Source organism: Mercurialis annua, linkage group LG4 (genome assembly GCF_937616625.2).
Source record: "Mercurialis annua linkage group LG4, ddMerAnnu1.2, whole genome shotgun sequence".
Classification (NCBI taxonomy): domain Eukaryota; kingdom Viridiplantae; phylum Streptophyta; class Magnoliopsida; order Malpighiales; family Euphorbiaceae; genus Mercurialis; species Mercurialis annua.
The window spans coordinates 28529397-28590344 of record NC_065573.1 but is presented as its reverse complement, the minus strand read 5'-3'; the positions used below and the strand labels follow the sequence as shown (position 1 = coordinate 28590344).

The 60948-nt window shown below is 31.5% G+C and overlaps 7 protein-coding genes across 14 annotated transcripts; 2 read left to right on the top strand and 5 right to left on the bottom strand.

Moving 5' to 3' along the window:
• Positions 1-3373: 3373 nt before the first annotated feature.
• On the bottom strand, positions 3374-6406 carry LOC126676249 (protein RKD5). Of its 2 annotated transcripts, none has more exons than XM_050370411.2 (5): positions 5872-6406; positions 5527-5776; positions 4492-4739; positions 4037-4254; positions 3374-3769 (listed from the first exon to the last, which is right to left on the bottom strand). In XM_050370411.2, the coding sequence occupies exons 1-5, from the start codon at positions 5933-5935 to the stop codon at positions 3557-3559; spliced, it is 993 nt and encodes a 330-aa protein (XP_050226368.1). In that variant the 5' UTR covers positions 5936-6406; the 3' UTR covers positions 3374-3556. The 2 variants fall into 2 exon arrangements, with proteins under 2 accessions (XP_050226368.1, XP_050226369.1); XM_050370412.2 differs by having other exon boundaries at positions 3374-3754; positions 5872-6396.
• Positions 6407-7186: 780 nt separating this feature from the next.
• LOC126678087 (rab escort protein 1) lies at positions 7187-13450 on the bottom strand. Of its 2 annotated transcripts, XM_050372958.2 has the most exons (9): positions 12651-13448; positions 11832-11957; positions 11532-11631; positions 11244-11282; positions 10911-11154; positions 10751-10826; positions 9889-10081; positions 7822-7902; positions 7187-7557 (listed from the first exon to the last, which is right to left on the bottom strand). In XM_050372958.2, exons 1-9 carry the CDS (start codon positions 13376-13378, stop codon positions 7462-7464), a joined length of 1683 nt encoding a protein of 560 aa, XP_050228915.1. In that variant the 5' UTR covers positions 13379-13448; the 3' UTR covers positions 7187-7461. The 2 variants fall into 2 exon arrangements, with proteins under 2 accessions (XP_050228915.1, XP_050228916.1); XM_050372959.2 differs by lacking the exons at positions 7187-7557; positions 7822-7902 and adding an exon at positions 7917-8183 and having other exon boundaries at positions 12651-13450.
• Positions 13451-18787: 5337 nt separating this feature from the next.
• Positions 18788-20775, bottom strand: LOC126678775 (uncharacterized). 2 transcript variants are annotated; one of them, XM_050373677.2, is made up of 2 exons: positions 20544-20775; positions 18788-19776 (listed from the first exon to the last, which is right to left on the bottom strand). In XM_050373677.2, exons 1-2 carry the CDS (start codon positions 20558-20560, stop codon positions 18996-18998), a joined length of 798 nt encoding a protein of 265 aa, XP_050229634.1. In that variant the 5' UTR covers positions 20561-20775; the 3' UTR covers positions 18788-18995. The 2 variants fall into 2 exon arrangements, with proteins under 2 accessions (XP_050229634.1, XP_055961450.1); XM_056105475.1 differs by having other exon boundaries at positions 18788-19687.
• A 2114-nt stretch (positions 20776-22889) lies between these two features.
• LOC126676245 (protein GET1) lies at positions 22890-26169 on the bottom strand. Of its 2 annotated transcripts, none has more exons than XM_050370407.1 (7): positions 25933-26169; positions 25512-25591; positions 25244-25314; positions 24339-24409; positions 24178-24259; positions 23859-23908; positions 22890-23180 (listed from the first exon to the last, which is right to left on the bottom strand). In XM_050370407.1, exons 1-7 carry the CDS (start codon positions 26047-26049, stop codon positions 23112-23114), a joined length of 540 nt encoding a protein of 179 aa, XP_050226364.1. In that variant the 5' UTR covers positions 26050-26169; the 3' UTR covers positions 22890-23111. The 2 variants fall into 2 exon arrangements, with proteins under 2 accessions (XP_050226364.1, XP_050226363.1); XM_050370406.2 differs by having other exon boundaries at positions 22890-23186; positions 25933-26167.
• An 820-nt stretch (positions 26170-26989) lies between these two features.
• On the top strand, positions 26990-29118 carry LOC126677433 (uncharacterized). 2 transcript variants are annotated; one of them, XM_050372044.1, is made up of 6 exons: positions 26990-27136; positions 27219-27306; positions 27401-27491; positions 27891-27975; positions 28343-28499; positions 28791-29118. In XM_050372044.1, exons 1-6 carry the CDS (start codon positions 27089-27091, stop codon positions 28904-28906), a joined length of 585 nt encoding a protein of 194 aa, XP_050228001.1. In that variant the 5' UTR covers positions 26990-27088; the 3' UTR covers positions 28907-29118. The 2 variants fall into 2 exon arrangements, with proteins under 2 accessions (XP_050228001.1, XP_050228002.1); XM_050372045.2 differs by having other exon boundaries at positions 27049-27140.
• Positions 29119-29850: 732 nt separating this feature from the next.
• LOC126677432 (uncharacterized) lies at positions 29851-39023 on the bottom strand. Of its 2 annotated transcripts, XM_050372043.2 has the most exons (25): positions 38789-39023; positions 36922-37053; positions 36459-36589; positions 36255-36339; positions 36101-36154; positions 35929-36020; positions 35747-35850; positions 35593-35656; positions 35111-35501; positions 34661-34984; positions 34357-34560; positions 34020-34115; positions 33794-33857; positions 33464-33591; positions 33107-33353; positions 32799-32938; positions 32577-32701; positions 32248-32371; positions 32106-32164; positions 31574-31661; positions 31305-31494; positions 30864-30965; positions 30512-30630; positions 30291-30350; positions 29851-30187 (listed from the first exon to the last, which is right to left on the bottom strand). In XM_050372043.2, exons 3-25 carry the CDS (start codon positions 36503-36505, stop codon positions 30083-30085), a joined length of 3012 nt encoding a protein of 1003 aa, XP_050228000.1. In that variant the 5' UTR covers positions 36506-36589; positions 36922-37053; positions 38789-39023; the 3' UTR covers positions 29851-30082. The 2 variants fall into 2 exon arrangements, with proteins under 2 accessions (XP_050228000.1, XP_050227999.1); XM_050372042.1 differs by lacking the exon at positions 36922-37053.
• A 14545-nt stretch (positions 39024-53568) lies between these two features.
• LOC126677120 (uncharacterized) lies at positions 53569-57824 on the top strand. Of its 2 annotated transcripts, none has more exons than XM_050371593.2 (6): positions 53569-53718; positions 54350-54487; positions 54770-54849; positions 54995-56398; positions 56477-56645; positions 56946-57824. In XM_050371593.2, exons 2-6 carry the CDS (start codon positions 54406-54408, stop codon positions 57566-57568), a joined length of 2358 nt encoding a protein of 785 aa, XP_050227550.1. In that variant the 5' UTR covers positions 53569-53718; positions 54350-54405; the 3' UTR covers positions 57569-57824. The 2 variants fall into 2 exon arrangements, with proteins under 2 accessions (XP_050227550.1, XP_050227549.1); XM_050371592.2 differs by having other exon boundaries at positions 53570-53718; positions 54313-54487.
• The last annotated feature ends 3124 nt before the right edge of the window (positions 57825-60948 follow it).

The window sequence follows — 60948 nt, the reverse complement described above, 5'->3', positions numbered from 1 at the left end:
TATTATTTTCTCTATTTATCACCAGTAGATGAATCATTATCAAGTCTAATAATAATATTGACAATACAAATAGAAAAAAGTTGTTAAACCCCTTTTTAAGGTACTCAAAATAGAAATCTGTAAATGAAGGGAGTATAAATATTAATATTATTATTATTATTCTAGTGGTATAGTATAAATAACAATGCTCCTCTATTGAACCTTTAAGGTAAGTAGCATGAACCAACCAATGAATTATATTTTAAATGTTATAATCTCTTAGCAGCTATCCATGGGCTTATGAATCAGGATTGGGAAGTTAAAGTGTCTCATGTGTATACTATAGAGAGGCAAATGCTGCTGCTGATCACATTTCATCCTTGATGCCGGATAATATTATTGGCCTCCATTGGCATGAGAGTCCTCCTATAAGTCTGCTTCAGTGGTTAGATCATGACATTCAAGGAATTGCTTATGAGCGTACAATTCTTGACTAGTTTTTCTTAGGCTTTTGCCTCCTTTTTTTTGTACCAAAAAAATGTTATAAGTGTTAGGGCATCAAATTGTTAGATTATGGATTTAAACTCTCCCACAAGCACTTCTTTTTTAAAAGTATTAAAAAAAAGATCTATTGTCTTAAAGACACCCGACATTTTTGCCTCATTTCAATTTTATCATGGAGTTGAAAACTGATCAATTTTATCCTATTTCACATTTTCTCGTTTCAATAGTGACCCTTAAGCATTAAATTAGCATTTTTTTGAAAAAACATTCAAAAATATTATTTAAAAACGTCAATTTAATGCTAAAATGGTCAATCTGAATTTTTTTTTTTGAACTTTTTCTAAGTGAAAAGGACCAATTTAATACTCAAGGGTACAATTGAAATGAAAAAATGTGAAATAGGAAAAATTGACCAGTTCTTAATGTCAGGTAGGATTGAAAAGAAGTTAAAAGATGAAATGTTTCAAGACATTCAGCCTAAAAAAAGAGTAAGTAGTATGAAAATGATTCAATACAATATAAGATGGAATGCAATTTTATCTCATATATGAATGCATGATAGCATTATAATAATAAGAAATATAAATATTTTAAAATAAAATTTAATGAGGAATTTGCACAAAACACTCCTTTTTTTAACTTATTTATTCTAAATACCTCAATTTCAAAAATTTATTTTTTTACTCTATTTTTTTATTATTTTTAGCTGTACCTCAATTAGTAAAATAACTTATTTGTATTTTTACTCTCCTTCTTTTAAACACATGCATATCACATTTTCCTTTTTTTTCTCTCTCCTTTTTCTCTTTCCTTTTTCTCCTTTTTTTTTCCGTTTTTTTCTTTTCTCTCTCCTTTTTCTCTTTCTTCCTTCTCATTTTTCTTTTATTCTCTCTTCTTCTTCTTCTTCTTCTTCTTCTTCTTCTTTTTCTTTCCTCTGCAACTTTTTTTTTCTTCGTTTTTCTTAAATCTGCTTTTTCTATTTTCCACATTATACAAATGAACTCCAAAACAAAAAAATTTGAATAAAAAAAGAGTTTAAGAGATAATATGATGATGTAGATGAGAAAGTTCTTCTTTTTCTTATTCTTCTTCTTCTCTTCTTCTTCTACTTTTTTCTTTTTATGTTGTTTTAAATTATTTTAGCATCGTTTTTTTGAATTTTTTACAATTTTTTTTGAAAAAATCGTAATGTTCTTCATAAATGATATTTTGACATGATTTTCAAATGTTTTAAATTAATTTTAGAAATCGTTTGAAACTGTTTTATACTGTTCGAAACCTTTGTAAACGGTTTGAAACTGTTTTATACTGTTTGAAACTGTTATTTTTAAACTGTTTGAAAGTGTTTTTTAGAAACTGTTTTAGACTGCTTGAGATCTTTGGAAACGGTTTGCAACTGTTTTATACTGTTTGAAACCTTTGTAAACGGTTTGAAACTGTTTTTTTGAAACTGTTATTTTTTATGTAAACGGTTTGAAACTGTTTGATACTATTTGAAACTGTTATTTTATAAACTATTGAAAAATATTTTTTAGAATCTGTTTTAAACAGTTTGAGACCTTTGTAAACGGTTTGAAACTGTTTTATACTGTTCGAAACTGTTTTTTGAAACTGTTTGAAACTGTTATTTTTTAGACTGTTTAAAAGCGTTTTTTAGAAACTGTTTTAGACTGTTTGAAACCTTTGTAAACGGTTTTAAACTGTAATCGAAACTGTACTTGAAACCGTTTGAAACCGTTTTTAATAGATTTTTAACGAGAACAAATAAATTAATAATTTACAGTTTTCTTTGTTTTTGGAGAAAGTTATGATCGTTGGATTTGAATTTCAAGTGAAATTTGAAGTAATTTAATTACGAATTAAAAATTCGAGTGGATCGGAAGCTATATTTGAAATTAGCAATAAAATTGTAAGAAATAATAATAAAATCGTAGGATTTAATTTCTTGAAATGTTATAAGCTGAAGATTACAATTGATTTGTTGATTGTTTTTGAAAATAAATTGAAAAAGATAAAAAAGAAGAAGATGAAGAAGAAGGAGAAGGAACTGTGATGTAAAGTAAATATGGGGTATAAAAACAAAACAAAAGAGTAAAAAAATAAACATACAACACGCTGAGGTAGACAAATAAATATGGACAATTAGTGTTAACAAATGCTAATATTTCTGTTTTTTAGGTATTTTGCTAATTCTCTCAAATTTAATCTTCTAACCACCGGTTGACTTGAAAGTTGACTTAGTAGAAATGGTCAAGTTTTCCATGTGAAACTATGTCATGGGTCAACCGAAATGCCATTTTTAATGACTTATTCAAGCTTGAAAATCAATTAAAATGATGATTTGTTTTTAGAAATTTGGGTTAAAAAGGGCAAAATTATCACAAAGAGAAAATGAAAATGTCAGCAAACAAACACACAAGCATGTTGCATACTTGGTAACAATTATTGTATATTCAATCTGAATGTTTGACATAATTTCAATGATGCAAGTAAAGTATCTTAACTAACAATCAACTTCACACCCATGTATTACATAGAGCAACGCAACTTAGGAAGAGCTAGCTGTTAGGTAGCGCCAAAACAAAAACGGTGACATGAAAAACACCAAAGTTGTAAACAATTGAAACAAACATTTCTTTTTTACAAGAATCGGCTATATATAGAGAGTTTCGAAGTTTCAAAACGTTTTCTGTAAACGGAAACGAAATGCCAAAATGTAAGACATTGATAAGTTTCTGTGTAACATTGGCCAGATGTATATGAATACTATTACTTCCATAAATTCAGCAAGATTTGGACACGTCGGATGGAATTCAAGCTCGAGGCTCTCATTCGATGCAATTAAAAGCAACCCAGAAAACTAACGAGCTATAATTTTTAACAAAGAAAGGGACCTAAAGTTGACAATTGAACAAAAGCAAAAGCCATAAAGCCACAAAAGTGAGATATCAAAACTGTTAGCATCAGAAGCACAAACCTGTACAAATGGTATTGATGATGTTCTTGGCTTTTAAATAAAACAGTTAGGTTCCTGAATTTCAATTTGGTCCCGATTCTTTATGCTAAAAGAGACTCATAAACTTAGGTTTTGTAGTACTCGAGCTCTATGCCTTCTCTTGAAAACATCTTGCCGAAATCTCTTGGTCTCGCTTTGTATTTCCATGAACGGTTTCCTCTCTATAGTTTCCTTTTCCATCTCCAACATCCTTTGCCTCTTTGCTACAGCCACCGCAGCATCCTCATTCTCCTGCTTTTGCCTTTCCGCCTCTTCCTGTACTAACATTTTCTGATTAACAACTCGGCATATAAAATTCATCAAAAAAAAAAAGTCGGCATATAAAAAGATGGAAGTGAACATGACACAGTCTGTTTAAATATTGTAAAGTTTCGTCTACAGATTCTGACTAGCAGATTTGCAATGAAGAACTATCTCTCTAACATATTCGATTAAAGTCTACGAAATATAAATCAAGTTGAGATACTATTATGATCCTAACCTCAAGTGTAATGTCATGAAATTCAATATGTTGAACAAGAAAGGAACATAGAGAACCTGGAGATTGCGAATAAGACTGTCGAGAGACTTGATCTTCCTATGTGGCCAACGGGGAATGCCAAATTCCCTGCACTTCCTCTTCAGTACTGTTAGTCCAACTTTCAGATTTCTTGAAGCTTCCGCAATTGGAAGATCAAAGTACTTAACAAGATCTTCTAATGCAATTCTAGCTATGTCTTCAGCAGCTGCTCTTCTTTTCTTCCTTGGTTCACCACCTGCAATACCGCATGCAGAACAATAATACTAGTTAATTACAGAAAGCTCTTAAATCAAGTTTCTAATGCAGTGGTCGGAAAAAGCATGATAGCTGCAAAAATAACTAGGTCTCGTTGCAATCAGTTTATACATTTATAATTGCGGACTTAGCAACTAATCTTAGATTAAAATGAAATAAGTGCATTTAGGAGCTACTTCATTCATTTTACTTCTTAAAGTCATACTGAGTGATTAACCTGATTCTTTGGAGTCGATTTGTTGACCCTTCAATAGTTCGGATGTAGCAACTGAATTAGGAAGACAGTTTAAATCCTGATCTAACACCAGCAGATTTTTCGTTGAGTGACAACGATTACCAATGCCTTTAATACATTTTTCTTTGAAGGAAAAATCTTTCGATTCTTTGTCTGCTGTTTTGCTGCTCAACTTCAAAATTATTTGGAGATCATTGGCAAGTGTTGGAATTGAATTCAGCTTGGGGTTTCTGTACATTAAAATAATAATAAGAAAGCATCAACATTCTTGAGAAAGAGAATTCAGACGTACCGCGAACTTCATAACTCTCCAGCTTTAATAAATGTCTGGATTTTTCAGTTACACATACAATTTGCCAAAATTACCTCTATCAAAATGAAATTGTCTTTGTTTAGTTCAATTCTACTCTAGAATTCATCTCATTTAAAATTGAACTCATTTGATATAAACATGATGAAATTCTACAACACTTAAAACTTGCTAAATGAATTTTTAAGTAAACCAAACATAATTATAGTATGCAACCATCACAGAAGTGAAACAAATTTTAACAAATTTTCACAAATAAATTCCAACAAATTTTATAATATTCATTTGAACCAAATGCACCATAAAAGAACAAATCATCAGTCAAATCTAAAAGTGCACCAAAATTGAGAATGAGTATAAAGCCAAATTCAACTAGATGCAACCAAATTTGGTGTCCTAGCCTAATAACCACTTCCAAAAGAACTCAAACCATATGAACCAAAATCAACTGCTTTAATAAGAACCTTAATTATATTAGTCTCTAATAAATAGCACCAACATCAACATAGAGCACACACTCAAATCAGCAACTCACCTTCTAAATGCACCAAAGAAATTCCTCCACACCATCACAAATGATTACTCAAGCTTACATTTACAAGATAATTCACACTTAACTAGCAAATAGGAATAAGAACAACAACTGATTTCTCTTGCACAAGATAGAAAACATAAAACAAAATATAAAAAAGTGGGGAAATTGGTACCTAGAAATTGAGAGTAAAGAAGGAATGTGAGTGAAATGAGGGGAATGATGAGCATGAAAAGCAAAAATGCAGCTCCATAAACCCATCAACTGCCCTTCAACAACTTGCATAACCCCAATTTTGACCATTCTAAAAAGAGGGTTAGCTGCCATTTCAACATAAGGACTATCTAAAGAGAAAAGAAACTCTCTTTCAACTTCTTTTTCTTTCTCATCCTTCAATTTATACACATGCAAACTCCTAATCAACTCTGCAAAAACAAAAACAAAAACAAAACATTAAACCCAGATTAAAAAATCCAAAAAAGATGGCTTCTTTTTCACCAAAAAGATCAAAAGAAATTACCTTTCTTGAGGGTATTTTGAAAGACTAAAAGAGAAGTTAAAGAGAAATCCTGAGAAAAGTCCATGGTGGAGAAGAGACCATGATTATGATTCTCTCAGAGAAGAAGAGGAAGAATAAATGAGGCTAACAAATGAAGGGTCTGCAACACGTTTGCATGATCTTTCTTTAAGTTGGTTTCACCTGGAGTACTGTGCACTTCCAGTCTATGCTTAATTAATTTATTCACAGCCTCTCTAAATTGGAGAGCCTGTAATTATTATCCAACTGAAAAGTTATATTCTTGCCTCTGAAATCTTACTTAAAACCAAACAAAATTCCAATTCCAAAACTGTTGCATAAAAAAGTTCACTACAAGTTTTCTGATAAGAATTTAATATGAAGATTTTATTTTTAATTCATTACAAGGAGAGAGAGAGTGGATTAGTTGGAGTCAGCTTTGTAAGAGAGAATCCAAAGTTAATAAATTGTTGTCTGATGCTATAATTTCAAAACTCATGCAAATCCTCACTCTAGCACCACCAATTATGCCACAGATGATGTTTTTTTACCAGAATGCCCTTTATTTGATGTGCAAATATTGGATTATGGAACGATTATGAAGGGTATAAGGGTCGGCAAAGGATGGTTATGAAGTGACGAAAGGGTGAGCAGACAAGGTAAGCATGCATGTGTGAGAAGTGGCAAAAGAGGTTAGGAAAAGCAACATTTTAAAAGTATAATTACTGTTCAATGAGACAATACACTGCCTCAATTCCCGAGCTTCGAGCCTTGACCCTAACTACACCATATACTTTTATATGTAGGTTTAAATTTAGACATGCTCTATTAAATTTTATATCTGTACATATTTAGATTGAAATTCTTTGAGTTTATATGAAATTTAATTTAAAATAGAAGTTCTGAATCCGCCCGTAAGAAGCGGGACTAATACGAACTCGGATTCAGAGCTAGCTCAGCTCAAGCAGGTCGAACCTAAACAGACTGGTTCGATTGGACCTGATTCTTTCATGGGCAAGTTCAAATTCAGTCTATTCGGACCTAATATTGACTACCCAAGCACGGCTTATGAAATGTATACGGATTCAAAATCGACCTTTTCATGATTATATGAATAACAATCCAGCAAAGGTAAAATCCCAGATGAAATTTTAGCAGCAAAACTGAAATAAGAGTAAGTGGCAATAAAGATAATCCAACGGCATTGAGAGTCTTTAATAACGAACATTCTACTAGCCTGAGTTTGGATACACATGAAAGTGATTCCCAACATAATTCCCATCAAGCCTAATTTGTACGAATTCTTCGGGATGATCAATAATAGAACAAAGATATCAACACATTTAAAGATTATAATGTTGTTATGGTTACAAATAACTTGCGTCATGCCATCATCCATATTTCAAATGTCACGAAAACTCCGAATTTGCTTGTTTCTATTTTACAACTACTTTGAGGGTGTGGGTGTTCCAAATTTCCAGTGGAACCTTAAACCAGTATATGGTAATGTCTGGAGTTTCTCACCCAAATTCAGGAAAATGATCGAATGCTTTTACCATTTACACACAAAGTGGACAGTCCAGAAAATCACGTCTAAGTCATTAAGCTGAGCTCATCATCATGCTCTGGATTATCAGGCGAGTTCGACTCCGGGAAAAACTCTTCATCTGGATATATCTTCTGAAATAGCTGTCAAACATATGCAACCGTCATCATATTCTCGTTAGTACCAATAACATGGACATAAGTAATTGCACATGTACATTAAATGATATTACGCAGTTGTTTGTCAAGTCATTCCGTTCATTTTCTTCTTAAATAGAATATTCAAAAAAACGACAATCAAATGAAGAAACTTCTTGATAGAAATATAAACACCACATAGATTTTGTGCATACTGCATTATGAACCTTAACCATCACAGAAGTGGAACAGTAAATATTATACTTATACCTTCTTTGATGTATCTAAAACATCGTCGTAGTCTAGATTCCCATCAGGCATGGATGTGGAGCTGATAGAATCAAAATTGCCCTGAAAAATAACAAAATTGAAGACCATATGAACTTCAATTTTTGGAGATCTACAAACTTCTCTTGTAGGGATTCAGCTATATTTATATGTATCCAAACACATTATATTGCTCCAGCATGTGATTTCTTGTCTTAGATAGGAGAACTACATATGCTGTATCTTAATAGTTGAGTGAATTCTGGCCCAGTGGAGGCACCAAGGAAAACTGGAGAAGGAAGCATTCCTAGGGTAATCAGACACCTGATTCCCAAAACACTCTTCCACTGAAAGAAAACCCTATCCTAAAGAAAAGGAAAACCAGCCAAATAAAGACGACTGAAAAAGAGAGAAGAAAAGTACTATGTACAACTAAAAAAACAGAAACTAGCATGCTTTATAGTATGCTCAAGCAGTAATCAAACAGATTTCAATATGATTAAATATTTTGATTTGAGGACATCATACAAAAAGCCACTGATAAAAACTGACACTCAGTCAAGCATGGGAGATTTCTTTTTCAGGAAATTTAAGCTACATGCTAACAGCAACTGATAATTGACTCAGTAACAAAGTCAGCATTTGACACGGCTTGACGGGTACCAGCTATGAGCTTCAGAGCAATTCTTGTTTTTCCAGCTTTAAAACAATTACAATATAAGCTGAATACAAGCTAACAAAGTTAAGATGTGTGAGTCAGTCTAAATCTAGGAATGAAGCAATAAAGTTGGAGGTATATATAACAAAGGTACAACATCTAATAATTGATTCAGCAGACAAGCAAGCAACTGAGACAGCTTTGACAAATTCCAATTACATAGACGAACCTGTTTAATTTTCAACCCTGGACATTTCAAACCCTTCATGACTCTATCTTTTTAAAAAGCCTGTCCTAATTGCACTAATATGTACAAGAATTCATTACAAGTATATCTTTGGTTAGGCCAAGTCTCCTGTAAGACAGTTCTCAAGCCTAGATCATTTAAGATAACTATATCAAAACCTGACGCTATGAGGCATATCTTACCCAGTGAAAAAAAAAACACTAATTAAGATAGACACGGACATGGGCCTGTGAATGACTTGCAGCTACACCACACGATAGAGGAGAGGAAAAAATGCATATAACAATATAGTCAGTGTATAACACCAAATAGAGGAGAGGAATACAAAGAAGAGAGAGAAAGAGGGAAATGAAGGCATCAAAACCATATTCTAGACCTCCAGATTTGTTACAGTAGAAAAGTGCCACTAAATCTCACCCGAACAGAAACAGAGACGAACATGAAAACAGAAATAGAAACACAAACAGAAAAATGATTTTTTTTTTTAATTTAAAAAATGGAAACGTGAAGGAAACATGCAAATAATAAAAATAAATGGATATATTAATAAATTATAAAATTATTAAACTTAATTATAATAAATATTTTTTCAAACAAATAAATTACTATATGTATATGAAAATTAATACATAAATATTTAAATATAATTAACATTTAAGTTCATAACAAATAACCACATGGAATATAGAGATTGCATTTTTAGGAAGATGAGTTTTTGTTTGTGGGCTGTGGGCAAGTGAATAATAAAGTTTGCGGGTAACTAATTATTATTTTTTTAGTTTATATACAACTTTTTTTTTCTTTAGGAAACGGGTAATCTAATTTTAGTATTTATGGAAACAGCCTCAAAAAGTTACATTATGAGTTTTTAAGAGTTTCAAAAATGAAAACATTTATCAGTCCGAGAGTTTCAAACCAATATATTTGATACAGAAAAATGCAGCTTCCTCAAAGTTTTCATGCATCATAGCTGGGAACCCTTCCAGCCATTACTCCCTAAGAAAATTCACCAATCCACCCATCAAAAGCTAACTCATCATAAGTCACTCCTCAAATGCAAGTCTAGAATAAGTTCAAATTGACTACCAACAAGTAAACAGCATTTTGAATAAATAACAAAACTGAAAGCTAGGCCAAGAAAAATCAAGATGATAAATAAGCATACCGTAGTCAGCTCCTGAATATACAATGCACTCCATAGTAAGATGGGTTGTACTTCTGCATCCCTCGTTTGATCTGTGGATTGGCTTTCAAGTTTTACAGAATTGGCACAGGACAAAAGAGCATTGATGGCTGTATTTATCAACTTCTTCCCTTGATGAACATCATCACATAAAGATGAAAGATACAGAACAAACCTGGAAAGAAAGAAAGAAACAGATTAGAAAAAAACACAAAACTTCAACCATAGGATAACAATTTTTTTCTGAATACAGGAAGAGGGCATCTAAGGGCTTATAGAAAAACAGTGGATTTCAGAAAATGAATCTCCAGTTGGTTCTTATCATACTGTCTTATGTAAAAAAAATGATATTGAATTCAAATATTTCATCTATCAACAAGGTTATTTGCTGTTGGTCTTAACAAGTGCTAGAAAAAAAGACCTACGGATATCCTAAACTTTAACAATCTATAGACGTAAAAAGTCACTAAGAGAAATCCAAAACAGTCCAAAATCATAATAAATTTATCGAAAAGACAAAGAATCAAATAAAAATATAAAACCAGAGGGACACATATCTCCTCCATTCTAGTTAAAATTTAGATCTTGAAGTTCAATACTTAGAGGAAACAAAGAACACAACACTTCAGCAGTACTTTTCTGCAAAAAAATGTGTTGAGGAGCAAGGGCCTAGGCCTAACTTCAATTTCCAAATTTATTTCCCTCATTTTTTTTATATAAGATTATGATTTGCAGATTTGTTCTTTATAGGCATGCTTTCAAAAAATGAGCGTATTATATTCAACTATATAACCAGGAATGTAAGCTGACAAAAACAGACAATGATATACACATAAAGACTTACATGTTTGAAGGACAAACAGCTAGACTGCCACCTACATGGAGAGCTCGAATTGATGTACTCTGCTCAGGGTACAAGGCTAAAAGGAGAAAGAGAAAAAAATTAACATTTTTGTTTCCACTTAATTTATCAGAATACGTGAAAAAGTAGATATTGATCTTACATCGAGGAGGATAAAAGACCATAAAATTTGACATATCTGGCTTCAATGAACTTCTTAAAATGCATATCCCTCTAGCTACCTTATGCTTAACATCTCCCAAACTCAATTTATGAAAACTTTCAGGTGGAGGATTCAAAGGAGAGGCTGACGGTGATAGAACTGTAAAAGAGGGATCAAGAACCAGCTTCTGGCTACATATATCCTGACCAGAAGCAAGCCTTATACCTTTGTAACTATCATTATTCTGAAAACAAAATTCAAAGAGAAATGTGTTATTTACGCTGCAAAAAAGGCCATCCTTAAATTAAACTAATCATAAGCATATCTCAGCACCTTGTCCATGAGCAAAGCAATTACTGGCATCCGCAAAACCTGCATTCAATAAGTTTAAAACACAGAAAAGGAAGTGAGCTTTGAGAAGAAAAAACTATACTTTTCTACTACAACAAAAAAATTCTTAATCAAGGTTAACTATCTGGAATTCCATTTTTCCCACTTCATTGAAGCATGGAGAATCAGGGCTCACAATACCCACAAATCCAAACACATAATATTCTTATATAAAGGCACTGTAAACCAAAAACTATAATAGTGCACCAAGAGGCATTAAGTGCAACTTACATAAATACAGCCTTTGACAGCAGCACGACGACAAAATGCTGGAGACAGTTCCCCTTGACCATAGATTGGATAAATAAAGGCCCCAGATGCATTTGTAAACCTGAAATGAATACCATCAGTAATAAGAGTAACTGCGGCAATAGGACCTAATTTTCTTACATAAAGCAACTGCCTTAGCACATATGATTTTATTTGATACCTCACTTACATTTCACCAATCACACGTAGCACAACACCATAACTTCTTCTAAAATTCAAAAACAATACTGTACTCAAGAACAATGGAGTACCATCACCAACCTGCCAATTGATGACTGATACAGAGCCAAACGATCTACGCCGTCTTTTGTCCTGAGCAGATCTTTATCCATCCCTCCTGCATTTTCTTGATCATAATCTGCCATGGCTATAGCATACAGAATAATCCTGAATATAAGCAAGCAGACGATTAGAAATATATCATCAAACTAATATATAAAAATCTGTTACTCATAATGCCACACTGCAGAAAGGTCCAAAACAGCACTAACAAGTAGCCAAACAAAAAGTAAGTCCACTAAAATGAAATCAACTGTGGATATCCTTTCAATTAATACGAATTCAAGGGCATGTTCCTATTATGGTTAACTGAAAATCACAAAAGCATTTTGTTTCAAGACTTTCAGATGGAAACAATCGAAACAATAACAGCTATATGAATCTCATCAGTTACACTATAATCGAGCAAAAACCTTCAATCAAACACTTCATAGTTGCTACTTCTTGCAAAAAACATCAATGGATTTCATTTTAAGACTCTTAGACAAGTGCTAGTAGCATAATTCTCATTAAACAGCGACTTCAATGACGTCAATCAAAACCTCCTAAAGTCAATGTTTTTAGAATCACCCCTATTTATTGAAAAGTATCGATACAATTTGTTCCGGGACCCGGGGACAAATGCTAATAGAACAATTCTCATCAAATAGAGACTTCAATATACTAAAAACAACGAAAGGACAAACTTCATCCAATCTAACACTTCAAAATTCATAAAAAGTAATGGATACTTATATACGCATATAATAACAAAAAGAATTGTGACTAACTGATAAAGAAAGATGACAGCAGTGTGTATACGATTTAATCTTCGAAGACAAGTTCATTTTATTCAAGAACTCAACAAACGGACTCTCCATATCCTCCTCCGAAATCCGCGCACCGCCTTCTTCTTCATCATCTCCTTGTTCATTCTCATCATAACCAGAAGCAGCAATATGCGACTCCACAAGCTTAAAGAATCGCATTAATCGATTCTTCTCCATCAAACTCAAGCTCTTATCCTGAAAAATAGCAGCCCTAGAATCAGGCACACTGTATAACTTCCCATTTCCATCTCCAACAAAACTCCCATCCACACTCTTGAACTCAACGTACTGACTGGCTCCTGATTTAATCATCAGTTCAATTGACTTATCACCGCAATACAAAACCCTAGGACCTGATACATCGAGATTAAACTTAGTTCTATACTCTTGATCGTGAACATTCTCACTGAATGTCGTGATCTCTACGTTTGAGTACAGAGGCTTTGTTGTGAGATTTAATACCGTGAAATCGGAGTGTGGCGGTTGTTGCGGCGATGGTAGCGGTGCGGTGGTGGAATTGGAGTTGAGGAACGAGGTTAAGTCGGGGATTGAGAGAGAGGAGAAGTGAGAGCCGTAGAAGCTGTATTGGTCGATGTGGAGTACGGACTTTCCAGATGCGCTGGCTGCTGCGGCGATGATTGATTCCGATAGACCGGTTCCGATGATGATAAGGTCGAATGTTGTTGGATCTATTGGCTGGTATAATGGTGATTCTGCCATGGTAGCGGCGGCGCGTGTGAATTAGCTTATTGACAGTGTGTTTCGATGGCAAAAAATTGATTTTGAGAAGACAAAACAAGAAGTCGTTTGCAAATTTCAATTTGGCAAAAGGTGCAACTGGATCCTTGGACTTTTTACTTATTCTCACATTGAATTACTGTTTAATGTTTTTGTATAGTAGGGACAAACACAACTTTTTAGATTATTTAAAACGCCAAATGTTGTAAAAGGCCAAACCTTTCACAAAACTTTCACAAAAGTCCTGACCTTTCAATTTTATCGATTTTTGTCAAAAACTGATTATTTGGTTTCACAAAAGTCCTGACCTTTCAATTTTGTCGATTTTGGCAAAAAATGAATTATTTGGTTTCACAAAAGTCCCGACCTTTTAATATTTGACATGCCACATATGCGTCACATAAGCAAATTGAAATCAAATTGAGAGTTGGCCACAATTGAAACCCAATAATTTGTTTTTGGCCAAAATCGACAAAATTGAAAGGTCAGGACTTTTGTGAAACTTTTATAAAAAATTTGGCCTTTTTACAACATTTGGCCTATTTAAAATAAAAATATCAAATTATTTAGTCAGGTAGAGAGTGATGTCAAATGACAGATAATACGATTTACTTAACATATAAATTTTACTGACACGAGTTGTCCACGCAACATAAACACGACCCACTTACAAGTAAGATATATGTATGAAGTATGTACGCGTCAACATATTTTAGGTAAACTATCTTAAAAACTACCGATATTTAAGCGTTTTTTAACTACACCCTGACCTTGTAACATAACAAATTTGACCATATTTTGCATTTTCGACATTCAATCGTATCCTAAATTTTCAATTTTGAACAATTTTCTTATTCAAAGGATTAAACCATTTAAAAAGCTGAATTTGGGGGTAAATTTATATTATTTTCCACTTAAAAAAATTCAAATAATTTTTCAGTTTTTAAAATTTAACTTAAAATCATAATTAATTTTTAATTAATTTAAAACCTTAATTAAAAGGCCTAATGGTAAAAAAAAACTCAAACTTTTACGACTTGTTGCAATTATATCCAAACCTTTTAATTTTTGTATTAATATCCAAATTGCATTTTTGTAATATCCCAAAATATTTAAGCATTTAATTGGACTACGTGTCCAGTCCTGTTTCGCCAGAGTGGTGATATTGGAAATAATTTTCGAGAAACTTAATATTATATTTCAATTCTAAAGTTAGAATTGGAATTAGAAGGAAAAAGGTCAAGAAAAGCTCGAAATAAGGTACAGGGACTAAAGTGGTAATTTAGCCACTACAACTTAAAATGGAAATTATTTCGCCAAGGTCCGCGAAATGTTTTATAGTATATGTGGTAAAAGTTTCGGGTCAATCAGAGACCTTTTAAAATTTGGACGCGGATGCGTTTGGGCTAAATTGTAACTTTTGAAAAGTTTCAAGGGCCAAAGTGCAAATTAGCCAATTAAGCCTCGGGAATAGAAATTAGAAGATTATTGACGGAAATAATAATTTTGGGTTAGTATTATTTATTCGGATATAAATAATACGTAAGTAATTGAGTTAGAAGGATAATTTAACCATTTGGTTAATTATTGAAGTTTAAAAGTGAATTGGTTTAAGTTAAAGAAATGAAGGACGAAAGTGGCTAATTAGCCAAGATATATATATATATATATATATGTTTCTTAAGAAGAAGGAAAGAAAGAATGATCAGGAGCAGACGAAGAAAGAAAACGGCGATCACTTCGATCCGTCGCGGTTTCGCCGTTTCTCGTCCAAATCGAGTGATTCTCGCGCCGATGGATTAAGAATTCAATTCTCTATCATCTTTAAGCTTCAAATCGAGGTAAGCTTGACGTTTTGATTTAGGGTTTTGAGCGGTTTTACCGTTTTAATGATTTTGAGTTTGAATTCGACGTTTTAAGCTTAAATCTTGAGTTTTGATGTTATTAAACGTTGCGGGATCGAATTAGGACGTTAGGCACGTCGGAAATGGCCCGGGGAATGAACCCCGGGGCTGCACTTCGGCAGCTGTGTGCTGCACGAACGTGCAGCACACGTTCGTGTAGCATACTGCACGAACGTGCAGCACACGTTCGTGTAGCAGACTGCACGAACGTGCAGCACACGTTCGTGTAGCAGACTGCACGAACGTGCAGCACACGTTCGTGGAGCAGACTGCACGAACGTGCAGCACACGAACGTGCAGCGTACTGCACGAACGTGCAGTACACGTTTGTGTAGCAGACTGCACGAACGTGTAGTACACTACACGAACGTGGAGCACACGAACGTGCAGCGAGTACACTGCTGCACGAACGTGCAGTCCTTCGCCAAAGGGGGATTTTCGAATCGGGCCTTCTGGGCCCTGACGCGACGCGGAAACTTAATTTCAGACAGTTTCAAGTCGCATAAACAATCACGATTCGATTGAATATCAAAACATAAACTAGGACGTTTAAAAGAGAGGTGTGATTAAGAGAAAGTTGAGAGTCGTATTTGAGATACGATCGTGATAACCTAAGTTTATAACTTAGGGTTTTGATACTAAACCTACGTTTACGGATTTAACGTATAGGTCACCCGAATAAGTAACTGGCGTATCGGTAAAATACCGGATCGACGGGCCAGAATAGCTAAGGGATAGAACGACGCATGAAGCTTACGCTTGCGGGATTATAATAGTGCAATTTTGGATAGCGGTCACTGTGAGTGGCAATTTACTTTCGCGTATTATTATTATAAAAGTTATTTTCATATATTACGAATATTATTATTATATACATTGTATCTATATGATTTGTTCATATAAGATATTGTGTTTTATGAGCTTGATTATATGTACGTTCTTGTATTCATTGTTGGAAGATGAATGTCTAAGGTGCGGTCCAAAGAGACCAACTACCTATTGGGTGTCAATAGGCTGTGTGATCATTAGTGAGTCAGTTTAGAGTGTCTGACTTTGTAATTAAGAAGTAAGATAATATAATTATGCATGATATGTTATGATTTCGATACGAGAGTGAACTCGGCTACGGTGTAGTCTGGAAGTCCCCGTATCTAGTGGGCTGGGCCCACCAGTGGCTGGGCCACTAGTGAGTTGGACTCACACTTTATGATTTCGATACGAGTGAGCACTCGGCTACGGTGTAGTCTGGAAGTCCCCGTATCTACTGAGTTGGACTCACACTTTTGAAATTAATAATGTTTGTTTATATCATAAATTTATATATGTATTCAGCGTGTAACGCTATATTTTGATAATACTATAAGTAACTTGCAAACTCACTCAGTATTTTCCCAAATACTGACTCCTCACTCTGATGTTTGCAGGTAAGCAGAGTCGGATCAGACAAACCATCTCCATTGTGCCAGAAGTCATTGGACTTGCACAAGCATGAGTTCCTAGAGCTGCAGTAGTCAGTAGATGTCAGTATTAGATAGATATTTGGATTTCAAATAGTTAGTTTTGAAAGTAAACTGTAATATGATATTTTAATATTTACAATTATATTATGTAAAAGAGTTTTCTAAAAAGGTTTATATATGATATTATAGTTTTTAAATGCGAAAAATTAATAGTGGTTTTAGGCTTGCTACGGGTTTCGGAGCTACCACTCCCATTCCCTAGCGCCGGTCTCGGCTCAATAATTTGGGTCGTGACAATTTTTTTGTTGCAATAATATCCAAATTGCATTTTTTGCAGTAATAATAGTAAAATTGATGGCTAAACTTGTTGTTTTCAATTAAGATATTGAGCTATTATTATGTTTTGATGTGTAATTATATAGTAAAAGTCCCAAAAATGGCAAAAAACTAAAAAAAATCACATATAAAGTGCAATTTGGATATTATTGCAACAATATAATGCAATTTGGATATTATTGCAAAAATTAAAAGGTTGGATATAATTGCAACAAGTCGTAAAAGTTTGAGTTTTTTTGCCATTAAGCCTAATTAAAATCATAATGAATTCAAATAAGTCTTTAGTTTTTAAAATTATAATTAATTGTAAACTAATTTAAAACCTTAATTAAATTAAATTAAATCTAAATAACTTTATTAAAAATATTATTAATTTTAAAAACCTTCAAATTCATTTCAACCAAAGTCCTCCTGCTCCTGAAACCCATAGCCCTCCGACTTGATTTGTCAAGAACGAAATATCGAATCGTCTTGAGGAAGACGAATGGTTAGTCGGAGGGCAACAGCTCAGAGGTCAATAGAATGTTTAAAGATAAAATTGAGAGCTAAAAATATAAAATAAAGTAAAAATTTATGATTTTACAAGGTTTCGGTCAATTAAAAAAAGTCAGTAGTTTTTGAACATTTTGTCTTTATTTAATTGAGAACATTATGATTTTACTAGATTGTGATTCCAAAACATGGTATGGATGTAGAATATTTTATCTTGTTGTGAGAACTACATATCCAACAAGATCAAAGTTGTGGTTTTGAATAAAAACACTCAAAATTAGCATTTTTGTTTGTTTCATTTCTTCAATTTCAAAACAGTCTAATGGTTTATTAACACCTCAGCCTCAATTGCTCTAATCATTTTTTGTCGCCTCAACAAAAGGGGTAAAATGAGCCAACTCAACAAAAGGGGTAAATTCACCTCCCTAACTCTTAAATCACTTCAAATTTAACTCTTTATTTATTTTAACTCCATAATGTCGGTTTTTAGATCTGTTTTTAAGTTTTTCTTCCGTCATGAAATCTATTTCGCCTTTTGTGGAGCTTTTCACCTTACCTTTTATGGAATTTATTATTTACTTTATGGATATCGTTTTGTAACATAAATCTGAAGTATTATCTATAGAACTTTTATTTCTCAAAATTCTTCAATCAGACTCGTTTAAAGACTAAAGAGTCGATTTATGGTTTAAAATAACCATTGAGTGGAGCGAACAGATCGCCGAATTACACATTCAAAGAATTTCGTCGACGCAGTTGAAGATATTAGATATAAGTTTCTATTATTATACCGATGTTCTAATCGCTTTGTACTTCTTGGTTATAATGCTTCATTTAATTTTGGATCAAGTTCTATTATTATCTTTCAACTAATGAAATATCGTTATTATTATATATAAAAAAAAGGGGGTAAAATGAGCCAAATTAACTAATCTGTGGGTGTATCTATCCAAAGCCATGAGCTTATATTTAATTGATATTTTATAAATTGAGGGGGCAATATGACTGAAATCATATAAATGTAGTTTCTTACTGCGGCACCAGCCTCAACAGGACAGGACATTCAACAAATAATCAAAAGAGTTATTAAATCGACTACAAATTTAATATCTGATTTACTTTTTACAATAAAAAAAATCTAGTAGTTAAATGCTCCTGCTAAGTGAGTGCACACTACACACTGTAATTTTAAACCCAACTTGTATTGAAAAAGTATGCAAAAATATTATCATACTAAAACTGAAATACAACAGTCAAAAATTAAGTATATGAATATTCTAAACATACAACCTAGAAAAGCAGTACATTTTAACACCAAGACTGATTCTTGTAAACATGGAAACAAACCATAGCTAGTAGTAGGAACATGAATACAGTAAAGCAAAAGTCAGCACTAAATTTCCCAACTCACTGTCGTGATCTTGACTCAGCTCTTCTAGATTCATCGGGTGTTGACGGAAATAGTTCTATATACCTTGACCCGATTGTCATCTTATCCTTGCTCATAGCCCTTTTAGCTTCTTCAACAGAAGTAAACTCTACAAAGGCCTCTCCGGTAGCTTTCCCATCAGGGCGGCATGCAATGTGTATTCTCTCTTCGACCAGCTTAAATTCTTTAAAAAATTCAACTATCTCAGTTTTTTTTGTCGAGAAGGGGAGACCTCGCATCTTCAAAATCTCAGTGTATTCTAACTGATCCTTATCAGTAAACCTCTTTGCTTTAGAGGGTGGAGGGCTTCCATGATAATCAGTGTCATAAATTCCTTCATAATTCACCTCAGACGCAACAGCGTTGTAATAATCCTGCCTCTTGCACCTGAAAACTTCCACATATCTACGCCCCATGTTCAGTCTGTCTCTCTGTAAAGCAAATTCAACCTGCATGGCTCCAGCAAAGACGACAAAAGCCTCTCCTGTGAACCGTCCATTCTTGTTAGCCAGCAGCACATCCACAATGTCAAGTCCAGCAAAGAATTTGAAGATGTCGATATCGGTGCAGTTGAAAGGAAGCCCCCTCAGACGAACCACTGGAAAGGGAGCCGGCTGAAATCCACCACCATAGCCGTAGGGTTGAAAGCCACCACTTGGACCACTGCTCACTGCGAAGTATGGGTTTGATTCCATCATTCTTGGTCTCTTTGAGCCCACCTCGTACCCATCCGAAACCCCCCCGCTTCCCAACATTGCCCTTCATTTATCCATACCCAAAAGAAAGAAAATCCCCACTCAACCTGTTAATAAAACCATACCCAACCCACACTTCCCTGACACCTAACATTCCTAAAGCATTCTTCTCAAATAAAGCAGACATCATACTTAATAGCCCTCCTAAATAAAGCTATCTATAAACCCAGTAAAGCAAGACACACAAAGTATAACACATAATCACCAATAGCAGCAACAAATTCTCAAATAACTAATACTTTTAAACAAGATTTGTAATAATAGATCTTACATATACCATTTATCAGATAAAGATAAACCCTCTATCTATATAAAAACATCAGTGCCACACTGCCACTGCCTCACAACACACCATTTATTAAAACCTTTATCAAGAAATCAACGCGGAAGCATTAGGATAGGGTTTATAAACTTAATAAAGTTATCTTATTTTCTAATTTCCCTTGTGCTAAACTTGTCTTACTTTCTATTTTTCTTAATTAATAAAGTTGCCCTGATTGATATAAAAAAACGTCAATAGAAACTATTCTTATTTCATGTTCTTTTTTTCCCTTTTACAGATACAAGGTATTGCAGAAAGCCCTAACATTTATGTGCCAATTTATTGAACTTTGCAAAAACTAAAAACAACATTAAAAGAAGACAATATATCACAAATCTAAACAAATTTCGGAAAAATTAATGGGGTTGTTAACCTAATAAGAGCAGAAGCATAAAACAAAATCAAAAATCAAAGAATAAATAAAAGAATGGGGAGATAGTTATACATACCCTCTCGACCCGTACATGGTTCCAGCAAAACGATGATATAAATTAGGAGAGATGTGTTGCGTTGTTCGTTCCTTTAAAAGATGTGGAGAATCTGAAATCTTGATTTTATTTTGGAATTGTAAGCTTGGAAACCCTAATTGCAAATCTTTGGTAAAACAAAATGGAGAAAATATAACCCTACTCCAGAGAGGGTAACTCTCCGGTTTAATTCAAATAAAACGACGAGTTTTGTTTCTCAATTTCTATTGTGGTTAATTTGTCATTATTATCCCAACTTACCTAAAATACCCTCAAGGCTTAAATGCTAATTTGCTCCTCAATTTTTGTAAGAGGTAATCAGTCTATACATTATATTTTAGTCTAATCTATATCTATATCTATATCTATATCTATACTATATATAAAAGCACGGATGGGGGGGGGGGGGCAGACAAATTTACTGAATAATCCTTTTCAGTTTACTAATAAATAAAGGTTTTATAGTCATTAACTAATTAGTTATTTAATTAATCACTATTGTAATTAAAATCCTAACTAGAAAAGGTAGCTAAATTATCTCCAATTTAGTTTTTAGTATATAAAAAATAACTAAATTATCTCCAAATTAGTAGGAATATCTATCTTTTAGTTTGATTGAACTACAAAATTAAAATACTATATTTAGTCAATATATTATTATTTAAATTTTTATCTTATTATTTTTAAAGATATAATTAATAAAAATAAATTAATTATTTAATTATGATTACTATAAAACCAAAAAAAAAATCAGTGTGGAAAAAAAAATTAATAACCGGAAATATTATATTTACTTTTACAAAGATTCTTAACTAATTTAATATTAATTATAAATAGAATAATTGATATAATTATAATAAATTTACTAATATATTCATTGACGAGTTACGTTACGAGCCACGTGCATAGCACGTAATGCGAAACTTGGCCAATAAAAAAGACATAATTAGAGAGAGAGAGTTTTCGGGATGGACATTATTTTTTTTTGCTAGGTTGCCGGTTTCCAGACTGCAATTAAAAATTAAAAAGAAAGTTATCTTGGCATTTTTTAGTTTATGTCTTGTGTTTGACACTTTTATTTTGTCATTTGATAATTAATTATAAAATACGGTGACCTTCAAAAATCCAAACTCTTGAATATTCTTATGTGACATAGTAAAAGAAAAGATTTGGAAATATTATACTTTATGACGAAAATCATTTTTTTATTTGAAAGAATTGCAACAGTTTGGTTTTGGTTTGGATATTTCTAATTTAAATATAATAGCAATTATTTTTATTTATAAACTAATATAGTTAATAAAATAAAGACGAATTACTTATATTTGGCATCATTATAAATTAGATTCTATTTATTTATTAAAACTAAAATTAAAATAATAAATAAAATAAACTTCCACTACAACTTCAATAAATAATTTATAAGAAAATATTCATAAACTATATGTTCTGCTTAACTTAATTATTAATTAAAAATTATACGACAACCTACTAATTTAATCACTTAATAAAAGATTACCACTACTATTATGATATAATAATTTATAAAATTTTCAATTCGTTTTTTAATACATTAATATTATTTAATGTTATTTTTAAAATAATTATTGACTAAAAATTATATTTTTTGACATGTCACATTACGAGCCACGTGCGTAGCACGTAAGACAATACTAGTTACTATAAATGTATTTACTTTGATTTGATCAACTATTTTAATTTTAATCAATTAGTTTCCTCAATGTACAGTACACGCCATTGTTAATGCTGCTAAACTGGAGCTAATATACCAAAAGGTTTAATTACCAAAAAACCCCACCTTTTAGTCCCTTTTCAATTGTACCATGACTTTACAATTTTGTCAACTGCATTCAAATTCGCACCTTTGGATTTCAATTCCACCCTCAAAATTAAATTGGACTCTTTTTCACCCTAAAAAAATTCATAAAAACCCTTATAAAGTATTTGTTTGAACTCTTTACTACACAAAAAGTCAAAAATGAATGACTTATTTTAACTTTTTTTAAATAGAGAAGAGATCAATTTAGTACTTGAGGGTGGAATTGAAATTCAAAAGTGCGAATTTGGATGCAGCTGACAAAATTGCAACGTCAAGGTGCAATTGAAAATGGGCTAAAAGATGGGTTTTTTTTGTAATTAAGCCATACCAAAATGAATTCACCTATAGACCCCAAAAGTTTATTTCAAATTGATACATTTTTTTGGTTGTCTTGATTTGAATCAATTTAATCTGAGTTTACAAAAACTGAATCTATCAAATTGAAACAATTTAATTCGGCAATATCAAATTGATTCTCAGTTGGAGACTCAGACAATGAACATGGATGCTATTCTATAAGTAATGAGCTACAAGAGGTAGTTGAATCTCCACTCAGCTCAACCAAAACTGAATGTGTACATCATATATAAACTTAATTTCCTAATAAAAAAAAATCAAGATTGGGAGAAAAATACACCAAAGCTGCAACCGATCTCTATCGGAATGTAAATTGAAGCACGTAAGTTTGAAAAATTATCATGTTCCTTGTTCTATTGGACGACTCGACACACAAATTTGCTAACTCTTGTAGATAATACTAGCCACGGAATAATTCCAACCTGCAACTGCACCACAAGGGTAAACAATAATATACAAAATGATAGATAGTAATCGAGCTAGATTACTCTAAAATCAAAAATTTAAAATCTTAGAGCTTATCATTTCTTAATAAAACAAAAAACTTTTAAAAATAGTCTGCAAGAAAAAATATCCAGCTCTGTATTTTCTGCTTTTTTAAATCATCCAGCTCTGCATTTAATGATATTGCTAAATAAAAGAAAATAGGAAAGAAGGAAAAGAATCGTTATGCAAACTAAACGTGATTCTCCAAGTGCAAACTGAACAGCATGATGCACACAAGTACTGCATATATGTGTGCAGTTATTTGGACTTGGTCGTCAAAGGGAGGTTGAAAAATCTAAATTTCAGATGCCATTTCACTCATCCGCAGAAACTGTTACTTGAATTTTAGTTATGGATGTCTTTTTCTTTTTTCTTTTTGCTTAATGCTCAATGGTTATCTTATGGTATGGGAAAACTTTGTGCATATCCTTTAGTGGCTCAGAGATTCTGTACAGGCTTACTCATTGTCATGTTATGCGAATGAATGACAAATAACTAAGCAGTTTGATTCAGGTCTCAGAACTCTCTGGTGTGATACTCCCCACCTTTCAGTGGAAGGGTTTCTCCAAGATATGGTCAAAACAAAGAAAAAAATATAAAATCAAAACCATTACCAATATATTGTCATTGAAATGACCTCCAGCACCCCAGGATAAAAGCCTTCCTGCAAATAGCGAAAACGGTTGAGTTGGCACAAACAAATATATCAATTTTCAGAAAAAATCATTATTATTCCTCATTTTCTAATATTTAGCTCATGTTGGACACTGACTGTATAATCTTTCTCAATTTTTGCTGCCACACCCTCATTAGTTTTATCAAATAGATTAAGAAGAACAAATCTCAACACTGATGATTATGAAAATGAGAAAATATAATTTGTTAACTAACACAAATCTACACAGAATAAAAAAAATGAATGTTTTTTATTACCAAAGGGTTGCACCAGTTGCTGAGAAATTGCAGCAACAGGAGTTCTCCAAAACCAGCAAATCATTAGAAAGTATGTCACAATCTGCAAGCCAAAATGATTTATTTAGGCCTCAAAGAAGGAAAAATAAAACCTTTTAGACAGCTTAATATACTCACTGAACCTTTAAGCCAAATGTTACTCGAAGGTATAAATCATAAGACAGTTTCATCTCCTTCATGTGCATCTCTTGACCTGGATGGCAAATATAGGTATTAGAAGCTTTATTTCATATGGATGTGGGCTTAACTAATAAATTGGAAGAGAAGAAGGTTAACGCAGAAGAAGCATTACATACAACATAACCTCCATAACGGATGGATCTCTCGCTTATATTCTCGAGTAATACTAAAAGAAGCAAGAAACATACAGCACAAGGGTACAAGAAACAGACAAAATCTACCGAGGACATGATTCAGGAATTTTTATTTTCACTTAGATATGACAATGCAAGTTGGCACAATTCAATTTCCATTTGACCCCAAATCTGAAGGTATGATTTGTAAATTAGTTTCAATCTAACTCTGCAAAATCAAGTTAAAACAAAAGACAAGCCTTGGTACTTAGAAGAAGAAAAACAGAGTAGAAGAGGAGTTGGCAGTATCGGGAAAAGAATTCGAAAATAGTAGTGATGTAAAGCTGGCAGTAGGATTTCAGAATAGTATACCACTAAATAAAAAATACAAGCAGTTGCCATGACTATGAAAATGCCAAATTTTTGAGCCAATGAATGAAAAGAGGATGGGAGAGAACTTCAGAAACAGTCCATAATGCGTGCTTGGTCTTTTGCTATACAAACACAAACCCTACAATTAAATGTATACACTTGCTGCCTGCTGACATGGAAAAAGAGAGAGATCATGCATCAAATCAATGATCCTGAAAATCCTTCATTAATCACTCAAATAGAATCATGCAACAATACATAGCTTGAGAAAGTAACATTACATAAATCTTGCTATATCAGACTTAATAAATATGCAAAAGGAAATTAATGAGAGCAACAGGCCAAACAGAAAATAGCCTTACGATTTGCAAGTTCTTTCTCTTTTGCAGCTGCCAACCTCCTAAGTTTTGCTGCCAGAGCAAACGTTGATGGCCTGCAACCAATGGAGAAACCAATTACACAACTGAACTAGACATTTTCCTATATATTATTGACTCAATTTAACAAATAAAAAATGTCAAGTCAATAGCACACAATTTTGGAGCTTGACATGTTTGTTTACGCATTAAATAGAGGAAGTGCTCGACATTAAAAGAAATTAATCACCTAAAAAGGTATTTAGTGACTCACTGTGAGTAGGAGCTCGCCTCTTTCAATAGCTGTTTAATTTCCGCACGCAGCTGAACTTCAGTAGCACTCTTAGCTGCTCTCTGGACACGCAAACAAACGACAAGTTTCCTTCAAATAACACATCTAAATAGAAAGTTTTTTCAGCAAAACAAAATGCCATAGGATTCAAACAAAATTTGATGAAATTTTAAATATCATTAAGCTGTTAGCAATTGTATAAACATGTAATTAATCCCATTTAGTAATCTAATCAGGTGCAATTCAAATTCCTCTGAATGTAATCACGTATGTTAATCTCTCTATCTCCTTTATTATATTCAGTAACTGGATTAACAATAACAAATCGAAATAGAACAATTTTAAAAGAAAAATGGATGAATCGAATTGGGAAGAAATAATTAGAGGGTTAAGAGAGAAGTACCTTTTTCAATAGTTCGAGCCTTGCGGAGATCAATTGAAAGCAGATGACAGTAAGAAAGATTAGAGGAGCTGCCAGAGAGCTTCTTCCCTGTTCTAGGGTTTGTTCTTCTTCTCCCATTATTATTACCAGATCCTTTAGTTCAACAAACAATTCAGTTTGCTTCTTCTTTTTTTGTTAATTAGAAATGTTTTTGCTGTTCCATGGGATTATTTCTTATGAAATTTTATAAGAATATCACTTTACAAGTTATAATTAAACCTATTAAAATTAGAAATCAATATTCTTAAGTATTTAAAGTTGATAAAATTAAGATCCTCGTAATTTTTATAATTCACATTTTAATCCCTCCTGTTTAAAAATCAAACAATATAATTTCTCACTTTTACTTTTATCAACGATTTAGTTATTCCGTCCAGAGACGGAGGTAAGGTAGGGTTAGGCTGTGCCTGAGCCCTACCTCACATTAAAAGAAAAATATTTCATAGCCTAATAATTTAAGTTTATGGGTTAATTACACTTCTTCATTGTGCACAATAGTAAAAAGTAACATACCATTTAATACACTACTTGAATTTGATAGAAAAATCATTAGATTTTGTAGCAAAATATTATATAATAAAGTCTAATATGCAATTTAGATCAATTTAAAATAATATTAAAATTAGGAAGTGTATAACGAAGCCTAATTATCATATAAATTAACATAATTTTTTTTCATATTGCATAAGCCCTATTGGAATTAAACTCCCATTTTAATTTTTCAATGTATTTCTATTCAAAAATATACCTTAATTTTTTTAATTTTTTTCAAATATAGTAAATTTAATGCGTTTTTTTACTTTTTATTTCCATTAAAACAAATCCATTACATGTAAAATAAAATAAAATAAAAAATCGAATTGATTTTTCATGATATTTTTTTTAATCAGAAACAACTTATTTTTTTGAGGTATGATATTTTATTTTTAAAAAAAGTTAAATTTGTGCCCCACCTTAATTTTGGGGCTGGCTTCGTCACTGATTCCGTCCATTTTTATTGTTGGCCAACCGAAACGACGTGTAGTATAAATCTTTACAGAATCAAATTGATTGGCAGCTCAGTTGAAGTGAAGCCTCTCTGCTCGGTGGTGGCACCTAGACTTATTACAGAGAGAAAATGACGGCAGCTCCCGGAAAATGCTTATTTCTGGTCACCGGCCCTCCTGTCAGTCAGTTGATTCATTCCAATCTCAACATGTGTTTTGGATATCGAATTGTGAAACCGAGTATAACTAGTTTTTGTACAGGGTGTGGGTAAAACTACTCTGATCATGAGGGTTCTCGAAACCCTCAAAATGTCAAACCCTAATTTAAAGATTCAGGGATTCTACACCAGTAAGTCTGCTCTATTTAAGTGATTATACTGACATTTTGCTTTATGTGTTGTTAGAATTCTTTGACAATGGAAGGTGTTTGTTGCTAAATATAGGTGAGGTTAGGGAAGGAAGTGAAAGGGTTGGCTTTGAAGTTGTTACTTTGGACGGTCGAAAAGCTCCACTTGCTTCCACCACCATTTCCACGTATTAATTTTCTCTGAGAATTCAAGTGCAAGTTTTCAGTTGGCGTAAATGATTTTGTTTACTTTGTTTTATATTTCTCAGATTTGTACTCATATTATGTCTAGTAAAGGCTGATAAATGGAGTTTGTATACTGCTACACATTTTGATAATGAAAATCTCATGCAGAAAATTTTATATTAGAGACCAACAAAAATCAAGATGCATATTCATAGTGTTCTGAATTTTTTTCTTTGAAACATTCATTGAGGAGTTTTGAGTTAGAAGTGACACTTCACTTCAATTCTATATTTGTTGTTGAATGTTCCTTTTTGTTCAAACATGACGATGGTCCTTGTATCTTTAATCTATCATATTGACTATCTGCAGTTCTGCATCTAAAATGTCTCTTCTGATTACAGCTCAGAGTCACTCAGATGGCCTTCTGTTGGGAAATACAAAGTAGATTTGGCGTCATTTGAGTCACTTGCGTTACCCGAGTTGCAGGTCTGTCAGTTTTCAAAAATGATTTTACTTTATTCCTCCTAAACAAAAATGTCAAGTATTTTTGGTTCTTTTTATAAAAGCAAAGACCAAAAAGAATATGGAGGGATTGGCTCCTTATAGCTATATTTTCAAATGGTAAGTTATTACTCAGAGAGCGATCGTGAATTGGATCAATAAATCATTAAGATCCCACTAGAATTAGCTCATGAGAAGGGAACTCCAGATATAGGCATATTCTTTTACTTTGTTTTCTTAATAAAACTGCAGGTCTGCAGCATTTTGGTCCCTGCAACCACTGTTCTTTTTTTAATCTATTCAATAAATGTGTATCTAGTAGAATTATTATGTTTCTTTTTTCTTATGTTAGGTCAAAGAAGACACTGATCTTTTCATAATTGATGAAATTGGGAAAATGGAGCTGTTTAGCTCATCATTCTTCCCTGCGGTCCTAAAAGTTCTGGAATCAAATGTCTCAGTTTTGGCTTCAGTCCCTATTCCAAAATTTGGACGCGATATACCTGGAGGTACAGTCTCTAATTCGATCGCCTTGCTTTTATTGCAGAATTTCATTATATGGGCTTTTGCACATATTTTGTTGGTAGTTACCATGGTCTTAATGGAAGTACTAGAAAGCATGTTGAAACGGCAAACATGTGAAATGTTACAGTGTTATGAAATTTCCAAAAAGATAAACAATGATTAAGGCTTTGAATAGAGGTTAAATGTAATTGAAATTTGGATTTAGCACTTAATTGGTCCATTTGCATATAGTCGCACTGGATTTGCATGTGAACAAGATTTACACATTGATGCAGTTGCAAGGGTGAAGAATCATCCAGGTGCTACCATTTTCACCTTAAGCCAAAGTAACAGAGATGCTTTGAGAGAACAGATCTACAACCAGTTTGTAGGTTCACTATGTAGATGTTAGAGACCATACGCCTAGTTTTGCAGGTGGAATTGTTCATTCAAGCATCATATCGATTTTTTCATACAACTGTATTCTTCCTGGTATTTTTACTAATGAGGTTATTTTCCGTTACACGTTGATTTTGTCATCTCACATGCCAACAAACTTGTTTGATGTTGTTGAATAGCTTACATCATTTCTCAAATGATTTCAATGCAAGTAGTTTACAAATAGATCATCAATATACATTAATGTATAATAAGTTGCTTAGTATAATGTGGGGTTTGTTTGGTTCAAAATTGTATATTTTTTCGAAAAGTAATTGCAAATGAAGTTATAAATTGGATGGTAATAATTAATTTTTTTGATTTGTTTTTTAATTTTTTCATGAAATTGAATTCTTAGTTTTAGGTTTTGACATGTGAATGACAATAATATCTTCAATAACCAATCAAAATAACTTAATTTGAAAACAAAGTAGAACTTACTTCTTTTTTAATATAATAAAGGAGGTGTAGCGTTTATAAGAGGAATTGAATCCACGACCTTAGCAAAATGATGTTGAGCGCTTGTACCATAAGAAAGTAGAACTTGGATTTATGTGGAAAATTATTTTTTTAGTTAACAGAAATTGTTTCCAGAGTTGAAGGGGAGCTAGACCCTCAACTAGTCATGATAAAATAAAACAAATCATGTAATGGTTTGCTGTAATTTGCAGTTTAATGTAAAATCTAGCTTATTCACGTTACTACCTAAAAGCCTATAATTGTTATTTTCTGCAGTTCTTGCTAGGCAACTCGCCATTTTTATAAGCTTAATATGTCATCTGAATACACGAATAGAACTGTAAAAGCAACACAATACAAAATAACTCATAGATAGCTGAGATTAGGAGCCGAGTTAAGATAAGAAAACCTAATTTGAAAGGCCGATTTAAAAAATCAAATGATCAGACTGAAAACAACTTTAGAGAAACCATTGAAGTAAAAATCAATAATACATGATGCCAGAATGAATATCTTCAAAAAGTAAAATATATATACATGATCGTACATTTTTTCCGTTTTCATCAATATGAAAAATGCATATAAGCCTCCCTTATAGATAACTGTTAATGTAATCACAAATCAAGGGAAAGAATTAAACAATGAATTTTTTTTAAGTGTTATGAACATGGTCTATATATATTATACAGGTTTATGAAGTTCCTTTATCCTTCTCTGCAGTTTTTAGCAGCTCTCTTGCCATGGCAGAAAATGACTTGGCTGTATCTTGCATTTCTGTAGTTCTTAGATTGATCCCCTGCGCAATTAGTTCGTTTCAATAAAGTAAATACATGACAACCATTTGGCGATTAACAATGTTCTACATGTATTTTGTGACGGATACGAGACGGTTTGTTTACCTGCAACTTTTTGACATTCTCGTGCAACTTGCTTTCCGCCAATTTTGCTGCACTTGTTTCCTGCAACCAAATATGAAACCGAGTGAGAATTATGATATATTACTCTGATTAATTGATAGATCTCACAATCATCATCAACATGACAAATAATCATTATCAACATCTGATTGCCCCTTGTTTACTGACTAAATTCAAATACTTACTGCATTCATAGTACTTACAGTGGCTGAGGAAAATCCATATTTCTTCTTAATTTGATCAACTGCACCAGCCTTCTCATCCAGTTGTTCTTCCTTCTTGATGATTTTCTCATTCTTACCCTTCATTCCTTTTATTTTACCTGAAAAGGAAGGGATGATATATAGCTAATTTTAATGACCAGCATTCTGCAAGCCACATCTAGACACACGGCAAATGCTATCTACTCCTACCCTAGTCTTCTTCCTCATCTTATTTTTAAGCACCCGTCCATGTTTTGAAAATTTAGATTTTCTAAATCTTCAAGCCAATTTAATCAGTGAAATCTAATCTAATTCATCCTGTATATGTGGGAGAAAGATGACTATAACTGACCTGTAAAAGCCTGAAATTTGCTTGCCAATTTCTGCTTATTAAGACCTGCCAAGATATTGTTATCTTTGGGTTTCTCTTCAGCATCCCCAAGGTCAATATCATCTTTACGTCCCAAAAATGAAAAATCATGAAACTAATTAATATCCCACTAAAGTCTTCACTAAGAAAGAAAGAAAAAATCAAATAGAAAACAGAGGTACATACAATATCCCAAACAAACATTTAATATGACGACATAGGGAACTAAAGTTATGAATTTTTCAAAATCGAGCCACACCGATTTTAAAAGAATTTTTATTTGGTGGAACAAAAAATGAAGTGAATTTGTTTGACTTTCCAAACCAAAGAGAACCAAAAAAACCAGTTTTTTATATTATGTTAAATCGAATTAATATTGAGTTTGATTTGATTTTTGCATTACCCCTGACAAGACATGCATACCTATGTCCAAGTCAATACCATCTGCATCCGCTGCCATGTGATTGCTATCTTCATTATCGCATGCAAAGTTGGCTGTTGCAAAGATTACTGGCAGTTCTTCAAAACTTTCTCTGGTATCTTCTATTTCCACCTCAGAAACTTGCTTCGGTTTACTTCCTTTTAAATCCTTCATCACAGAGCTAAAAATACCCTAATATACCACCAAGTAACAAGCATTTCGTAACTAATGGGTTACTGCCACAATTACTTTCTTTTAATTCAAAATATACCTTTTTCTTTTCCTTTTGGACCATAGTGCCCCCTTCTTGTGATGGCATCAAATTATTAGTGTAGACTTGGCAGACAGAGTCCAGAAGCCTGAGAAACAAAATTGCCAATCTTAAACAGATCAGCTTTCTTGAATAAAGAATCCAATACACATTGTTCTAACTGTATTTTCTTAGCACAAAATGCAAGTTCCCTGAGGAATTTCATTATGTAATTACAATATTGTCCATATTATGTCTTTAAATACCAAGAGTCGTCAAAAAAAAGATTCAAAAGTTATCATCTATCTGGTATGAAAATTTGTCAAGCCTTTATACTTTCGAGAACGCTTCTGAAATTCTGAAACTTTATATTTATGATAGATTTTTAGGAAAAATATCGTTTGCCATTTTTTTTTATTTCAAAATGCTGTTTCAGCCTTTCTGTTTCCATGTAAGGCAGGTTCTCATCATTGGGGGGTGGAGCTCGAGCAAAAATAGCTTCCTTTTTAAGGACAGGAAAAAATAATATAATTACTAGTAAATGTATATGCACCTGAAGTGTTCTTTTTGTAGCAAAACTGACACAATAAGCATTTCCTGATCACCATTCACCTGCAAAAGAACAAAGTATAGGGATTACTATAAAAGTTTCTAACTTAAGAAACAATTAAAATAAGAAACTCAGGCTGCTTAACTATAACAAGTTCTCCATCCCATGAACCGCATATTGAAATGTCTGATGAGGAATTAAGTTTTGGTGCAGAATAAGTGAAGCCTCTTATTACGAATTCCTTTATCAATGATAACTCCGGCAAAGACCTGATTTTCACATGTAATTTGTAGGATTAAAGGAATTAGTACGCTTACAAAGCACACTACTACATCAGACTACGTGCTGCAATGAAAAATGTGGTGGCTAAGGTGTGCATTTGGTTCAAACTGAACCGAACCAAAATTTTAATATTTTTTAATCAAATATCTTATGAATAAAAGCCAGGGAAATAAACATGGAGAATATAACCACCTTATTTCAACTTTTCCATTGGTAAAAACAAGCATAAGGCCAATATCAGAGGAACCACACAGTATTGAGGCCCAGCAACAAGAAGAGGAATGAAACTTCTTTTTGTAGTTAACCTTCTTGACTCCCTAACACAATATAAAAAGAAAAAGAAAAGAAAAATGGTATGTAGTTCAATTTAATCCCTCAGAGTTGGTGTTGTTAATATAGATAAAACAGCAGTACCTGAACAGCATGATCTAATGAATAGACATACGCCGCTTTCTCAGAACATATCAGTAAAGAAGAATGTTTTGAAGAATTCTCAGCAGGATTCTGTTTGCTGGGATCTACACCATTTGATCCTCCTAACGTTTCCTGCCCATCTGACAAATAGAGAAAAGCTACTCTCCAATCCATTTCACAGATGGTATAAACAATCAACCCCCATTTTATACCAAAAGGCAGTTTGACTATTTCTCAGAATCATATTTTACGATTCCGACATGCATATTCAGAGCATAAAATAAATACGTTAAGAGACTACCATGTACCTAATATCTGCATGAATAAAGCTTTAGATGGTTTCTTGGGATGCACTGAGTTAGTGCTCAACAAGTTTCCTGTATCGACATCAATAGCCAAAACTGATGAATCCTTTGTTGCAACCACTAAAACATTTTTCTCAAAACCATGCAGATTGCAGGTTTCAAACTGCAGAGAGATGATGCCAGTAGAAAGTTCACTTGCAATGTATTGTTGATAAAGTAATGTTGGTCCATTCATATCAATTAGTGAAACCTGAAAATTTATGACAACATTTCAAGCCCAGTAGTCAAGCGCTACGTTGACATGCTATCATGTATATGTGGAAAGGAAAAAGGTACTACAGAAAGAGTAAATAATCATACATGTCCTTGATCAGTTCCAACGGCAAGATGTCCCGAGTTATGGCTTATATTCATGGAAAGTACGGAACCGTTCACCTTCATAAGTTTGACATTCTGGATGATATGGTTATTTCCTCTTTTCGAACTTCCTGGAAGTTGAAAAAAATGCAGAAATACAGGTATTACACAACCCATGCATCATAATAATGCATGAGAGCTATTCAAAGGCAGATGATCTTCAAAAAAAGGCAGAGAATTCATGCTAGTAAAATGGCTAAAGGATGAAAAGGCAATTGCAACTAACTTAGGCACTATAGCAGATAAATGGTATAATAAGGTGCTTAGTAATACCTTGAAAAGACAAAAAGCTATTCTCTGTCGCATATGGCTCGGGTTTAAATTTAAAGATACGAACCTGCAATCATGTATAATGTGGAAAGTGAAAAAAACTCCACAAACAATCCAAAAAAAAGAAAACAGAATATACAGATGCATGTATTGTGTATATATAACTATTTAGGAAACACTTTTATGAATTTAAAATCATATGTAAACTCCAATAAATATAATATTTCACCGTTCCGCTTTGATCCCCTGTGATAAGAAGCCGCATATTTCCATCAAAATACAATTCTGTTACTGGTACACCACTTAAAGCATAGTCATCTTCACTCTGGAGAGAAAATTTAGAAGAGTAAAAGAATGAAAAAAATGAGCAAGAAAAGGAAGCAAAAGTGTATTTGTATATTTAAAACTCTACGTTTTCTGATGCAAAGTTTTATGTGTTCTGCTAATTCATTTTGTTTGATGTTCTTCCATCTAACTTCCAAAAACATTACAAACTTAAATACAAAATCATTCCTAAATAAATGGTGCTACTATAATGAACAGCATACAAGAACTTCAAAAATTACCTGCTGCTTTAATGGTAAAACTGGGATAAAAATTGGACAAGATGCATCCCAGAAATTAATGGCTCCATCGCTGTGGCCAGTTATGTACAAGTTCTTTATCTTGGAAAACCCACAGAAGGGTACACAAATCATGTGAGTTCCCTCTTTAGCCTTTGCGTCAAAAGGAAAGAGTGAAGGAATGTTTTTGGAAAATTGAAGATAATCCTACATGAATATAGATATGCAGCGACATCACTTGACTATCAACAATGAATCATAACATTTACTAGAACAAAGTTGTGCTAAAGCTCTAGCATAAGGTTACCTCATCTCCAAAACTTAACATGTAAAGATTATCCTTGATGAATTTTGCTATAGTGATGCTTGAATCAGCATGTGGCATTTTAACCATGACCTCCTTTGGCAATGAAGGTGTTCCCCTTGCTTGGTACTGTAGAAGATATTTTTCGATCTGAGAATCATCATAGACATAAACATGCCCTGATTTTCCAAGCAAAAGAAAACAATCCAGTTTATGCTTGCTTGGATCAAAGGAACATGATACAATCTCCATGTCAATGCAAGGTTCAGACAAATGCAGCCCTAACTTGATTGTGCGCGTTTCAGTCTGCTCATTTAGTAAGATTATCTGCCAAACCAGAAGCAAACTTTTATGACCAAGCTCAAAAGCAAATCTACTGTTTGACAAAAACAGATTACTAATAATTAATCAAAACTTTGAAAACAAACTAAGCATATGCCAAACTTTAGCTACCTGCAACAAGTTGGTAGATGCAGTATCTGAGGCACCCATGACATAAAGCCGACTTGCTTTCCCATCATGAATCCATTTTAGTGATAATATGGGAATTTTGTCCATTTTATATCCCAGATTGAGTTTGTAAATAGGAGAAGTCTGAGTGCCAGAGTCTGATGCTACTTCAGCTTGTGAATTTGGACCGGAAGGAATGCTCCAGATAAAAATCTCCCCGTTACTATAACCTACAGCAACTTTACTTCCATAAGGGCAAGCCCAACACGCCGAAGTTATTATTTTTGTTTCATTAGTTTGTAAATGCTGCAAGCTTCCTCCTGTTGTGAAAATGAATCTGCTTTCTCGAATTTCCCACAACGCAATTAGGCCATCTCTGAATACTATAAGAACCCTGTGCATTAGCAAGTAGATTAAATATAGGTGCCCTAGAAGGAAAATCAACAAAGTAGCTTATTTATCAAATCACCAAAGCATGGAACTACCTCTTACTGTCAGCCGTTGGTTGAGGCAGTATGTGCAAAACAGCGGCATCAGCTGAAACTTCAGCTGGATTCCCAATGTGCATCAGTAATTATGTTAGAAACAAAATCGGCGAGTGGAAAAAACAGGCAACAAAGACAGCATAATTTATCTTACCATGAGAAACAGAAAAAGGAATAGTGTATTTCATCTGTTCTAAATAACATGTTTCTTGATCAAGCTTTAACACAGACACATTTCCAATAGAATCTCCAACATATCTGCGAGTATATATCTTGGAACCAGAAATTAAGATGAAAAATTGACGCAAATAACTTCTTGTGAAGAGAAACACTTACATGTAGAGACAGTGTTGTATTACTGTAAATGAAGTTATCTCTTGTTTAAAAACATGCATATGAGACAACAACTTCTTGTCCACATCCCATACCTATGCAACAGTTTGACTTAGAATATCAGAAATTGTGCAACAGTCTATAACCACAAATCAATGAATTTAAGGTGACTTGCCTCGATGTGATTCTTGGAAGTCACATTTATAAGGATGCCTTTATTCTGAATGAACTGAAAATATAAATACAAAACAAAACCTTATATTAGATTATTGCATGACATACGAACAGGAACAGCAAGCTAAAAGGAAGGGAACATTTATAAGTTAAACCTGTAAAAACTTGCTTGGTACTGCCTCACGACATTCCAGCAAAACTTGAGTGTTATCTCTTCCAAATAATTTGATCCTTCCATCACTAACGGCACAAAAACAAAGTAATACTTACAATTAAATATATTAAAGGTTGGTAAAGTATACATTTATATGTTCTGTGCATGTGAAATTGTGAATATTGAATAAGATTAGTGGACTAACCGGGTAGAAATAGCAAGGATCTTTTGAATAGAATCATAAGCAAACATGTTGGCTCCCGATGGTATTCCATAATGGAATGTTACCCTTGGTTCTACTTCGTTTGATTTTAAACCTTCCGAGTTCCCTCCAGTCTGCCACCAATATTAGTAAAACAAATAAAAATATATCTTTGATTCATGCAAAAAAAGTACTTTAGTAGCTACCAATTGGGTGACTAGAGGAAATTAAAATTAGAAATAATTTATTATTTAAAAGTAAATTTTTCTATTATTTCATTATAGTATTATTTAAATATAAATATAAATTATTTTAGAAAATTGATCTGCTCTTTACATTAGGGTAGCTAATTTTTACATATAAAACTAATACCCTGATTAAACTAAATTATTAAGGTATATTTAAATCTGTTCAGTTTAGTCAGATCTTAGCGAGCTAAAATCACAGAGAGGTTTGGGTCGAGTACATGTAGTGCGTGGTGCTACTGAGCGTAGACAAAAGATTAGTAATCAGGAGACGGAGCGCCATGGGCAGTTCCTGCCGGGCCAGGTCAGCACTGCCAGTGGGTCCTATATCCACCGCCCATCACATGATATTCCTTCATTAATTTAATACTCCGTTAGGCTTACATATACAAAGTTTTAGTTTATTTAATTAAAAATTATCTATGATATTTTTATTGAATAACTAATAAATTCATCTTTCCAATATAAATAATAAAAAATAGTATTAATTATGTTTTGATAAGAAAAATTTATTATTATTATTGATATTCTAGCTGATTAAAACTAATTCAATAGAAAGTATTTTACATATTTATTTAATTAATTAATTTTTAAAAGTAAAAATGAATTTAAGATTTGAATAGTTTAAAATAGAAACCAGTCTATTACTTTTATAGACGGAGAAAGCATCTGATATCTGCATCTACTCACTAAATTTCAGTTTATATATTTGGGATTTTCACTTCTATGCATAGAATTCTCCCAGTCTTCATAAAAGAAGTACTAATAATAGTTAAATATGAACAAAAAAGTATAATTTTCCATTCAAAAAATAATAATTAAAAATCAATAAAAGAAATATTAATTAATTAATCGAATTTCTTATGGTTTAAGAGAAATGGGTGACCATTTCTTTCAAGACCATGACAAATCTATGTAATAGTATTATTGACCAAAAACTGACATATGTATTCAATACCTTTACCTACTATTTAAAATAGTATTTATATTTTTTATCCATTGATAAAAATATTAAAATTAATATATTTATAGTTTCTTAAATAATTAAAACTTTTTATTTTTTTATTATAAATTAATACACTTAATTACTAAGGGCCTGGTTGGTTCAAACAAATTGCACAATTTTTATAGAATTCAATCAAATTTCTACAAAATATGTGTTTATTTCAAATGAATTTTCTTTTCACAATTTACATTTACATTTAAATTTGAAATATAATATTCAATTTACTAAAAAAATTATATTTAAAATTTAAAAAATCAAACACAAAAGTTCATTTTTAAATTTATTATTTTAAAATCTATTTAAAATAAAATAAATTCTATAACAGAATCGATTCAACCAGGCCATATGGTCAGCGTAAAATAAAATTGGAATAGAGTCAAAAGTGGGAGATCCAAAATTTGGTTCATTATAAAAAATTAGAGGATATAATCTTAAAAAGTTGGGTAGTTGGATATATGTTTCCAAAGATTAAGACATGTTTCTTTTCTTAAATGAGTTACACGTAGTAGTGTGTTTCCTTTTAATTAAAGTTAAGAGTGGGATCCTAAGGTTTGGATAATGAAAAGAAGAAACTAAGCTATCAATGTCAAGTTGTATCAGTAATAGGATTAAGAACTAAAAATTGAAGTAAATCGAAATTAATGAGGGTTAAAAATTGAAGTAAGTCTAACAAATTAGCATTAAAATGCATAAACACCCTCAAATTTGACCATCTTGCTATTCTTCTTATTCTAGTACAGAGTTCGCCCAATTTGATCCGTTCAGCATAAAAACATTCTTTGGAGCTTATCAGTAACGCAGATTATCCAATTCAGGCAAATTTCTATACAAATAGGCTAATTAATAGCAGTTACTGAGAAAACCAGCTCATAAAAATTACCATACTAAATATTACTAACAGAAGCAAAAACAAAACTAAAAAATATTATCACTCTTCTTCCTTAATCAAACATGAGAAAATTAAAATACGAATCAGATCAAATTAAACTAAACCAGACTGGCTATACAGTAACTAAAACCCTAAATGACGAGAGAAATGAAATGAAAAGGAATCAAAATAAGAGCAGATCAAAATCAGTTACCTTCTTAACACTGGCAGCCTTCTCCACAAGCTTCTTGACGAACATATTTAACGATCTGTCCTCAAAATTAGCAAATCGGATGCTTCAATTTGGAGAAATATTATTCAATTAAATCTAACAGAACACTCTGCTTTGGAATAACAGACGGAGAAGAAGAGAGTGAGTGAAGGGGACGGTTTGTTTCAGTTTGAGTTTCTGAAGAAAGACAAACAATAAATTAAAATTGAGCGGTTTCTTTGGTACAGGTGAAATAAAACTAAACATGGAAGGTTGAGATTTTGTATTGCTCACACGTGGAGGTAGATTAGATGATTCAATTTTAAAAAGAATTTGGAAGAAATTGTTTTGACTTTATCTCATTTGGTCTCCTACTCTTTAAGACAAACAATAAAATATATTTCCTCAAGCTTTTTTTTTATTGTCTATTTAATAAAATATATTTATCTCTAATTAATTAATTATTTAAGATTTTAGCTATTATTTTTAAAATTTATCTATCTCTAATAAATATTTTTATATTTTAATTTATAAAATATGTATCAACTAACATAATTATATTAGTATTTCTCCTTATAAATTAAGACGAAAAAAGTACTAGACATGTTCAATTTTGGCAAAATAGACAACTAAAATAACGGAAAGAGCACTCCTTTTTAAATAATTTACCAAAAATGTTAATTTTTTTGTTTTTTTAATTGTCTATTCAACTAAAATTATACATAATAAAATAGTAGGTATTCGTTTTAAATTGTAAAAATAAATACTAATAAACACTATTAATTAATAAATACATTATAAATTGAATTATAGAATTATTTATTAAAAAGAGTTAAATTTAAAAATAATAGCTAAAGTTAATTGAAGTTCTAAATAGGCAACACATATATATTTTATTAAATAGACAACTAAAAAAGCAGAGACAGTATTTTTATAATTTTGAATATTCTTGATTACAATTCACTTTTTTAAATAATCTATACCACTAAACTACAAACTACACTCTCTATCTTAAAAAAATATTTATTTTATTATTTTCACATAGTTTAAAAAATACAATTAACATTTTAAATTTTTATAAATTATTTTATTATAATCTTATCAAATATTATGACTAATTAATTTTCTTGCTTTAATGATAATAAATAGTAAACTTTAAACAAAAATAATATAAAAGAAAATTTATTTTAATTAAAAATGGACAAGTATTTGAACTATTTTAGGAAAGAGGCTTATTTTTTATATGTTTCTTAATTTATGCAAATATATTTATTATATTTCCGTAAATATATTTTTTTTCCTTCTATTTAGCACATTCTAAATAAATATATTTATTTAATAATATCCAAATATATCCAAATATAGAAATCTTAAATACCATAAATATGATTGTTTAAAATAATTTGATAAAAAAAGCAAATACTTTTATAAACAATTTTTATCTTAATTTTGAATCCTAAAATCACTTTGTGAAATATTTAAAATTCACCTTTGACAAAAAATAGAGATACAATGCATTAATTAAACAAAAAAAATGTATCTTCTTTTAAAAAAAATCACTTGTTTTATTTTGTGTTCATTTTATAATATTTTTTTGGAAAGTTAACTTTTCAAACAATAAGTTTTTAAAAAGTTTAACGTAAATTATTTATTTTAAAAATTATTTTTAATTCAATATACTCATTTTTTAAATTACAGACCACAAGTATCATTTTATATTTTTATATTGTTTTAGAAAATATTAGTTTCTATACAAAATCAACAAATTATTGAATTACAGTTTTTGAATTCTTATCTCGTGATTCAAATATTAATTAAGTGGTTTATAAAATATTAAAATAAAAAAATTAATAATTTAGTAGATTAATTATGCATGATATAAATGTTGTTGCTATGCTATTAATAAAAATATACAATAACTTCGTTATAAATAATAATAATAAAATACAATATGTGTGAATTGACATAGTATGTATTTTTGTTTGAAATTTTTAAAAAAGAAAGTAGTGGAGAAGATAAATTTAATTAGAAAAATACTTAAGATATACAACTTATATGGAGTTTGCTGGGAAAGTCATCTCACAAATTAAAAGGAAGCTGGACTTATAATTTTTTTAAGAAAAATATCAAAATTGAATCAAGTTAAAAAAAAGTTACTACTATTTTTTTAAAAAAATTCGCTATCTTAATTAGCTTATTTATCCTCAATCAAGAGTAGTAGTATGACCACTGTCAAGGCAGCAACTAAAAAATTTGGAATGGGAGGACAGAAAAAAAAATATCGTAAAAAATATAACTATATAACAATAGAAATAAAATTATACGTAAAAAACAATTAACATATCAACTAGAATCTATACATATATATACTCAACTAAGTAATTAGTATGTTTGCCAACAAATTACATATTTTATATATTTTTAATAGAGAAAACAATTATATAAAAGTAGAAATTTGACGACTTAAAAAAATGGATTATTAATTTTTTCTTTTTAAAAAATTTATGGGGCGGTCCCCACTTCATCTAAAAGGCTGGTTCCGCCCTGGCCACTGTTGATGCGGTTCATTTTTTTTCATTAAATTAGTGCTAAATTTATTCTAGTCGATAAATGCATACTTTAAATTTGTTATTTCTTTATATATCTCTTTTTAGATAGTATGTTTCTCTTTAGAAAAGTTTTATTTTATTTTTTATGGATTTTTTTTATATTTTTGTATGATAGCAAAGATCTAAAATATTATTGGTGAAGATTTTATCTTAGATGTTTTTTTTATCGCATTCATCCATAGATCAAAACATTGATTTATGGTTCAAAAATAATCATTGTGCGGAGTAGATATATCAAATTGCATGTTAATGTCGGGCTCAGTAGCATGAGCTTGTAACCGAGTGGGGCACTATAATGGTTTGAAGTTGTGGGACTAACCTAGTGGGGTTGGTTTGACTTTGAAGGTGATATTGTGCATCTTCTACCTTTAGAATTTAAAACAGACGATTAATAATTTTAATTATTTATTTCTAAGTGTTCTTGTCATAAAAAATTCACATTTTTCAAGTTTTCTTTCTTTCGATTTAATCACATTTTATAAAACGTGTTACTTTACGTTCCAACATTTTTTTTTTTTTTGAGAATTTACGTTCCAACATTTTTAACCTTTTTATCTTATATCCCAATGACATTTTAGTTTATTTTTTTCTTAAAAAGGCAAAAACGAATATATCATAAAATCAAACTGCACTCATGCCTCTCCTGTATCAAGTAGTTAAAAACGACATTAGATAAGGCATTTGAGCTATAAAATATCAAAATTAAAATTTCGGTTTTTTATATTAAAAAATAAAAAATTGAAATATGGAGTGTCATGTCTGATAAAATGTGCTTCTATTGGAAAACGTGAAAGGTAGGATTTTTTTTATGATAATATCCTTTTATTTTAACATAAATGTTGATCAAATTTTACTTTTGTTTTTCTTAAAGATGAAATAATCATTATTGTATAAGAAAAATGAATATTAATAAATAATTTTTTATTATAAACATCAATTATGAATTTATTTTTACCATGGTTCACTATGAAAGAAAACCTGCCTTTTCCAACAAATCTAATTGATTATGACTTTTATTTGACAAGTTACGTGAGGACACTTGTATCTGTCCTGACATCAATGTATTCATAAATCCCCCTGATTTAAGGAAATCTAGATAAAACAATTTTATTGAACGGTTACTGTGCATCCATACACTCCATTTTATCTTGCTTTGCAGCCGTCCGATTTGTCATGATTCATATTGTTCACACGTGGCCATAATGATTAAGCTGGCCTGTGCTTGATTTGAATACATTGACTGAGATACGTGGCAGATTTGATAGCAGGTTGCTTCTTTTCTTTGCTTTTTTTTTTTTTTGGCTTAATTCCTTAAAAAAACCCCATTTTGCATTTTTTTTTTCGTTTATACCCTGACCTTGTAAAAACACCATTTGTACCCAATTTTGAGTTTTTATATTTCATCTCTACCCAAAAGCATTAAATTGTACTTTTTTCATTTGAAAAAGAGTTTAAAATAATCCTTCATTTTTAACTTATATATTAATTAGATATTAAAGTTACTAATAGTACAAAAATACCATCTTCTTCAAAAAAATTAAAAATAATAATATTTTTTTTTTATTTTTTTTAACATAATTCTGAATTTTTTGATTATTTTGTAATTTTTTTTAATTTTTTTAAAAAATATTTCTAACAAAAAAATTAAAAATAATAATATTTTTTTAATTTTTTTATTATTTTATATAATTAAAAAAATTAATTAATTATTTGGATATATTTGATCATTTTTTAAGTTTAAGGATTTATTTTTATTTTTAAAAATAGAAAAAAATATGTTTTAACTCTTTTCTAAATGAAAAGAGTACAATTTAATGCTTTTGGGTAGGGATGAAACATAAAAACCCAAAATTGGGTACAAATGGTGTTTTTACAAGGTCAGGGTATAAACGAAAAAAAAGTGCAAGGTGGGGGTTTTTTAAGAAATTAAACCTTTTTTTTTTAACAAAGATAGATAGAAGAACAACAAAACTAAAAATCCAGAAAACAAAAATGATTAAGGCTAACTATATGAAGCTTTGACCGATTGTGCCCATTGATGCGCTAGCTTGTTTGCCTGTCTCGGAATGTAACGGAAGATTGTCGAAGTGAAGGATCGTCTAAGATGCCAAATGTCTTCACAAATACTCTGCAAAGCTGCAACATTACAAATGTTTGAGTTAATAATAGAGGATACTTGGAGTGCATCGCCTTCAAAAATAACATTCTTCCAATCATTCTGAATTGCCCAATTCACAGCCTCTCGAAGTGCCAAACATTCAAGTATGCCAGGGTCCCATATATGTCGGAAAACAGCTGAAAATTTGAGGAGACGTGAATTACAAGAGTTAATGGCCACCACCGCAATACAACCAAATTTTTTATGAGAATTCACCGCAGCATCATAAGATAATTTGTGACATCCATCCGGAATTGCAATATTTGTGTCTTCCGGAACAGACTGACTAATATTATTCAAAGTCCTAAATGTTCCTGGTTGCTCCAACCGCCGAGCTTCTGCAAATTCTTGGCATGTTTGAATAGCAGTATTTATAACAATAAGTGTAGGAGTCTCTAAACCCTGAAAAATCCATTTGTTCCGGGATTTCCAAATATGCCAGAGGATGGAAATAAAAAGGTGAGTAGCTGCATTAGATGGATCCAAATGCTGAAGTTGAGGAGTAGTGTGTTTCCAAATCATTGCAAAGGGAGAATTCATTTCCCATATAAAACGAAAATTTAAAGGGGAAATGAACCAAAATTTGTTGAGCTCTAGTGCAATGGAAAAGTATGTGCATAAGATCTTCTTGTACCCCACAGAACCCACATGTCGCATCAATATGTAGGCGTATATTTAACGCTATGCCTGTCGGAAGACCATCATGCAGACATCTCCAAATAAAAAGCTTCTGCTTATGAGGAATCAGTAAACCCCATAAGAATTGCCAATCTTTTTTGTTCAAGGATTTGGTATACTCCCTCCGGACCTCCGGTTGATAATATTATGGACCAAAAGAAATTTTCAAATGCAAAAATATTATGGACCGGAGGGAGTATTAGATTGGGAAAAGGTGCAAAAATGACCCTAATGTATAGCCCGTGTCTCATGTTGGCACCTCATGTATTTCGGATCTCAAAAAGGACCCTAACGTCTTGAAAAAGTGTCAAAAATGACCCTTCCGTTAACATTTTCGTTTAAGGCCGTACACATTTATGTTTAACGTCGTCCATGTTTTGTGTTTTTTTGATACTTTTTCGCAACGTTAGGGTCATATTTGAGATCCGAAATACATGAAGTGCCAATAAGATACATGAGGTATACATGAGGGTCATTTTTGCACCTTTTTCCTATTAGATTTGAAGTAGTATAATTGTCACTTTCAGTTCATATTGATCTGGCGTTACTTCTCTGGAATGGGAACCACCGCTGCCCAATTCGATCAAATTAAACACAGATGCTGCAGTCTCGGAGCGCCACCAATTGTCTGTGGCCAGCGCTGTGCTGAGGAATTCATCAGGTAGGGTTTTGAAATGGAGTGTGAAGTTATTACGTGGAGTTACTAAAGCTGAGCATGCTGAAGCTCTTGCTGTCCTCTTCGGGTTCAGCTTGCAACTGAGTTTTCAGGTATAAGGTTGTGTTGCGAATCTGATGTTGCGTTGGTTATTAGCAGAATAGCGAATCTTATGAGTGTCATTGTTCCTATTCAGCTGATAATTGAAGACATTTTAGCTATAACTGAGAATTGTGATGTTCAGTTTAAGCACGTTCGAAGATAATGCAACCATGTTACACACGCTTTGACGAAATGGAAAGATTGTATTTCTAACGGAAATATTCTTTTTCCGGTCAATGAACTTGTTAATTCCGTTGTTTGATTAATAACGATCAATTGTTTCTCTAAAAAAAAATCATTAAATTGAGATTATTAATAGTAATCAAAACTAAACAACCATTTTAATTTACTATATTTCATATATTTATCTAATCAAAAATTAAATTATTAAATACAATTTTTATAACTTAGAAAAATATTTTCATGTCAATTTTTTGTGTGTATCAAAATTAAGGATATAAAAAATATGATCCAACGCTACCATCTTTAAAACATTTTTTCTTTAAACTCTTTGCCCCGCGTCAATTTAAAGGGTGAGGCTGAAGAATCACCGTCTTTTCGCCTGTGCATATATATATATATAAAAAATAATTACCTACTATAGAGATATTTGTATTTTTTTGACATGTTATATGGTATTTTTTATGATATAAGAATGTTTGTGTGGTTCGATTGAGATTTGCTTCGTGATTTTTATAAGCTAATTGTGTTTGATATGCATTATTAAAAATAAGCAAATATAAATATATATAAATGAGTTTATAATTGTTAAGGGTTAACTATATAGTAATTAGTACTAGTTATAAGGTCATGGTTAAAACTTAATAAGCACATTTCATATGCATGTGAGTTATTATATTCTCACCAATATATAATCAAATACTTCTATCTATTAATCAATAATGTTTCTAGTATGTTATAAGAGCGGGTCTGGTTTGAATTCTTAATTACCCAGTTGCTAGTCTGGATGTCCTATTTCAGCGGCTAGGTCTGATGTTTCCACTACGTGTTAATCACAATTTCAATTATATGGAGAGTTTCAATTTCAAGTGACAATTGAATGTTCACTCCCAGTTGCACTTAAGGGGAAATAATTGTTAAAAGTAATCTTATATTCTTAAGGATTGCAAATATAATTAAGTTTATAAATGTGAAGATTTAACCACTTATTAATTAGTACTAGTTATTAGATTATGGTTGAGTTAAACACATATTATATGGATGTCATGTCGTTTTTGTACTAATTCGGACTTGCATGTTGCAAATTGTTGTTTCAACTATTCTTTATGAGGTTTCACACTTGTATATTGTAGATTATTTTTTCATGAATCGAGGTTTGTATTAGTTTGAGCGCTATTATTTAAATCACTTTTTAAAGAATAAACTATTTGGTATTCTAAATTTCGAATAGTTGTGGAAAAAAATGACGAAAAGCAAATGGGAGGGAGGATTGGGGTTTAAAGATTTCAATCAAGCTTTATTAGCTAAACAAATTTGGAGGATCTTGAATAATCCAAAACTCCCTACTGTTTCAGGTTTTTAAAGGAAAATACTTTAATGATTGCACACTTTGGGAGGCTCCTCGTAGACAGGCTGCTTCTTGGGGCTGGCAGAGCCTATACCATGGGTTAAACCTCCTCAAGAAAGATGCAGATGGCAGGTGAACTCCGGAGCCTTTATCAGAACCATGCAGGATCCATGGCTTCCCGCAAGATTTCCCTTCAAACCAAGTCTCAAGCCATAGTGGAATCTGAAGTCTTTTTCTAATGAAGGATCTACTCTTGCCTTTTTCTAAATCTTGGAATGAGAGGCTGGTTAGAAGACTTTTTGTGGAGGAAGATCTTATATTAATTTTGGCAATCTTCATACTAATTCATCACCATCAAGACAGAACAATCTAGTATTATCACCCATATGGGCAGTACTCTTCCAAGTCAGGGTACCACATGGCTAAGATCCAAATTGAAAATAGCAGTAATGCTGCTGAGACTATTATCCATTGAGCAAGATGGAAAGCCATGTTGAACCTTCCTGGTCTTAACAAAATAAAAATATTCATTTGGAGGGCTTTGTTAGATGGATTACTTACGGCAGAAGGACCTAACCGCATGTTGCAAGGTAATCTATCATGTATTGTCTGCAAGAAGCTAGAGTCTCTCGTCCGCTTGTTGTTTGATTGTCACTTTTTCAAGAGAAGCTGGTTTTTGTCACCTCTATCTTTGCAGTTTAACATGGAGGATAACAATTCTTTTCCCCATGTGTGGTGTTTTTTAATAAATGATCTGTTATCCTTTGATGAGACAGGGGATGCACAAACTCTCTTTTACTTCCTTATCTGGTCAATTTGTAAAGTAAGGAATACAAGATTGTTTTGTGAACAACATTGGTCAATGGAGGATATAGTTCAAATTGCTATGAAATTCAAGGAAGAATTTTCGAAAGCACATGCAACTTTAGCTGCTTCAATGGTGCATGATGTCTGTAAGGGTTTCAAAACCCTCACAGGTTATTCCAGAGTCTATCCGTTCATCTAATTATTTGATCAATATTAGATATGATGTTGGGACAAGCAAGGAGCATCAGTTTGGGTCCATTGCAGGGGTTGCGCACAACCAGGAGGGTATTATTGTAGGTAGATTCTCTGCAATCTACCAATTCATATGGAGCCGGATACTTCAAAATTTATAGCGCTGAGAGAAGTGATGAATTGGTGCACCAATATAAACTAGAAGTATGTTAATTTTTAAGGCGACGCCATTCTGATTTTTCAGGCTATTAATTCAGGCCATTGTGCTTCAGCAATAAATTGGAAAATTTGTCAAAATATGCACCTTAAGCTTTTTTTTTTTGGCCTAATGTCTTAAAACCCCCCGACCTTTTAGCCCCTTTTCAATCATACCCCGACGTTGAAAATTTGTCAATTTTACCCTATTTTGCATTTTTGTGTTTCAATTGTACCCTGAAAAATTAAATTAACATCTTTTGCGTTTGGAAATTTGTTTAAAACATTCTCCATGTCTCGCATATATTGATTGTATATTTTTAAAATTTATTTAAATTTAGTTAAATTAATTAAGAATTTAAATTAGTGTTAATTTGATTATGGTTTTTAGCTAGTTTTTAAAAATAAAGGACTTATTTGTACTTTTTTGAATAAAAAAGAATTTAATTTCATGTTTAGACTTAATTAATTGAATGATTTCATCATTTAAGTAAAAAAATTAATAAAAATTAAAATATTGGGGTACAATTAAAAACGGAAAATTAAAAATTGGGTAAAATTAACAAATTTTCAACGTCGGGGTGGAATTGAAAAAAAGTTTAAAGGTGAGGGGTTTTTGAGTGATTAGGCTTTTTTTTTTAGTTTTTGCTCTTTTATATTAGTAGAAATGACAATGTTATGGCTCATAATTTGGCTCAAGAAACTAAAGCCAGGTTTATTGCTTTATGTAATTACAACGCTAGCCTGTAATCTTTCTCAGTTATCTATCTTTTACCTTTGGAAAAAAAATAAAAATCCGAATAGCTGCAAAGGTTCGGGATTCGCAAATTAGGGCCTTAGATAGATTTGGCCATTTGGGTAAGTATAGCTGTAGTGGGCCCAAGCGACCATCTGCCCATTACTCAATGAAATGGACAAAGGCCCAAGTTACTCTAGATTTAAACAACGAATATTTATAGATTTTTTTTAATATTTGTACTTTTTTAATATATAATTTTGACAAATGACTATTTAATTTTAAATGTGCTGGCTAAAGTAGCCTATTTTTAAAAATTTGGATATAACTGACGAAACTCGTAAAGATTTAGTATTTCATTAAAATTAGTCCTAATTTTTTAACATTATTAAAAATGTCGTTAAAATAAAAAAATCAATTAAATTTGTGAATTTATAAATTTTACGAGTTCTCAATTTATGAAACATTTATCTATTTATTAAATTATTATATTACAAAAGTATTTAATTTAAGAGTAATTTTAATTATAACTATTAATAATAAGTAATTAATAGTATAGTTTAGATTTATTAACTTTAAGTTAGGCTTTACAAAAAAAATTATAGTAATTCCACGCTACAACATATATGACTAGTTTAAACTAATTTCCACTCTCGGTGATAGTTACATGAGTACGATTTAAACATATATATATACTTAAATCAAGAAAAACTCTTACCAATTCATATGTCCTTGAAGATTATAAAAATCTAGTTAAATAATAGATTAGAACTTTTAAATTAAAATTTAATATGTGTCTTATTATATTACATCATCGAAATTCCATCCGAGGAATTTCCCCCCTTTAAAAATGTCTTATAATCGGATTCTCTATTCTAAAAACATTACATCCTTACACACAACATGATCCCAACATATTCTTTGGTGATAGAAAAATGATTTGTTGAAGCAAGATTTGGAAAATGTAGATATGAACACAAAATCATAAACAAACTTGAAAAAGCACTATAGAATAGATGGCCGTGGTTGCAATTGAGTGAAATGGTCCACAAGGTTCCCTAACAACATAGAAGTCACTCACAAAAATAATGAACAATCACTCTTAACTTTACCCAACTAATATTATTGTCACAATTCCCCAACCACGTGCAAAAGTTGGCTATACTTTTTGGTCCCAACTACAACATTCTTGTCAAAATTTTGCTATATATGCAATCAAACTTTTACATTTCCAATTTTTCACTCAATTTCAATTGTATATGCGTTAAAGTTTTATAGCAGAGAAGAGCACATGTTAGAACCGGGATTGCTCGCTACTATATAAATAAGGCTCATGTTAGAAGTTCTTGATCCATTGATTCTTTACAAAAATTTAATTTAAGATCAAGTTTATTAAATGATCATCAAGTGTTGCAACTAAATGATAAAATCAGGGTATTATTATAAAAGTTAAAAAATTTAGTTAAAATTGTAACAATCCGTAAAAATTTAGATTTATATTGCTATCAATTCTTATTTTTTGATTAATTATTCAGTCTTATCTTAAAATTAATTTTAAAACTGTTGGTAATTGTTGTGACCATTCATATATTTAAGTAGTGACCCTTTTTTCTCTTAATTATTCAGAAAGTATATGAACCATAATATTAATTAGTCATATCATAATTATTTGTACCATAAGAATATGAAGCACATGGCTAACTTTATCTCTCTCTCAGCATCATTAGATAAGCAGTCACTTTACAACTAAAGCAACCCCATGTAGATGAGTTGTATTCCTTGCCCCTTTCCTCTCCTTTTTCAAGGAATTTGATCATCAAAAATCAAAATCATACCCTTTGCCCTACTATGTTTTTTCCCATTCAACTTCATTACTTGGTAGTAATTTAATTTTAGTATTTTACAATATTCATTTTTATGAATTTATTTCAAAAGTGATTATATGTCAAAATCAGTGGAGCAAAAGATCAATCTGGTTCCTCAACTTGTGATCAAAATTAAATAACTCGTTTTTAGTTTATTTAATCAATTAAAAATAATATTTTATATTTATTGGTCAATTAAGAACAAACTGTATAATATGAACAAGCTTATGGACTGAGATGACCCAATTTTATCCTTAATTGGTATTAAAAACATAAAATATTGTCTAATTGATTAATTTTTTTTAAAGTATTAACATAAATTAATCAAAATAATTAAAAAAGAATTATTTAATTTTGAGTCATAAATTCAGGATCCATATTAATCATTTATTCAAACTCAATGTGTCGATATCATTAAATTTTGATTATTTTACAATTATACTAAAAGAATGTTCTGATTAAAAAATAAAATGATTAGATAATGTAATTTGAAAAATTATATGTTTCTGTAGTATAATTTAATAGATAATATGTATTATTTTATTATGAAAAATAATAAAATATCAAAGTACTCCTCTATGTCTCAAGCAGTGGAGCAAAAATATTAGAATTAACATCATAAGCAAATCCACTGATGCACTATAATTCAAATATTGTAAGTGCTAAACAACATATTGTTGGATAGTGGATTTTTTTTTTTTACAAATATTTTTCTCTTTTCAAGGATAAAAGAAAAAACACATCATAAGCAAATCGGTTATTTATAATTAAATAATGGGGATGCATCTTGATTTTCTATAAAACATAAGAGTTGTATGTCCTCCAATCGGCAATTGGTCAAATACAATTAATTTGAACTGTAAATAGTCAACATATAATACTTTAATTTCAATTTTTTTGAGAGTATTCACATTTCTGTTATCACCACAAAAATGTTCCTTTCAATAAAAATCAGAATGAGCAAGAATTTTTGTCTTCATTAATAATATGTAACAGTAAAACAGAAAAATTTCATAATAAAATATTAAAACAGATGACTGGTCCGAATAGAATAAGCTTTCAATTTATCATTTCATATATTATTGAAATGACAATTTTTAGGTCTACTTATTAATAAAAATCCATCCTTTTTATGTGGGTTTCAAAAAAATTTTTTTTACTACTATCTCAATTTGATAATTTTATTGTAATTTTTTTTTTAATTTTTTACTTTAACACAGTACATATTTTGACTTTTATGATATGAAATGTTTTTTCCTTCAACTGCTGAAAGTCAGAAAAATTAAAAAAGTTTTAATGTTATTTTATTTGTTAGATTAAAAGTTGAATTTTTAATTTTTTTTTAAAAAGAATGCTAATTACAGAGTTTATAGATAAATTGATTGAAATATAAAAGTGATAATTAACAATCAATTTTCTTATAGATTATAAATTTCCATATAATTATATACAAATATTACCTAAAATTATTAAAAGTTTTATTTATATATAAATGACAATCTTGTGATATTCTAAATATTAAAAATAATTTCTTAATAATAATTAATTAAAAGCATATATACATAGCCTTAATTTATATGTTTTCACTATAAATGAATCATTTTAAATGTTAGAGAATTTTGCATGAAGCATTATGTGACATATAAAATATATAAATATGTACCATGAATAGTAGATGGTGAAGTAGTTGGCAAACCATGATAAAAGAATGAAGAGGACCATAAGAAGAGGCATTTGATATCTAAAATATTAAAAATTAATGCCTCTCCTCTTCCTCTTCCTCACACACTCTTTTGTTTATGTTGAAAGACCACATGTGCATAGTCAATCATCACATTAATTAATAATTAAATAATTCTTATGCATATCATATATTTTATATTTATTGCTTAATTTTTTTTTTTGATAATTTTTATATTTAAAGAATAAAATTTCTATGTATTAATATATTCTTATATCTACAATCACTTTAATTATTAGATGTTTTATATAAGTATTTTTAAAATTAAATAAGGTTAATTAATGAGTAAATTAAAGAAAAGAAAAAGTAAAGGCATTTCCGTTTATGATGGCGCCAAATGGAGGGGTCGTGCGCATATAAGCAAAAACTAACTGTCCATGAGCTGTGTTAGTTACTTTCATTCAACCACATCTCTTTCATTCTCTTTTCTTTATTTCTTCTTTCTATTTTGTTTTTTGCTAATTTTTTAATTAATTAACATTTTAATTTTAATCTCTAAAATTAATAATTTCTGTCTTCAATACTGTTTTTAAAAAGGGACGAAATGACCTAATTAAGAAATCGGCCATTGATCCAATCTAAATGTGTAAATCGGTAAAAAGATTAAGAAGTAATACAAAATATACTATCAATCTATAGATTAGGGTAGTTCCGCTAGTCCTCTCCGATGCCAGATAAATTATAAAAAATCACGGTTTACAGTGAATTCAGAGATTAAAATCGGGCCACCAGAAGGTTAGAAGTAAACTAAAAATTAAATTTGAGCTTAAAATATTTTTTTTTTAATATTAAAACAGAACAATTAAATTGATTCGTTTGATTCGATTCGATCAATTAATTCCTAAATTGATAATTCATTTAAATTATTACCGATTTAATTTTGAAAACACTAATTATTTGTATGAATAATTTTTCTATGAGAATTAAAAAAACAAGTATCTAAATACTACATTTAACATGAATTTAATAAACTGAATACAAATTAATTTAATTTTAGAAACCTTTCCAAAATAGACTTAAAGATAAGAAGAAGAACTTTAAAAAAACAGAGATAAAAAAAGGAATTATAGATAAAAAGGTGCTTTTAATTTACATAAATAAATGAAAAAAATACAAAACAAAGTTATAAATAAAAATTAAAAGTAAAATACCATAAAGGCATAAACAAGAAAATAAAAATATCCCTAAAAATGAAAGCTACAAAGTAATAGTCAGTAGTTTAATGATTGAGATAAATAGACCCCAAAAGAAGAAGAGATCAAGACAACCTAATCCACCTAGTCCTTTGTTTCATCATCTAATCTTTATATCTAACCCAATAATTACATCATTAAAACTGACATTACCAATAAATATCTCAATAATAATGAACATAACTGAAGTAAACACATGGAACCTTCCTTTCTCTGCTCATTTTTATTCCATTCTTTACTACAACTAAAAAGCACATATTTTTCTACTTCTTTAATCATTATTGTTCTTAATTATTATAACAATAATATTATTAGTGTCATGACCATCTTCTTTTGTGTCCACATTACACAAATCCCATCTTTCAAATTTTGCAGTTTTTTCTCTTATTTTTCCATTTAAATCCTCTGTTTTTGTCTCTGCAGACTTTAAATCTCAGCTCTGCTGCATTTGGGTTGCTGCCAATTCTCTCAAAGGTACTGACTGTTCATTTCTTTTTGGGATTTTATTGTGTTATAAGTCAGAACGTACGTTCACATGAACAGAAAAAAGAAGTTCATTACTGCAAGTTTCACTTTTTTTTAATCTTTTTGTAGTTTGCCTTTTCATGAAATTATGAAGTTAATTATTAAAAGTGACCGTAGCATATCAGTATTTGTTGTGTCAGAATCACTCAAGTAATTTAATTATTCTTATTTTCATATAAATTATAATTGCTCTGTTTTGTAAAATTTTATCAGCATATTTGAAGAATTGTTCATGTTTTTGGGATCATGTTACTGTTTTTGATATGGTAGCTAATCATGATTAACTTTCTTGATTAAACTTAATTACTATTGCAAATGCAATATTTCGTTATGTTGGTTAGTGGATCTCTTGATTTAAATCTTGAAAATATGTTCATTTTATTGAGTTGTTTCTCAAATTTTGCAGTGAAGAACAATTATAATTGACTAGAATGGTTGGCAGTTTATACTTTCTGTTTGGATTTTGGCATTATCTTGTTGTCTAGGGAACAGGAATCTTAACTATTGTTAGTGATAATGGGATAAATATGTTTGGCCTTGCAGGTTGTAGATGAAGTGATAATTTCATTTATTTTTCTAGGAATTTTGATGGGGTAAAGCAGAAATGACAGCTTTTTGGTAGACCATATTGCTTGTATGGGTAGATTATTTCAGATTTTTGATTTTAATCAGGGAACCATGGCTAGGAAAATTCCTGCGTGTAAGCGGCATGTGGATGGTAAGTCTTGCATTTCCGCGTTTTATTTTCATTTCTGGAAACGTTTATGATAATCGAACACTTTATATTCATAGCATATTTTTGTAGAAGTTGTCGTTTTACCGTTTTCCGTTTCTGTTTTCGAGCTGCTCATTCTAAAATGCATTTTTGTGTGGATAGCCGGCTAATGTTATGTCTAGCTATTATATAGTGTGAAATTGTTAATTTAAGGCAGTTTGGCACTAATTGAAGAATTACTCAGAACTGATATAATTCTTGCTTGAAAACTGAAAAATTATACAGCAGGATTAGAAGCTCCTCGTAATAGCTTGGAACTGCAAGTCGAAACTTATCAGAGCTGCTACGCTGCAGGAAATGAAGTGGTACTTATTCCGAATCATAAATCTTGTTGTGTTTTTAACATGATGAGCATATAAATTCGTCTCGATGTTTTTGATGATAAATATCCGGTATTGTCATTGTTTATGCATTTATATCATCTTAGCTACAAACTTGTTTTTGTTTCAGGTTGAGGAGGATTGGTCCGGAAAGAAGTGTATTCCAATTGAGGCTTCGATGAAGAGACTGATTCATGAAGAAATGTCAAAACAATCTAACATTAGGAGAAATGCTCCAAGTATTGTTGCCAGGCTGATGGGTGTAGATATGTTACCGTTAGATACAAAACCGGTGGTGCAGGCTGTTGATAAAAGTAATCGAAGCACAGCTACTAAGTTGGGAAAACCGAGGCCTCGAGAACATCCCCAAGAAGAGGAGTTACAGAAGTTCAAGAAGGATTTTGAAGCTTGGCAAGCTGCCAGGTTTAAGGAATGTTCAAAGGTTGCTGAACCTGATCACTTTGCACGTGAGAATTTTAGCACGCGAAAATTGGCACAAAGTGAAAATTTTGGAATGTCGTCAACGGAAAAGCATAGAGAAAGAGCTAGTTTACGCCATAGTCGACATAAAGTGGAAGTATTCCCAATTGGAGATAAGGAATCATTTTCTTCAAGGAAGAAAAACATGCATGAGCACTCCTTGATAAGCTATGATCATCAACTGGATAAAACTTCTGCTCCAACAAAGATTGTAATCTTGAAGCCCGGTCCTGATAGATTTTATGATTACGAAGACTCTTGTACTAGTTCCTCCTGTACTTTAGAGGATCGAGGTAGTATAGCGGATTTTCTTGAGGAGGTGAAGGAACGGTTGAAATGTGAATTGCAAGGAAAAACTATTAAAAGAGGTTCTGTAGTAGTCAGAGGAAGTGGAATTGAGACTCCGTATAGCGAAAAGCCATCACATCCTAAACAAATTGCTCAACATATAGCAAAACATGTCAGAGAAAGTGTCACACAGGACCTCGGAATGAATCTGCTTCGATCAGAATCAACACGATCATATAGAAGTGAAATTCAATATAATGGCCTAGATTCTGCTGAGTTCATGAACAAAGATACTAGGAAATACTTGTCGGAGAGATTAAGGAACGTTGTCGATAGAGAAACTCACTCTTTATGTGTTCCTTTAGTTGCAAGTGGCAGACTAGATGATCAAGAAATGCAAACCAGATCATTTAGGCATGGAGACGATAACGAATTGCTTCATAGAGATATGTCTCCTAGGAATCTAGTGAGGTCTTTATCAGCTCCTGTATCAGGAACTTCATTCGGAAAGCTGCTTCTCGAGGATCGACATGTTTTAACTGGTGCACATATCAGGAGGAAACATGAAGCTCTTGGTGACATGACAATGGAGTTGAAAAAGCGAAAAAAAGAAAGATTCAATATCAAAGAAAAAGTTTCCAATTTCAAGGGAAGGCTTTTCAGAAGGAAGCTCCATTCTTCCCATGGCTCTGAACAGGATTTTGTTAAGGATATCATGAGTGGGCCAACAGTCGTCAGGAACTTCGGCGACAGATACACAATAATGGTACAGCTCGATTTTTCATTAGATTAATGATTTTGTTATGCCACTGATTCACTATTGTCTTTGGTTATTTGTTGTTAGGAGAACTCGACTGAGGTACCACCAAGCCCGGTATCTGTCTGCAGCAGTGTGCAAGAAGAGTTGTGGAGGCCAGTGGATTATCTCAGCCCTGTCTCAACATCCGATGTCACTCCGCTAGATGACACTGCCATGCCGCAGGTTTTTAAAGAGATCAGTTCTAATCTTAATGGTATAGAAACTTTTGCATTCTTTCTTTCAATTTAAACAGGACATTGCATGTGTAAAAATAGTCATATAAAGTTGTTTGTGATTTAAATTAATACTTCACCTTAAGCATCAATTTTGTCGCCTATATTGCACGGATATAGAAACCTTGAATTGAAACACGTTCTTGTGATAAAGTTTTAGAGTTTCTGAAGTGTTCTCGGAAAAATGTCTAAATGAAGCACTTGGCAAGTTTCCGTGCAAAGTAGCTTGTCACTGAACCTGAATTGTGATATGTTCTTGTTTTTCGATTATGATTATGCAGAGTTGCGGAGACAGCTAAACCAACTAGAATCCAACGAGCTTGACAGCTCAAAAATCGGACTAGAGCCTTCTAATGAGTGCATAATGTTTGAGTTGGGCGATAAAGTAGAAGCTTATATAAGAGATTTGCTTGTTACTTCTGGTTTATATGATGGTTCACGCGATACAATCTTGTCGAGATGGGATCCACTCGCGAAGCCTATCAGCGAAGAGGCATTCAACAAAGTTGAAAAATCTTGCACAAAATTATCTAAGGATGATAATCAAACTAGTACGAAGGATCACAAACTGTTGTATGACTTGTTGAATGAAGCACTTTCTATTGTCCTCGGACCCCCTGTGACCATGTCGAGATTCAGAAGAAAAGTCATCAGTTTTTCAACAACTCCACCATTACGCGGAACGAAGTTACTTGATAGTGTATGGGAGATCATCAGGGCGTTTTTGTATCCTCCGGAAGACGATAAATCGTATTACTCGCTGGATAATTTGGTGGAAAAGAATCTAGGATCCACTCCTTGGTCTGGCTTGGTAGATGATGAGCTAAATGTTTTGGCAAAAGAGATGGAATTTCGGATAATGGGAGACCTAATTGAAGAAATTGTAAATGATATGCATCTATAGTTGTGTCTGTTCTGCTATGATCATCAGTTCATCTGTTAGAAAAGTGTTGGTGAGTGAGACAGTACATAATCAATGAGGCAAAAGTATAGAAAATTAAATGATTTAATTATAGGTGAGTTCTAAATTAGCAGATTGCATGTGTTTGTGTATATATTTGTTCTTTGTGGGTGACTGATACAGAAGCTGAGTTCATGTATCTATTGTTAATTTTCGTTTTTGAAAATGAAATGGTCTGACAATTAAGTTTCATTCTTTATGCACTTATTCTATTACTTTTATTTGCATTATTATTTGTAACTATTTTTTCAGAGTTACATTGTAGCATTCATAAAGTCTACGCATACCTGAAATTATTGACATGTCTTTTCTTGATAAAGTATGAAGCATTACTCAGATTTTTAAATTGCACACCAAACAACTTTGCTCAAGTTTCTGATTGTAATTGCATTCAGAAGGGTGTGTAGGAGAGACAATTGGTCGGTTCGGTTCGGTTCAATTTTCAAAAGTCCAAAACTCACGGTGCCATACTATATAATATTTGAAACCAAACCGTTATAAAATTAACCAAAAACCGAAAATAAATTTAAATTTCACCGGAATATTTTTGTCGGTTCGGCTCGGTGTCGGTTTTTTATATCAGTTTGGACTTATACCGAAGCCCATTTTACAGATGTCCAAATTGTAAAAAAAGTCTTTTAATATTTTGAAATCAAATTGAATTGAGCATATAAAAACAATATGATACACAGAACTCAAAAAATGATAGAAAACAGAGAAAAGGAACCAAACTCATGAATTACAGAAGAAGTTGAGCGATTAATCGCATGATTAACATTAAAACAAAGGTTGGATCTCTATTGATTCATATTCAGAGCGCTAAACTGAGTGAGAGAAATTATTTATGACTTAATTATAGTATAATTTAGAGTAAATCAGAAAGAATAAGTAGATAAATTAGGGTTTGAGCGAAGAACAGTTGGAGTTTTAGAAAGAAGATAGAGGTTTTTTGTGAGAGAGAGGGTCAGAGAGGAGTGATGAAAGTTCTGGAAGAGAGGCGAGTGTTTAGGGTTAAAAAAAATTAGGTTAAAAAAACATAAGGGGGTTTATAAAGGGACACAAAACCGTGTCGGCTGCACATAGGGTTAGAGGTACTCCACACGTACCACACGACACGTGCCTACCAAAACGACACCGTTTTGAAATTTCAGTTACATCGGTTTTTCGGTCGGTTCGGTTTCTAAACCTTAAATCTAAACCAAACACCAAACTCCATATAGTTTTTAATATTTAAAACCAAACCAAACCATTTCAACCGAAAAACCGCACCACACATTGAACTTCGGTTTGGTTTGGTCCAGTTTTTCGATCTGGTTTGATTTATGCTCAACCCTAAGGGTGTGTAAAAATCGAACAGTATGGATCAATTACATTGACCTAGATAATTTAAGGTTATTGATAAAGAGGTCAAATTTATAAACCGACAGTTTTTGTTTAAAATTGCCGGTTCGCGGTTCAAGAAATATTAAAACCGATCTTGAACCGCTCCTTGGACAGTTTAGGGCCTTCTTGATTCGGGCGAAGAAGCAATGTCACTCGATCATTATGAAACTGGATTTATATTTTTAATTTCTTGGCGTGGGCTGACTAATACTATGAACGAATAAGTATAAATGTACAATGAACCTCTCGTTTTAAATTGAAAATAGAGGTGACTGAATTTGCGGAATCTGCGGTTCCGGTTCCGACTGGTTCCAAAAAATTTAAAAGTTATTTTTTAAAATTAAATTTAAATACTAAAAATTAAGTTAAAATGAAAAATTAAGTTAAAATGAAAAATTGAATTAAGATAAGTGATTAATTATACATAAAAATAAAGAAATTATATATATATGTTAGGTATAATTAATTATAAACTGTTGGGTGGTTAGTATTTAAAAGGAATAACAAAATTTAATAATCAATGTTGAATATATGGTATGATATAATTATATATAAATATAAATTCTAAAAGGAATGAAATGTACATTTATAATTAATATATAAATAGAATGTTAAAATTTAATAAGTAATCTTTTATACATGGTATCATAATCTTACACTATAAAAAGAAATATAAATTTATGACTAATATATAAAATGTATATTATATTTTGATAATTAATAATATATATTTGATAGGATATACACAATCTTATACATAGTATATTGAAACTGTCTTATATATTTATAATGAGGACATACTATTATTAAATATGGGTTAATGTCAACAAAAATTATGAACTTTACACGTTTTCTTATTTTAATCACGCAGTTTAAATTTTTTCATTTTCATGCATGAACTACCACTTTTTTCCAAATTCATGCATGGTGTTGAGGTGGCACTCATTCGTTGGTGTAAAATGACCTCCACCTCAGTGAATTACACTAATGGAGTCGTGACACCTCAACACCGTGCATGAATTTGTGAAAAAGTGTTAGTTCGTGCATGAAAATGAGAAAATTTAAACTACGTAATCAAAATAAAAAAACGTGTAAAATTGGTGAATTTTTATGACATTAACCCTTAAATATGATAGGATATATTACAATTAAAATTATATATATAAGATAATAAAATATATTCTCTTAAAAAATATAATTTTAATGAATATTGACCCGGTCTGAACCAACCTTCCCACACTATCGGGCCATTTTGAGCCCGGTTCAGGATTGAACCGGTTTCTGTCAGGATTTGATTGGGTTAGGGGTCTGATATGAATTGAGGAGATTAATCATTTTAAACTCTCTATAATTCTGACTTTCACGATCAACCATTAGTTTTGTTTTGTTTTCTTAAAGCCGGTATTTTTATGAACGATAAGTAGATTAGTATATATATCCACACAAAGGTAGATAGCAAAAAAAAAAAAAGCTCAAAAGAACAATCAAGAAACGTATCAAAACAAGTCTAAATTTCTGTAATCCGGAATAAAAAAACAAGGGTGATGATATTTATTATAAATAAGACCGTTCATATTGATGATAATTTTTATACAGTGGGGCAACATCACAAGAGAACATTATAAGGATTTATGGGTTCTCATTTGGTGTAAGCTTAAACGCGTTGATTCCAGATTGTATAATAATGCCTCCATTTGTATAATTTCCCTGTGTGTAAATTTTCGAGTATTGAATTTTTTTTTTGTCATTTCTTGTGGCTCGTTAGTATAATTTTATTTATAAAAAGAGCTTTAGGAAATAAATATGAAAAATAGAAGATTATATTGATAAATATTAAAAGCCAGTAGAGTAAAAGTATAAAAATTTACAGTTCTAATAATATTATTTTCTTCGTTAAATTTATAGGCTATTTTATCATTTTAAGGTGTTTAAAACGAGAC

Coding starts and splice junctions, on each gene's coding strand:
- LOC126678087 (XM_050372958.2), bottom strand. CDS start 13,378: ATGGCAGAATCACCATTATACCAGCCAATAGATCCAACAACATTCGAC. Junction 11,283..11,531: donor CTGTCAAAGGCTGTATTTAT/GTAAGTTGCACT, acceptor TATTGAATGCAG/GTTTTGCGGATGCCAGTAAT. Junction 11,155..11,243: donor TTGCTTTGCTCATGGACAAG/GTGCTGAGATAT, acceptor TTTTGTTTTCAG/AATAATGATAGTTACAAAGG.
- LOC126677433 (XM_050372044.1), top strand. CDS start 27,089: ATGACGGCAGCTCCCGGAAAATGCTTATTTCTGGTCACCGGCCCTCCT. Junction 27,307..27,400: donor GATTCAGGGATTCTACACCA/GTAAGTCTGCTC, acceptor TGCTAAATATAG/GTGAGGTTAGGGAAGGAAGT. Junction 27,492..27,890: donor GCTTCCACCACCATTTCCAC/GTATTAATTTTC, acceptor TTCTGATTACAG/CTCAGAGTCACTCAGATGGC.
- LOC126676245 (XM_050370406.2), bottom strand. CDS start 26,049: ATGGGAGAAGAAGAACAAACCCTAGAACAGGGAAGAAGCTCTCTGGCA. Junction 24,410..25,243: donor AGAGAAAGAACTTGCAAATC/GTAAGGCTATTT, acceptor TTTGCCATCCAG/GTCAAGAGATGCACATGAAG. Junction 24,260..24,338: donor GAGTAACATTTGGCTTAAAG/GTTCAGTGAGTA, acceptor TTTGGCTTGCAG/ATTGTGACATACTTTCTAAT.
- LOC126676249 (XM_050370411.2), bottom strand. CDS start 5,935: ATGGACTTTTCTCAGGATTTCTCTTTAACTTCTCTTTTAGTCTTTCAA. Junction 4,740..5,526: donor TCTTTACTCTCAATTTCTAG/GTACCAATTTCC, acceptor TTTAATGTACAG/AAACCCCAAGCTGAATTCAA. Junction 3,770..4,036: donor GTCTTATTCGCAATCTCCAG/GTTCTCTATGTT, acceptor GTTGTTAATCAG/AAAATGTTAGTACAGGAAGA.
- LOC126677120 (XM_050371593.2), top strand. CDS start 54,406: ATGGGTAGATTATTTCAGATTTTTGATTTTAATCAGGGAACCATGGCT. Junction 54,488..54,769: donor GTGTAAGCGGCATGTGGATG/GTAAGTCTTGCA, acceptor AAAATTATACAG/CAGGATTAGAAGCTCCTCGT. Junction 56,399..56,476: donor GCGACAGATACACAATAATG/GTACAGCTCGAT, acceptor ATTTGTTGTTAG/GAGAACTCGACTGAGGTACC.
- LOC126677432 (XM_050372042.1), bottom strand. CDS start 38,833: ATGTTCGTCAAGAAGCTTGTGGAGAAGGCTGCCAGTGTTAAGAAG. Junction 35,502..35,592: donor CCAACGGCTGACAGTAAGAG/GTAGTTCCATGC, acceptor GCTAATGCACAG/GGTTCTTATAGTATTCAGAG. Junction 32,372..32,576: donor AATGGAAAAGTTGAAATAAG/GTGGTTATATTC, acceptor TGTGAAAATCAG/GTCTTTGCCGGAGTTATCAT.